We start from the raw sequence: 71,714 nt of genomic DNA, 5'->3' as shown, positions 1-71,714 counted from the left end.
TGACCACGAAATTAGTCTATCTCCAAGGAATTGACATGTGCCACTTGTACTTTTGCGATCAATTCTACAGCCTGCATAATCTGCATCTGAATAGCCAATAAGATTAAGATTTGAATCTTTGGGATACCAAAGACCCACATTAGTAGTTCCTTTAATATATTTTATTATTCGTTTGGCGGCAATGAAATGAGATTGCTTAGGTGCTGCTTGAAATCTAGCACATAAACAAACTGAATACATGATATCCGGTCGACTGGCAGTCAAATAAAGCAATGAGCCAATAAGGCCTCGATACATTGTTACCTCGACCGGGATTCCCCCTTCATCTTTATCAAGCTTGATTGATGTACTCATGGGGGTAGATACAGTTGAGCACTGTTTCATTCCAAACTTCTTTACCAATTCCTTGGCATACTTGGATTGATTGATAAATATTCCAGTTTCAAGTTGCTTCACTTGCAATCCAAGAAAGAAGTTTAGCTCGCCCATCATGCTCATTTCAAATTTCTCCTGCATCATCTTAGAGAACTTTGAGCACAACTTGGGGTTAGTTGACCCAAATATAATGTCATCAACATAAATTTGTACTAGTAACACATGATCACCTTTTACAAATTTAAACAAGGTCTTATCGACCGTTCCAATTTGGAAATCATGTTCCAGTAGAAATTTTAGTAATGTATCATACCATGCACGCGGTGCTTGTTTTAATCCATAGAGGGCTTTGTCAAGTTTATAGATATATTGAGGATGAGTAGGATTGACAAAACTGGTAGTTGTTCAACGTACACCTCTTCTTGAAGTAGACCATTGAGGAATGCAGACTTGACATCCATTTGATAAACTTTAAAGTCCTTGAAAGCTGCATAGGCAAGAAAGATGCGGATTGCTTCTAGTCTTGCAACTGGCGCGAAGGATTCCTCAAAGTCTATGCCTTCTTCTTGTCTAAATCCTTGTGCAACAAGTCGAGCTTTGTTGCGCACAACAGTGCCATGTTCATCGAGCTTGTTATGAAACACCCATCTAGTTCCAATCACATTTTGATTTTCCGATCGAGGAACTAGATGCCAAACATTGTTGCGGGTGAATTGATTCAACTCTTCTTGCATAGCTTCAATCCAGCTGGCATCTGATAAAGCTTCATCTATCTTCTTGGGCTCTACCTGAGATATGAAAGCTGCATGCAAGAATTCATTAATCATTTGACCACGTGTTTTTCGAGGAGCAGAAGGGTCACCTATGACCAACCCAGGTGGATGATCTTTGTTCCACCTAAAATAATTCCCTAAAGGGTTGTCATCAATTGGTTGACGAACGTCCTCATTTACTGGATCATTATTGGCAGGAGGATCGTTATCAACCGGTGGATCCTCTTCTGGCCTTGTTTGATCACACACGGTAGAGGGAACTGGATCATCCTTCTTTGGAGGATATGGATCACTGTCACTCTCTTCCTGTAGATTTGTGTTTTCCAGTCTATGACTCAGATCATTTATGCTCCCTTGAGTTTGTTCTGTACAAAGAGTAGACTCATCAAAAACAACATGAATGGTTTCCTCTACCGTTAGTGATCTTTGATTGAACACTCGATAAGTTCTGCTAACGGCTGAGTAACCAATAAAAGTTCCTTCGTCTGCTTTGGCATCGAAGGCTGTCAAATGATTTTTGCCATTGTTGTGGATAAAGCATTTGCACCCAAAAATTTTGAAGTATGAAATATCAGGTTTTGTGCCATTCCAGATCTCATATGGAGTTTTGTTAAATCGTTTATTAATCATAGATCTGTTTTGAGTATAGCAAGCTGTGTTAACTGCTTCTGCCCAAAGCCTTTGAGAAACATTTGAATCAGCAATCATAGTTCTGGCTGCTTCTTTTAAAGTACGGTTCCTTCTTTCAGCCACCCCATTTTGTTGTGGGGATCTAGCAGCTGACAACTCATGCTTGATTCCCTGATCATCTAGATAAGTCATAAGAGCAGTGTTTAAAAACTCAGTCCCTCTATCACTCCTGATTCTATCTATCACAGTGGATTGTTCATTTTGCAAACGTTTAAAAAGCTTAATCAGGTGAGGTGCAGTTTGATCTTTTGAAGAGAGAAAGATGACCCAAGTAAATCGAGAAAAGTCATCTATAACAACAAGAGCATATCTCATTCCCCCTATGCTTCTTACTGGTATAGGACCAAATAGGTCCATGTGAAGTAAATCTAAGCATTTGGAGGAAGACATACACCCTTTATTTTTAAAGGTTGCTCTCACCTGCTTTCCTAGTTGACAAGCAGGACAAACTTTGTCTTTTATAAAATCTCCTTCAGACAAACCAGAAACCAAATCATGCTTCCTCAAGTTAGAGATGGACTTAAAATTTAGATGATTTAACTGCTTATGCCACAACCAATGTTTATCATGATGAGCAGTAAGACAAGTAGGTGAAGAAGTATGTGAGCAAGACCAGTTTACCTTGTAGGTGTTTAGGTCTCTTACACCGGTCATAAGAGTCTCACCTTTGTCATTTTTGATAATGCAAGTGTGTTTGTGAAACTCGACCGAATGATCATTGTCACATAGTTGACTAATACTTATCAAATTATAGCACAGTTTGTCAACAAGCAACACATCTTTAATAATGATGTTACCATGGATAATCTTACCCTTACCCACGGTTTTACCTTTGGAGTTGTCTCCAAAGCTGATCTTTGGTCCTTTGCACAGCACGAATTCTGTCAGAAGTTCTGGATTCTCTGTCATGTGCCGTGAGCAACCACTATCTAAGTACCAGGTAGTGTCCTTGATAGAAGTGGTCTTCTCGCCCGTTTGGACTTTTAGTACCTGCAAAAAATGAGGAACTTTTGGTACCCATATCTAGTAGGGTCCAGGTCGGATTAGCCCTTTCGGGACCCACACCTGGAACACCCTCACAGGTTTGCCCGTGTGTGTGTCCAGAAATCTGTGCGGTCGATAAGCAGTAAATGTGTGTGCTTATGAGGTTGCTATGTGCTGCTTGCCTTTTTGATCTTTATCAGTTAGCCTGTACCTCTTTTGAACTGGCCTGCAATTAAAGTACTGGTAAGGCTTCTCCTTTGACCATCTTCTCTTAGAGTAGTTAGACTCATTCCATGGCCTTTTGAAATTAGATTGGTTTCCCTTTCTTCTTTCATTAGGTTTTGGTTTAATCCAAGTTCCTCTTTGATTAGAGATCTGGGGATCCACATATCCCAGCCCTCTATGCTTAGAGCTTCGTTCGTTAGATACTTTCTGATTTTTGTCAAAGCTGCACTCATCATGTTCATATATCGTGCTGGACCTGACAAATCTTATTTTGTTAAGATTGCCTTTGTCCAGGCTTGACTGAATACAAGATTCCATAGACTGTTCATTTGTTCCAAACGCTAGACCGGTTTTGTCATGTGCCGGTCTTTGGATTTCTTGAATCTTGTCAATGGTTACAGAAGATTTATTCCAAGCCTTAATTGTTTCAAGTAGTTTTTTGTTCTCAGTCAAGGTTGCTTGGAACACTCTTTTCAAGGTGTCATTCTCAGTAGCCAGCAGACTTAGCTTGACCTTAAGACCATCAAGCTCTTTTCGCTGCATGCAGCTTGATTCGCTTGACTTATCTTTTAGGTCAGCTCTTTCTGCCTTTACCTCCTCGAATTCTTTGGATAATGCTTTGTATTCATTAGTCATTTCGTGTAAAGCAGTAACTAGATCACTGTGAGTAAATTCAGGTGAACCAAAGTCAAATACCTCCTCAGCTTCTTCTTCGATGTCAGCCATGAGGCATTCCACTTTTCATCTTCGCTGTCATCTGAAGAGCTTCCGGTATCGGGGTTGTCAGAGTCAGATTCAGCCCACTTGCTTTTGCTTTCGTCTGCTACTAGAACCCTTTGGTCTCTACCTTTTCTAAACGTCCTCTTGTCCTCCTTGCCCCTTCTTCTTTCGAAGACTTGCTTCTGATCATTGCTCTTAGGCTTGGTGCAATCTGCAATGAAATGGCCTGGCTTGCCACAGTTAAAACAAGTAGGACCATCGTCTGTATGGTCCGATTTATGATAATTTTTAAATTTAGAATTGTTTTTACGCATAAATCTACCAAATTTCTTGACAAAGAGTGTCATGACTTCGTTGCTGATTTGCTCAGCTGATCTCTTTGGAGCTTCTTCGACCGGTGGACGCATCACCGTTGAGGTTAAGGCCTTGGTTGGTTGAGAGTTAGATGGTTCATCCTCTATCCTCATGTTGAGCTCGAACTCGTAGGCTTTGAGATCTGCAAAGAGATCATGCAGTTCAACCTTGCTTAAGTCTTTTGACTCCCTCATGGCCACTGTCTTGATTTCCCATTCTTTGGGCTAAGCTCTCATAACCTTCACAGCAATTTCACGGTTAGTATAAGTTTTTCCTAAAGCAATAAGGTCACAAATGATACTACTAAACCGTTCATCAAATTCAGCCATGGTTTCCCCTGGCTTCATTTTGGCATTGTCATATTTTTGAATGGCCATGGTGAGCTTGTTTTCCTTGGTCTGGTCATTTTCTTCACACAGCTGAGTGAGCTTCTCCCAAATCTCCTTTGATGTGGAGCATGACTTGATTTTGCTGAACATGTTCTTGTCCAGTGTTTTGTATAGGATGTCCCGGGCCACATTGTCAAGATTGGCCTTCTTTTTGTCCTCAGTAGTCCACTCAGCTCTTGGTTTCTCAATCATTTGTCCTGCACCATCGGTTAGAGCTGGGTTGACCTTCATGATTTTGATGGGACCGTCTGTTATGACATATAGCATGTCATCGTCCTGTGCTGCAAGATGTGCCTGCATGCGAATTTTCCAGTCATCATAATCTTCTTTAGAAAACATAGGAATTTTATTGAAAGAAGTCATGATTTTAAAACTTTAGATCAGCAGTTGAGAAAGGAACCCGCTCTGATACCACTTGTTGGGATCGGTTCAGAGGGTAGAGGGGGGGGTGAATACACTCTGAAACTTTTCTTCTTCCTTTTCAAAATGATCAAGTGAGGTTTAGTTCACTTAATCTGTTTTCTCAACTTCTAAAACGGTTTGAACAACTTAAATAGTGCGGAAATAGTTCAGAGGTTTTAGTGATGCAAAGTTTATAACACAATGTATGAGCAATATGTAAGATAAATAGCAGTAAAGACTGAGGCACGATTTATGGAAGTTCGAAGGCTTAATCCTTCTACATCTCCCCTTCTTCCACTTAGGAAGGAATTCACTAGAAGACTTTGGTTATTACAACGTCTTGCAATATACCCACTTCAGACTTAGGACTTATCCAATGCCTAATCCGAAACTCCTAGATTTACACAGATAAGATTCTCAGTTCTTATCAGACTGGTGGAAGCTTTCAGAGTAGCTTCAAGTCTCTTCAATAATGAGTACAGTCCGGTTGAGCTTCTCAAACTGCAGAGCGGTCGAGAGGCTTGGAAACCCTAGGATGATCCTTGAAGATCAAATATGTAAACTGTAGGCGAGGGTTTATTTGAGCAGCAAGTGAATGATCTTGTGAGTGTGCTCAAGTATTGCTTCAGTATATCAGATGAGGACTTCTGATAGTATTCAAGTGATTGAGTTGATTGAGATTTTTCGAGTTGCTTGTCTTCTCTTCTGTCTTGAGCAATCTTTCCTTTATATAGGTCAATCATCAACGTCTTTATTTTGAATGTTCTGATGCTGCATTGAATGCACATTTAATGCTTCATAAATGCATTGATGATTCTGCATGAAGATCGTACACTTCTTTAAATGCAGACAACTTCCAGGGTCCAAAACTGGTATAAACGGTCGAATGCTTTATCTGTAGTCATTCTGCGTTTTTGCCATTTTAGTGCAACCTGTTGTCTCGATGCAAGAGTCAACAGATCTTCTGATACGTCGGTTCTGCTTTTAATAAAAGATCTTGCAAAGAACGTCTTGTCTCAAGTATTTGTCTTAAGATATCTTGATAAACAGTTGACTTTCTACCGGTAGAGAGATTTATCCTCTGCTGGTTTGAATAACCAGTCGATAGGCTTGTGACTGCAACCGGTCGAGAGACACAGGCGGTTGACAAGCTTCCGGTAGATAACTTGAAGGGTTTAGACGGTTGCGGTAGGAGTTGTAGTAGATTCCTGAAGTACAAAAGATTGGTAGCACATTCCTATACAATGAGTTGTTGTTTGTTATCACCAAAATGTCGGATTCAACAAAAGCATTTAACAAATCATGATGGTCTAAAATGATAAATAATTATATAACAATATGTGCTATTGAAAAAGTGTTAAATAAATAAATTATGCGTCTATATTTATTTAAAAATGTTACGGCTATTCATTAATTGTGCATCCACGTTGTTGTTCGTGTGCGACATATGTGTATTCTACTAGTATATGTAAAATAAAAGGATATTCTTTCAGGTATAAAATTTTAAGTAAATAAGTTAGATATGAAAGTTGTATTTGGTGCAGAAATTACATTAGAAATGATCAAATAAAACATCATCAAAAGAAAAACTCATCTCAAAAATGATTATTTGATGTCTAAGCTAATGATGAGGATTGTTTTTGTCTATATATTAATTAAACTGTCACCTTGACAAAGTTATATAGTGAAATCCCAAAATCACATCAAGAAATTAATTAGTGATGGAAAATATTGACTAAAACAATTTCGAGCTTAACTAAATGATCAGGGATGGAGCATACATTAAATTCAGTTTGGAGTTTCTATCAACCTTCATCCAATTGCCATGGGAAAGTATGGATCGTAAAAGCATTCCCATGAATCCCATCCATGCCTAAATGATGAATTTAATTCATTTTCTTAAAACGTGATCAAATAATGTAAAGCAAATATGACATTAAGGGAAAAAGTAACTTTTGTCATAAATCATCCTACCATTTATGACAAAAAAAATTGGGCCTTGTGTCCTGCTTGTTCACTCCATACTGTTTTCCTCTTATTGACAATGTAACAATTGATGAGATCGTTCGTACATGGCTCTCTCAGTACCATTACTTGGTTAGTATACTTTGCATATATACTGTTTTATTAGTTTGGAAGCTTCTATGGTGTACATTGAAAAGTAATGATTACAAATTCTCACTTCATATTAAAAACATCTTTTGATGGAATTGTAATATTTGGGTGATATATATATATATATATAACGTTATTTGATATCAAAAACATAAGTTTGATGTGAAATATAATTTTGTATTAAAATTCAATGCTTATATTAGTATTAGAATGAGGAAATTTGTATTTTTGGTAATGTAAATTTATCTTTTTGCAATTTTGGTCATCGATGTTATCGAATTACAGTTTTACTCTGTTATTTTTGTTTTTCTTGCATTTTAAATCAATTTTTTACGTAGCGCTACTGTGGTGCTGACACGACGTTGACGTATGTAGAATACAATAACCATTTCAGATGCAAAAAACTAAAATTGCCAATTATTCAAACATATAAAACTAAAACCGAAATTTGATAACAAATATAACCTAAATCACGAAGAAGTAAATATATAGATAAAAAAAATTCAATTTTCCCTAGATAATATAACGATATTATGTGTTGTTAATTCGATGTAGCACAAATGCTGATATCAAATATCATCCATGATGCTACTGTAAGAAAATTCAGAGTGAGGTTCGACATATGAACCAAAGCATGACCAATTCATACATTTGTAGAGTACCTATCAATTATCATGTACGAACATGAAAGGACTGGAAATTATCAAAACCGAAAGCTTCTTTATTCGCGACGGCTCGGGCTATGCTACACCGAGTGTCCTTCACCCGGTGCAGTGAAGGGCCAAGATCACACCGGGTGAAGGACACCCGGTGTGGCATAGGCCCTCCCATTTGCGACATCCAGCATGATAAGAAGACATGCAATTAATGCTGCAGGATCACGTGTATCGTATCCATTTTGCGCAAAAACATGACCTCATTATCAGACTTTTTTTTCTGCTTTTGTATTGAAATTTTTTCCCTGAGATGTAATGATTGTCAAATTAAAAATGGAATTTGAAAAGGGACAATTTCTCATCCCCATTCTGTTGTGTCGGGCAGCCTTTCCCACTACAACCTGGGATAATTGAAACTCTTTTTTTGTTTCTATATATGATTTGAAAACTAGCATACACCGGATAAATCCTCGAAGACAATAGCATGCTTAAAACTCTGCTTACATATATATGCACGATGCTTGTTGGTGCAAACCATTTATATAAACATAGTGTAGACGAAAGAAAAGAGAGACGTTTACGCAGATGGCTGCTGTAAAAGTACTTCATGTGCTTTGGTGCACTTCTCTTCTATTCATTTTGGTTTCCTGTTTCTTGAAGGATGGTCATGCTTTGGAAGGTGCCAAACAAAGCCTTGGCCACTATCACACTATGGAAATCAGCTCTCTTTCGCCATCTTCCGTCTGCAAGCCCTCCAAAACCAAAGGTTAAATTCTCTCTTTTTTTTGTATTTTGTTGGCAAACTTGAAATCAAGTATTCTATGTTAAATTATATATGTATTTGTGTTTAATGACTTTAATGTTACTTCACAAATGTGTTTTTGTATAATCGTATGTGCTGGAGTCCTGTACAAATCTCTTCAAAAAAGATGTTCTTAATCGATAACACAAGTTCTATATATGAAATTCCGAAATCAGGGCGAAACAAGAAGCAATCATCGACATTGGAAGTTGTTCATAGGCATGGACCATGTTCTGATCAACTAGGTCTAGAAAATGGCAAAACCAGACCATCTCTCAGTGAAGTCCTCTCCCATGACCAGGCCCGGGTCGACTATATCAAGGCTCGGCTCGTTCAGGCTTCGAACATGAATAAACCAGAGGACACAGAAGTAAACATGCAGGCACAATCTGGCATTCCTCTGGAGTCTACCTACTACGTTGTATCACTTGGTCTTGGAACCCCAAAACAACCAGTGACTGTTGCATTCGACACTGCCGGCGAACTGATGTGGACTCAATGCCAACCTTGCCTGGAGTCATGCTACAAACAGAAGGATCCAATCTTCAACCCCTCTGCATCAAGATCATATTCCAATATATCTTGCAACTCACGTCAATGCTCTCAGCTTCATTCGGGCGGCACCGGGATTGTTTCCATTGGATGTATCTCCGGCACATGCGTTTACACGGTAAAATATGGTGCAGAGGGCACCTTCACTTCAGGGTTCTTAGGCAAGGAAACACTCACTCTGACACCAGGAGATGAGATCCCAGATTTCCTATTCGGATGTGGGCAGTATAATGCAGGAAAATTTGGGAAAATTGCAGGAGTACTAGGCCTTGGCAACAGCCATGTATCAATAGTCTCTCAAACATCAAAAAAATATGGCAAATACTTCTCCTATTGCCTCCCATCGAATCCATCCTCCATCGGGCACCTAACATTTGGCAAAAACAGAGTTTCAAGAAACGTCGAGTACTTCACCCCATTGGTTAAGTCACAAGGCAATACACCATTCTACTTCGTCGACGTTACCTCAATGATCGTAGGGGGGCTTATACTACCGATCAAACCGGAAACTTTCAAATCTCCCGGAACCATTATAGACTCCGGTACAGTCATAACACGTCTCCAGCCAGCCACCTACGCCGTACTCAGGGATGCATTCATACAAATGATGGAAAAAAGGGTCCCTCGGGCGCCGCCTTTGGGCATACTCGACACTTGCTACGACTTGCGAAAAGTGAGCCCCAAGTCCATTCCTGGAGTGGCTTTCATTTTCGGTGGCAATGTGACCATCGATTCGCCATATGGGGCTTATGTGTACGATGAAGATACATCGCGTTTATGCCTCGCATTCGCCGCGAACAAGGATGCTGGGGATATTAGCATAATTGGGAGCACACAGCAGCAGACTCTAGAGGTGGCGTTTGATGTTGCAGGAGGGAAGATAGGATTTGGATACAATGCGTGCGAATGACTTTATGATCTTTATTCAATAACTTCAAATAATTTGAGGCAAAGGAAATGTTCTGATTAATGTATGCGTGTTGATTAGTATTACAAGCTTGTGTTGGGTTATGATTACGTACATTAATCATACATCATTCAAAATATTAATTAAATAAATAAGTGTTTTTCATTTATTTATCCAAAACACCAAATTACTACAATTTTTTAAAAAAAAAAAACACTTTTAAAAACTCAAAACAATACTTTCTTAAAATAAAACGCATATGAAACCAAACACACTCTTTGTTTCATGCATGCGCAACTTCATTTCGTGTCTTCCATAAGGTTTTTTTTTTGGAAAAAGATTCAAGATGTTCTGGCTAAACTATAAGTCGTTCGATTTGCTAATGAGCGAAAAAAAAAAAATAAGATTGTACTTATGATTCGAGGAACTTGTGTCTTCCATTTTAACAGTTAAATTTACATTTCTCATCAAATTATTTTTAGTGGTTTATAAAATTATGGTGTTATTATTTTCAATAAAAATTAATTATTATACACAATGATCATATTTTCAAGAAAACATATGCAGAGGAACACTTCTTCTCACTTCTCAGAACATAGCTGGGATGTGACAACATATGGATTCTATTGAATGAGGATAAGCTTCAATTGGGTTTTCGGATGATATATGAATTCTAGACTAGAACCCTAAAATTTGGGGACTGCAATTGACATGTCTACTGGTTTGGGTATGGTGCCTGGATTGGGAAGTCCACGCTTTGCATTGGCACCGGTTGGTCGATCGCTTCCCGTTTTCCAAACTGCGACCTTGTTCGTCGGAAGCCACCACCCCTTATCCTCCAGTAAAAGGGCTGTGAAATCTGTTGCGAATGCAGATACAGTTATTGCCACCGACGAAACTTACGGGCGTAAGGAAGTTATCAGTGTCAATCCGAGGGTCTACGATTATTTATTGGCTAATGTTAGAGAGCCACAGGTTAAATTTCCAATCTAGTATTGTTATGCTTTCGTTTGTGTTTGAAAGAAAAGTCGTTCTTGCATTCATGGTTAAAGTTTCGTTCTTGGTTTTCGAGTTTTCAGTTTCATGGAAGAAGTTTCGTTTCAAATCAGGTTGATAATCATGAGTGAGAAATTAACTCTGCATTTCAGATATTGCGTGAGCTTAGGGAGGAAACTGCGACCATGCGTGGCAGTCAAATGCAGGTAGGAGTTGGTGACTTGCTATTCGGATGCGTGAATGTACATTTTCTTATGGTGGAGTAGTATCATGACCTAATTGGCTAATTATCTCTGCTCTTTTGTGAGTCCAATTTTTTGTTGATATGTATATTTCTTGGCTTATGATCTTGGTTCGGTGTGATGATCTTTCATTTGTTTGTAGGTGTCCCCTGATCAAGCCCAACTTCTTGCCATGCTTGTTAAGATTCTAGGAGCAGAAAGGTGCATTGAAGTTGGTGTCTATACTGTATGTATGTGTGGGATCATTTAATCTTTTTCATAATTCAGCTGCACACTCCGTTTGCTTTCACTTGTTATGTGTTACAGTTTGAAAGTTCATGTCATTACTGGAACTAGTGACTTGACTATTTGAACTGTATTGCTGAGAAATGGATGTTTATATGTGTTTCTATATCGTAAATAGTAATCTAGTCATTATTTATCCCCATGGTTAGATGAGACATTTCTGGAGATACATTTTAGTTGTGCGAGAGAAAGACGATTATGTTAATTCTGTGTGCACTACTCTCTGGATACATTAGCCTCGCCAGGTTACAATGGCATCCCTAAAACTCCAGATGGTGAACAACAGTGATTATAGCAGAAGTGGAAAAAGTTGCCGCCATCTCCGGTTCTTGCTATCATGAGTTTTTGTCTTCCCTGCTTTTATTTTTATTTCCATGATTCTCCAATGCCTGGAAACTCTTTTAGTGCCCTGAGGCTTGGTCTGACATCTGAAAAGACACTTGGCATATTACAACACCTCATTAGGTCATGATAAGGATAGCAAGTTTTCCTGAGCCCAACAAATTTTGAATCTTATGTCTTAGCTTATTTTTGTTTACATGTCGCTACGCGCGGTGCATAACCAGTCCTGGGAGATATTTTTCAATGAGTGCGAGGTTTTGTGCATATTTGGTGTTTTATTTGTTATAGTCACTTTAGGGTTCTAACATATGAATGATTCTCCAGGGATACTCATCTCTGGCAGTTGCTTTGGTACTACCTGAAGGAGGCCGGCTGGTTGCTTGTGAGAGAGATGATAAGTCACTAGAGGTTGCAAAAAGATACTATGACCTTGCTGGTGTCTCAAAGAAGGTATGCTTGACACTCGCACACATGCAATTGCAGTTATTGTTAATTATCTCTCTCATTTATTCATTGACAGGAATGTTCCACTGTTACCCTTCTTTTCATCTTAAATAAACTAGAATACCGGAGTCTTATATGTTCATGAAGTAGTACTCTTCACGTTCAATACATGAGTGATTTCAATCTATAAAATACTAAATGCCAGAATTTATGATAAATATTGTGACTGTAATACGCATGGAGTATTGTAGTGGAAGGAACCTACCCATCATTCCCATTTGATTGCCACTGATTACGTACAACTAGAAGGTTAAAAAATTACATAACAAGTGATTTTCCACACTTATTGATTTTTTAGGTTCTCCTAATCGTTAATTTGACATTTTGTTAATTCACTATTAGGTGGATGTAAAACATGGTCTTGCAGCTGATACCCTCAAGTCTATGATTCAGAATGGTGAAGGTGGCAGGTATTTTGTTTTGACGGGTCGAATTTAATTTAGTTCTCAGTGTTCTAGTTTTAATTTGGTATTTCTTCCGAGTCATACTCCTGCTACAACCGCATGACGAAATGAATTGTTTTGCAGAAGTTTCATGCATGCATCTCTTTTTCCTTTGAGACTCACTTGAAAGTGTTAATTCCCCCCCTCTAGGATATTGTTGAAAGCATCTTCTTGCATAGGTTTTCCCCTGCGCAGGAATGATCCTCTATTATAATCTTTTAGTATTCTTTCTATTTTGTGAAAATATGCCATGTTAATTATTTCTTTTATTACAACTTTTCCCAATTGTTAACAAATGTCTGATCATCTGCATGCATGTGTTTTTTGTCCTGTGATTATATCACCTAGGATCTTTATGTTCAAATAGTCCATATTGCCTAGCATAATTTACAACCTTTAAAAATCTAAAAAGTAATGAATGTGTTTCATCAAATACCAACCCAAGACTACACCTTAACAAAGTTATGTATGTTGCCTCTAAAGCTACAATACTTGGTGCATAAAGCTTCCATTGATTGAAATTGCTCTCACCATGTAATTATTTGTCTATGTAGCTATGATTTTGCTTTTGTAGATGCTGAGAAGAAATTGTATCAAGATTATTTCGAATTGCTGCTACAACTGGTAAGTGAAACAATTCAAAACAATGTCTATACCACCACAGAGACGCATAGTTCAAATCCTGTGACTTGTTTCATGGTCTATTTACTAGCATTTCTTCATCATCCCTTATTCACAGGTAAGAGTTGGAGGAATTATAGTGATGGACAATGTCCTCTGGCATGGAAAAGTTGCTGATCCTCTGGTAAAGTGTACTCAAATTTTACAAACGACTCCACAATATGCATATTTCCTATCTAAGCGCTATTATGGGTAGGTAAACGACTCAAAGACAGCTAGCATAAGGAAATTCAATAAGATTTTGATGATGGACGAGCGCGTGAGCATCAGCATGGTATGTTCGAAGGTGCATAGATTTCTATAGTCAAGTTCGGGACAACTTAATATCATCTCCTAAATCTGCAAATGCAGGTTCCCATAGGTGATGGCATGACAATATGTAGAAAAAGATAGTCCTTGAAGATCGGGATACCTTTCAACGATGCTGCATCGTGGATTGCAATCAATAAATGGTTTAGCATGCATTGTGTGATCTAGGATCAATTTTTGTGGCAATCAATAAATGGTTTAGCATGCATTGTGTGATCTAGGATCAATTTTTGTGGCCACCGGAAAGAATCAGAGTCACTATGGTTGCTTCTCTGGTCGCGGTTGTGTCCCAACAGTTTTCTTCCAATGTTGAAACTAGCTTCGGTTATAGGTAAACAAGCTTTCCTCCAATTATTTGAATGTGGTTGGCTTCGAGAGTTGTGACACTGGCAAAAGCTTGTAATATTTGTTATCTAACCCCTGTGCCTGTATATGCATGTGTATATATACTTTGGGGCTTAGATAGTTTGATGTGTTCCCTTAATGTCAGATGTACTTCGACTGAAAAAACCTTTGCTTAATATAAACATGAATATATTTGGTTTCTATATATTTGGTCTCTTTTATATATATTCATATTAAGCTAAAGCATTTTATCAGTTAGAATTAAAATCTAAACAAAATTTTGAGTAATTAAATCAATCACAATTTTCCCCCCAAAAAAATGACTTCAAAAATTCCCTCGAGTGTGTAAGGTTTATTGAAGCTATATTACAGTTTAAGAGTCATCCCGAGCAAGCTTTTATATTAGTCTCTTGATTTATTTAACTATTCAAAATTCCACAAAAACTCCTAATCTAATTTTATGAGAAAAATATCCGACCCGACTTATTCAAAAAAATTTACTTTTTATTGTTACATGTTTCACGAATAAAGATCTATGAAACCTTCTTTCGAGATACTTACTATTCAAGTTTTTATTTTATTATTTTTGCTTTTAAAAACACAAGTTCTTTTTATAATGATAATTGAAAAAATGTTAAATGTCTTGATTTTCTATGTAATTTTATAATAAAACTACTACGATGATGAATATGTTAGGTGTTAGTACAATTTTCTTTTTAAAAAAAAATGGAGTTTAGTAAAATTACTGTGATTAATTGGATTTATATTATAAAATAAAGTAATAAATCTTATAATTATGAACGAGTAAATTTGGTAAATAATCAAAATGAATAAAAATAAATTTGATATTAAATAAAAAAATGTATATTGTTTCTATTAAATTCAAATATAATATATAGCATAAAATAAGATATGTAGTATAAGATAATAATTATTCAAAAATATGTTAGATTTTTGTATATTATATGTAATTTATAATTAGTTTGTTGAAAAAGGGTTGACCCCGAAGGGGATCCCATCCCACATGAGTCAGAGGCTCATTGGCTCATGCGGGGGTTAAATCCAAGAATGTGCACGAGTAGGCAGAAACCTGAGAAAGGGAACAACATGGTCCAACACCCAGAGATTTATAATTAGTTTGTTGGTATTGAATGATGCGTGCTGCTATTTACTTCCTTTGCTTCTTATTTTTTGTCACCGCATACTGCTATTTACTTTAAATCATCTATCCATTTTACTTGAAAAATTGTTGCTTATAAAGAATATATGAAATAGCTAATGATCAAATTAATAAAAATAATAATCAAAATGAATGGAAAATCAAGAATACATATAATTTTTTGATCGTAAGAATACATATAATTAATTAAACGCCTCGAATAAAAACAAGTTATTTGAATGAAGAAAAAGACGTCAGTGAATAATAATAATAATAATAATAATAATAATAATAATAATAATAATAATAGGTAATGGTCAAAATGAATGGGGATATTCCCTCATTTCTTAAATCATTTTATGTGGCTTGAATGTTTTGGAATATAAACTTTTTTAATTTGAAAAACTTTGTGGCCAAAACCTAACCACGCATATGTATCCCTTCTAGAGATATGGGGAAATCCTAGCAACCAATTAGATTTCAGATTTCGATACTCCGGGACCCACAATCATCCAACCACTCCTACTTTATTTTTAGTTTCTATATTTTATTAATAAACTATTATTTAATTGGTTAAGACGTGGCTCGATCATAAATAAAAGACAACCAACTAGTTAATGCGTGTGTTGACCATCGCGAAAGTAGCATCTAGAAATCCCACACGTATTGAAATTATTTTTGGGAACAATAAAATTATATTATTGTATTAGGTCCATTTAGAAAGAAAATATGTGTTCAATTCGGATTCTATATATTTATTTCTTGCAAAAATAAAAATTACGGACAAATTAGTTAATTACTCGGAATTCTTAATCAATTTCTTTAATCATCATTCTTGATGTGTAACATATAAAACTTGTAAGAAAGATACATTATGTATCAAAAAAAAAAACACCAAGTCATTAGAGCCACGAATATATACACAAAACACGTTATTTATCGTCCTAATTCACAACAAAATTAAACACAAGCTTAGGCCATCAAAAAAAAAAGTCCCACAAGAACTAAAAGCTCGGGACAACACCATAGGATGCATCGACAGCGACAAAGGATTCAATCTCAAGCTCCGATCGCTTCGCGAACCGTCCTTTGATCCTGGGCCGGGTTTCGGCGTATGCCTTTCTTGATGCATATCGGATGGTTTTTTCGAACCTCCTGTTCTTTCTCTTTTCCCTATATCTTAGTACCCTCGCCTCCCGGTCGACCCCGGACAAAGGGGTGGGGGCGATTTCGCTGTTGTCGAAAGCATTCGATACTTCGGCTGTGACATGGTGATCCGGCACGACTCCGACATCAAGAGACGAAGATGAAACCTGCAATTATTGAAGTTAATTCAGTTCACTATTGAGAAAATTACAAATGCAAAATCATATTTTTATTCAACTAATAAAATTAATTCCTGGTAAGTAATTAAAAAGCAAATAATAGGAACTTACACTCTGGCTAATGGATTGGGAGGTGAAGTTGTACATGATGTGCTTCGGACCCGGATAATCCATTTCGTAAGCTGGAAACCCGTCCACCACCGGACCCTCCGGGTACTGACCCGATCCAAATTTATTCTCCGGCACAACTCCGTCGGGTGATAGCTGCTTCTGATCGTGTGTCTTCTGTTCGCCGGAGAACAGATCCAGATCCAAATACGGATCCATCTCCCTGAACAGGTACTCGGCGGATTTGTACTCGGGCGACCCGGAATCCTCCTCCAGATCCACCCCGCCGTGGTCGGCGTTCAGATTAGGGATCAGCCACGACTCCGCCTCGGCCTCCTCCTCCTCCGAAGGGGAGGACTTGTCCGCGGCGCCGTAGAAGGGTACGACGGGGACACGCTCGTGGCGGCGCGCCAGGGGGTTCGCCGAGTGTATGTCGCGGTCGCAGGCGGCGCAGAGAGCGGCGGCGTCGGCCTTGCAGGTGACGCTGGCGGGGGCTTGCTCGCAGACCTCGCAGAGCCAGACGCGGGCGTGGCGCGAGGCCAGCTTGTTGACTGCGTGGACCTTGGCGTCGCAGGCCGTGCAGAGGAAAGCCGAGTCGGAGCTGCAGAAGACTGAGGCGGCGGAGGTCTTGCATGAGGTGCAAATCTTGGCCGTTAAACTCCATTTGGGAGCCGCCATTTTCGTAGGTCTGGAGAGGAAATGGGAGAGTGAAGCCGCTATTTCTATCAATTGTTGAGTTATATTCGGACAAAGCAGTGAGCCAGTGGGTATGGGCATAATCCCCGTTGGCCAATTAAAAAACGCCACGTGCTCCTGTGATTCATGCATCTAGCAGCTCTGGGTGGGGTGGGGTGGGGTGGCATTTTATTCCAATTCATTTTTTGATTATTTACTGTATATATTTAATAATTAAATTAACTGCACCGGTTATATTATGGGGTAATTATTTTAAAATCTCTAAACCTAAACATAATTTTTTCCTAATTTCCTACATTCAAATTTTTTAGTTTGCACTTCCTAGTGGTTCCCAATTTTGATTAAACAAGTATTCAACTAATCTTTTGTACTTTGGCGTTGTTTTACCTATCGAACCAGTTCATGTCGTGAAGAACTATTGGTTGCGCAAGGTTTCCAGCCTATATACTTTAGATTAGGGTCCAACATGCTTTCGTAAAGTGAATCAAATTTAAATACCTCTTTGACCATAATGTCTTCGGGTCATACCTGCCGAGTTTTACGAAGTGCTCCTCACACTCCAACCACGCAGTTGCAACAGATGGTTTCTGCACAAGCTCCTTCAACGACACCCAGCACAGCCTTAATTCGTTTTCTACCTTAAGACGTATGGTATATAAATTTAATTATAAAATATGAACATGAAATAACAAGAGACTTTAGAAAAATTATTCAGACATAATATTATTACATAAATCAACTCCTTTGAAGAGGAGAAGACAACTTGTTTAGCTACTCATAGTAGCCTCGTTCTTGAAATACATAAACGAAAACTTATTACAATAGAAAGAGAAATATTACAACAATTTTATTCGTAAGAAAACTGAAGGGAATGATCGATGTTTTCAGCTTCTTCAAATGCCTGTATTTATAGCTGTAGTTCCACTCGTTTCACCGAGAAACTTCAGGGAATCTTACAGCTGTCTTGTATTTCTTTATGTCATTATTGATGGCATCTTTTACTAGTGGAGGAGGCAGCTGTCTTGAATTTTTTATGGCATCTTTTACTAGTGGAGGAATCACATGCCTGCCACTTTTTTTTGGCTTTATTCTCCTCACATGCCTGCTTTATTGTTGTCGGGGCATCTTTTGCTTTTGAAGTAGACCCCTGTGAAAACGCATCTTTGGTGATCCTTGTCCACCTTTGCTTGTCTCGAAAAAATCCTTTCGATCCGTTCGGGGTCTAAAGGTTTTTCCAAATTCTGGCTCCTTCTGATTTGGGAATTCTGGGCAGATATTCTCTGACCATCGTCCAATATGAGCCATGTTACAAAATTTTCGGCGAGTTTCTTTACTCCCCGGCAGCTTGTTGTTCCACAAAAGATTTCTCTTCTTTTCGAAGAGTTCTTCCGCAAATGCTGTAGTTTTTCCTGTCATTGTGTTCAACAGGAATGATCCGTTCACATAATTCTGATAAAATTTGAATGAAAACTTGACTTTGTCCATTTCAGTAAGACAGACCCAAATACCCCATGCCCTTCTGGTTGAGAGCTCATTTTCTCCAAAAGTGGAAACAAAGGGTATTTCTTCAGTTTTAGGATCCTTGATAAATTTATGACTGTTTATATCAGGTCTCCTCAGCTTGATAAAATGAAAGGGTTCGTGTGATCCTTTCACTGTTGGTTCTGGAGCTGCACTGAAAAAATATAACTCAAGCACATCTCCTCTGGACAAATGGTCATTATTTGCCCATGTTTCTTGGACTGCTTCCTGAATCCATTTTGGTAACTGTGATATCTCCAGAAAGCTTGGTGACGTTGTATAAACTAAGGCCAAAGCCCCAAATTCATACCAGAGTTTTACATCTTTAGGATTGACATTGTTTTTTAGCCAAACCCTTGGATATATTCCTGCAACATCAACCCTGCAAGTGTTCGGGTTGATTTCATTCCTTGTATTCAATTTCTCCCACTTCTGTTGATAAACCTGGAATGGAGAAATAATAGATGGATTAGTATCAATCTTAGATTTGCCCTTGTCAGTGTTGGGCCTAAGATTGATCTCTTCCTCTTTTACCCCAAAGGCGGAGGGTTGACTTGATGAGTTATCCTCATCAATTGTTGCTTCATCCAGATCATCAAAGGCTTATGATAGATTAGCTCTTGTTTCTTGAGTTTTAGATTCCTCAACATCTTGTTTCACAACCGGTGGTTATATTTCTTGTTCTTGTAAAACCAATGATTTTAGTATATCTTGTTTATGAAAAACCAATGGTTTCTCTATAGCCTTCACAATTGATCTTTGAATAGCAGCCCATAGTTGTGTTTGAGCTTGCATACATCCTGTAATTCGATTATAAACTTTGATCCGATCAGCTTGTTGTAACCTACCGGCCATTTCAGCATTAATGGCTAACTGGTTGAACTCGTTTTGAAGCAACCCAAGGTGTTCCCTGAGATGCATCTGCATTTTCAGGATGGAATCCACGTCACTGCCTTCCATCTCTTGTTAAAAAATCTGCAAGAATATTTTCATGAGATTTAATAATAACAATATCAAAAATATAATTTTGACATAATGCTTGTCATCTTAATAACCTAGCTTTCTCAGGTTTAGATTCAATCTTATTCTTTAGGAAAGCTTTTACCTGGGTGTTATCAACTTTCAGAGTGAATTTTTTAGCAAGTAAAAATAATGGCCATTTTTCAAAAGCCCTTTTAACCGCATAAAATTCCTTCTCGTTGATATGCCATCTAATGGCCTCAGATTCTGAAAAAATACTGCTACAGTATCTGCATGGTATTTTCCCATCTGGAGTGATTTTGGTAAGGACTGCCGCCCACCAATCGTCGCTGGCATCCGTAAATAATACCAGATCATCTTCATCTACGGGTATAGCCATTTTTGGGAGATTCTTACATATCTCTTTTAATTGGTTTACCCCTTTAGTATGGTCATCGGTCCATATAAACCTAGCATCCTTTTTTAACAAAGGACTGAACACCTTTCTGTACATTGCTAGATTGTTAATGAACATCCCTGCAAAATTAACTACTCCAAGAAAACTCTGGAGTTGTTTTACATCTTTGAGTTTATCTGGAAAATTCTTTACCTTTTCCACAATATGGGGTTGTAGAATTATTCCAGTTTCATCAATCTCAATACCGAGGAATTCAATTTTCCTTGTTGCTATGACTGCTTTCTTTTCAGATAACACCAGTCCCTCTTGTTTACAAATTTTAGAGAAAATCTCTAAGTGTTTAACGTGTTCGTCTATATTTTTTGATGCTATAAGAATATCATCAATATAAACAAACATAAAGTTGAAATAATCTTTAAAAATGTTATCCATCTTTCTTTGAAATATCTGGGGTGCATTAGCCAATCCCATAGGCATAACTTCCCAAATATAGTGTCCTTGTGGAGTAGAGAAGGCTGTGAATTTCTTACTGCCTTCTTCCATTTTTATCTGGTAGAATCCAGACTTACAATCAAATTTTGAGAGCACTCTAGCATTTCGTACACAGCTAATTAGATGTTCTCTACTAGGTACGAAGTACCCATCATACTCCAGGATTTTATTAATACCTTGGTAGTTAATAACTAACCTGGGTTTCCCTCTTTTTATTTCACCATGATTTCTGACCAGAAAACCTGGGCTACTATATGGTGAAACTCCTTCTTTGATTAGACCAAAGTCCAAATGTTCCTTGATAATCATTCTAATATCCCTTTGATCTGTTATGTTCATCAGGATAGACTTATATCTGACGAATTCATACTATTTGCCTTCCTTTAGAGTAAGACTGGCTTTAAGTTGATTTCTATCCCACCATGCCAAAGGATGCTCATTATAACTTTTTTTGAACCTCTTTTTGACATCTTCAAGGGATACCTTATTTTCTAACTCTATATCTCTATGATTTAGAGTTACCTTGAGAAGCTCCATATCCTCTGTTTGGAGTTCTTGTTCTGTTGTTATTTTCAACATGGTTTCTCCAAACCTTCTTGGATCTTTCATTTTTGGGTGAAAAAGTTGTCCCTTATCACCACGCTGGCTGCGAAATATTATCGGCAATTGTCGATAAAAAGCAACTTTGAGTCTTTGAACGATAATTTTATGATCACAAATTGTAGTGAACATAAGTCTTCTTGACTCATTGTCTTGTGTGTACTTCTTAAACATTTGTAAGAAGTTATTTCCTGACAGGATATCAGCTCCTGTATCATGGAAATAGATTGGTGGTGTCTTTACCTTGTACCAAGGTGTCTGACCTGCTCCTCCTATAAAGATCTCTGCTTGTTTTATTCCTTTGCAAAGAATTAAAATTCTTCGAGAGAAATCTCGTCCAGCAATTTTTGGCAAATCTTCTTCACATTTTTCAGGGAAGAATCCTCTTTTTGCTGTACAAATTCCTGCTCCCGAATCAATATAAGCTGCAAAGTATTCAGCCTTATATTGTTCATACAACATCCCTATCGGAATGTATATGGAGAAAGGACTTGTTGTCATTTTTTAAAGGTTTACTAAATGGCCCTGCCATTTTTAACAGACTGTGTTGTAACTCAGTAATCCGATTAAGACTATTCACCTTTAGTCTTCCTAAGGCTTCAAAAGGTAGAGTAGGGTTACTCCTTTCTACCTCTTCAATGTGATCTAGTAAATCATGTTCATGACTTACTAATTTCAACAGCTGCTTCTTCCTCTGTTTGTAAACAGAGTTCTCGAATCTGATTAAGGGATTGTCCCTTATCCAATTCTCTTGGTTTTCCATTTCGTAGAATTCTTATTGAATCCTCCAAGTCTTTTCTTTTGCCATGAACTCTATTCCTTTTTCAAGGCGTTTCCATGGTTTATGGTCCTCTAGAAACTCTAGGCCAAGAATGAGCTGACCCACTTCTTTTCCTGAAATTCCACATATTTGAACTTCCAATTCTCCAATATTTATCAATCCTTGGTAAGTTCCTTTTTCATGTTGTTCCAAATAGTAAATCGAGTTACAAGGGAACTGGTTCCAATAACTTGTAATATCGAATACTATTTTTACTTCTTTCCATCCTTCTGGAGATCTAAGTTTTCCTATTATAGAAAACTCTTTTTCTTCTGGTGGAATTTCTTGAATAGGAGATTTGTCCCATCTCCTACTTGTCATTCGGTTTCCTTGAAAAGATAACCTTCGAGGTTCTATTTTAAGGTCTCTGTATAGAACCGGTCTGTCTTGGATTTGAATGTCTGTTTCCTGAATTAAAGGAAACTCGATTCTTTCTAGGTATATTGCATGAGCAACTTTCCCAAAGATCTCTGGAATTTCAATGAACTCATTTCTAATAAATAATTCAGAATGATGAGTATTAGAAAGAGCATATGAAATTTGATATGTAATAGAATATGGTCTATTACCTTCCTTCATTAGTCTCTTTTCCTTGAAGTTTTGATGCAACGTCAAGGCTCAACTAAAGTCCCTGTCAGCTAAATTGTAGGCTATTCTTGGATAGATAACTCCTACAATTTTTCCTGCACAAAGATTTCCTGAGATAGTACCCGGTTAGCATCTTGAATATTCCTCATTCTTTTATCGCATACTACGATATCTATGGGTGAATCTATTCCTTCTTTAAAAGTTGCCTTGATCATTATTTGGATTGCTCCAATATGAATCCAAGACATCGTCCTTGCTACCTCACCTTTCAACTTTTGCAATTCCTCTCTTATTTCTTCAAAAGGAATTAACTGCATCTCTATTTGATTACTTGTTAACTCCATGGGGATTGCCATTTCCCTTCTGGATACTTTGTAAATCAAATTATGTCTTCTTTGTCTAAGCCCTAGGTTGCCTAAGACTCTTTCTACTTGTCCTGCCGAAAATCCCTGGTACTTTTGTAACGTTGGATTTTTTCTCATAATCCTTTGGACCATATTATGAGATATCGTGGTTTGGCTAAAGAATCCAGCCAAACTTTCATGAGTTTCATGCCGAAACACTTCTTCTTTATTCTGATTCTGATTCTGATCCATCCTCAGAATCTTCTTGACTAAACAATATCTCTTCTTCGTATATGCTTTCATCTGAGGGGATATCCTCAAATTGATATACTTGGACTAGATCTTGAAAGAAGACCGCATCATCCATATCTGGTGTTGCTTCAAAGAGTTTAACCCTTTTTTTTTTGTAGTTCTTCTGTAATGCTGCCATATGGAACCATTCTGCCAATTTTCATTTCAAAAAGGACGCGCGTCTTGCCAAAGTGTCAAGATGACCTGGAACATATTCTTTAATTAGCATTTTTCTCCTGGGACTTTGCATTTTTGCGAAAAATAGCTGAATAGCTACATTTTCCTCGACTCATGAATTTCATCTGTATTTAGTGAATAACATAATGTATTCATCAACTAAACAGATATCATGTAACTCGAGGCTATACAGAGCTTGAGTATATCTTCTCTTTTTCTCTGTATCTTGATTGTTGAAATAGTCTACCCCTATGAATTGTGCTTTAAATAGGGTGGTCATTCTTTCTCCAATTTCGCTGAGGGATTCTCCTGCTAAGATTGATTTCTTCGTATCTAGCATAGTCATCTCCCAAGCAATCTTGACAGATCCCATTAGACTCATTTCTAAAAGTTTAATAAATCCTTCTTTATTGAGATCTAATGTCCCTGCTGCAATTCTCATAGCTGACGTCCAATTATCTATAAGATCTTCTCTATTTTTGAAGTCCAAAACATCAAGGTTTAACATAACCCCGCAAGGATGTATTGGATCTAAAACAGTTTTTCCGTAAGGAGTTTGATGGAGTGGGATTTTACTCCTTCTTGATCTGGTTCCTGCTGGATGTGAATTTTCTCCAACCTGAAACTCACTATGTGGTTCTTCTGTTTTAACTGCATATCTTGGGGGATTCCCTATGGGGTGTTCACCCTCAAGGGAGTTCATTTTTAGATCTACTACTTTGAGATTCGCAAAAGAATCCGCGAGATCTTGTAGATCCTCGAGATTTAATCTCTCTAAAGTAGTCATCAGATAGTGTTTTTCTCTGATACTGCTTTTATAAGATTAATCATCCTTTCATCATCAGTTAAAGGTTTTTGAACCATTTTAGTTTTACCTTTCTGATGTAACAACGGTTCGGTAACAAACGAGAGTGGTAATCTTCCTCCTGTATTTCCTTTTCTAGAACCTGAAGTTTGTTCTAGATTTGTGATTTTAGTTTGAAGGTCCTTTAGGGTTACAAGAATTTCTTCTTGTTTCTTAAGGATTCCTTCAATCTGCCGATGTATTTCATACAGCTGATTGCTGTAATATTGTACCGTCTTTTGAATTTCTCTAAGATCTCCGGAGAGTTTAGAGGAGTCTGGGGTAATTTCTAAAAATTGAGAGTTAGAAATCATCTTTCTGTCGTAAGTAATCTATTGTGAACAGATTGTTTATAGGATTTTATATAAATAAAATACTCTTGATTCAAACCTTCGTTTGAAGTCATCTTTTGTAAAAAATATTCTCCTCAACAAAGAAAAAAATGAGTTAACGAATAATATTAAGTCTGAATATTTAACCTAAAGCTCTGATACCATTTTTTGCTCATAATTCTTTGTTCCAAAATAAGCATTAATACATGAGATATAAGCACAGAGATCTTTAGATATAAGTATAAAACCTTCAGATCTAAGCACAAAACAACCCATATTGAGTACAAGAATTAAATATTAAAATAATCAAGTTTTGTGGTCCTTAGGGAGTGCAAAGAAAGAATCTTTAAGGGAGGGAGTTGGGAGAAAGAAAGGTTTGGGTTTGGGGATTTATTCATAATTGACTTTTATATTATATTATATTACATTTATATAATGCTAATTATATACGTTATTACTTTGGGATAGTTTTGAGTTAATTGGTAAAAACTCCCCATTTCATATGTTTAGTTACGATTCAGTCCTTAAAAGATATTTTCTTTTACTGCATTCCCTGATTCGAGAAAAGTTTCTATTTAGTCACTGGGCCCACAAGTTATTTTCTAATAGAAAAATAGGTATAAAAAATTGAAAATTAGGTACAAATATATGAAATTTCAGTACTAAATATTTCAGATCTAGTATAAAAACAAGTTTTCTTGGTATAAATATTTTGTGTTATATTGTATCTCTCTAAAACTAAAAATATAAATCGTGATTTTTGTGCTTCATTTGAGATAATTGATGTCATAAATATATAAATCAATACGTAAATTAAATATTTTTGTACTCAAATTTCTAAAATTAGTACGCATAAATTTTTAATTTTTGTGATTCTCAAAATACTGATGTTTGTACTGATTCATAATGAACAAGTGCGTTAATATAAATATTTCGTACATAAATATGTATGTACGATAAGTTTTTATTATTAAGAAAGTTGTTTCAATGTTATATTCAAAATTTTAATTTTTATACCAGATCTGAAATGATTAATACTCAAATATCATATGTTTGTACCATATTTTTAACATTTTGTACCGATTTTCATCCATGAAAATAAATGTTGAACCAAGAAGTTAAAACAAAATTTTAAATAGGGACTTAATCTAAATTATATTTGAAATAGGGACTTTGCATTTTAAAATTCATGAATTTTAAATCATTACAATATAGTTACTTTTACAAAATGACTTTGATCTGCGTGCAATGTTAGAGTTTTTTAATTTAATCTAATCGGTGTATGGTCATAAAATTATTTATCATTATAAAGAGTCGTCATGAATTTTAAATCATTACAATATAGTTACTTTTACAAAATGACTTTGATCTGCGTGCAATGTTAGAGTTTTTTAATTTAATCTAATCGGTGTATGGTCATAAAATTATTTATCATTATAAAGAGTCGTCAGGTTTGTCGCTCGGGGTATAAAATAGGTGGTCTTTTGTTTGGATAGACAATTTTCCAATCTACCAAATTGGTGGACGTTAAATTGTCTATCCAAACAATCCACCAAATTTAACGTGAATTGGTTCAGCTTTTTTGGGTTAAGCGATTCAAGTCGGATCATTACGGTTACTTCGATCCTACCTCATGAGTATTACTCCATTTTATGTGGGGCCCGCGTAATTTGACTTATCATGTGTTTTCACCTATTACATGGGGTAAAACCCATGAGATAGGATGAAATCATCCGATCATTACATATAATTGGTGTATTGTGTTGGTCATTTTTCGACTAGCCAAAATAACAGGAGTCGGGAGGGTTGATCTACTAGCTCATGATGACATTTAATTTATCATTATACAAAGATAATTTGGGTAAGTAGTGTTTACATCAATACGAAATACAAAGAAATCAAATATGACATTACCCTTTGGCTGCGTTTGATAGGGGTATTAAAGTAAGATTACAAAAGAATCATTTGTTTGTCTGGATTTTAACAAAAAACATGATAACCTCGAGCCCGGTAAAAAGTCACTGTTCAACCTTGAATTAGGCGGAAAAGAATCCATCTTTCGAGGAGGTATTCATTGTCACCATCTCTACAGTGCACGGGACAGTCAATTTTCATTCCTAAATTACCCTTCGCTTTTATACAATCGTGTTTCTCTCTACATAAATGTCCGCCGCGTCGGGGGTTCCATTCACGTCGAGCGCTGAAGAAGATGAAATGAATCTTTTTCGTCAAATAATTGTCTAAAATCAACACTTCACAGGTTAGCTTTTGTAATATCCAGAGGTTTTTTTGATTTTGCTCATCACATCTTTATCATCATCATCGTGCACATTAATTACTTGGGCGAGCGATGGTTAAACAGCTTTGAAATTAAAGCTCTGTTCGTGTTTCTACCGCAACGTTGATTTTCCGACATCCTTTGGAATTCTTCACTGTTCTTGAATGACTGTTTTTCTTTCTATTTTTTTGGTAAGACCGATCCTTGAAACTTCATTGTCCACAGATCTGGAAAGATGGTTCGTAGCCGAAATAGAGTTGGAACCAACAAATCTGGAAAGATACTGCAAAACTCCTCACTTTTGCTTTTGGAGTACGAACCATTTGAGAAAGACGAGAGATGAAGTGGAGGAAGAAGAATATGCAGGTCTTTGGACAAGTGTTTCTTGTAGTTTATGAAGTTGCAAAGGGGTATTTAGGTCATTCAACAAATTATTCACATTATTATCCTCAATACAAAAAACCAAACAAACACGAATCTTTTTTATCCCAGGCAAAAAAAATCCTCACATGAAACATAATAATCCAATGTTTTATCCATACATTAATAATATCATCATATGTACCAAGCGCACCCTTTATATATAAAAATTATTGATCTTTTAAGATTCCGTGTTTTAAAAAAATCAGACGTAAAGCCTCCAAAAATAGGTTTGCTTTTGGAGTACTAACCATTTGAGAAAGACGAGAGATGAAGTGGAGGAAGAAGAATATGCAGGTCTTTGGACAAGTGTTTCTTGTAGTTTATGAAGTTGCAAAGGGGTATTTAGGTCATTCAACAAATTATTCACATTATTATCATCAATACAAAAAACCAAGCAAACACGAATCTTTTTTATCCCAGGCAAAAAAAGTCCTCACATGAAACATAATAATCCAATGTTTTATCCATACATTAATAATATCATCATATGTACCAAGCGCACCTTTTATATATAAAAATTATTGATCTTTTAAGATTCCGTGTTTTAAAAAAATCAGACGTAAAGCCTCCAAAAATAGGTTAGATTTGTCTAATTTTAGAAGGAAAAAAAACACTGGGTTGTAGAAGACCTTTAATTTAATATATGGAGTTATAAATACTTTCACGAGTTGGGGCTTGAGAAACGAGTTGGAGGTGTCCAAATCTTGAATTGGTCCATTGATTTGATAGAAAAGGAAATGGTGTTAATGTTAACCCTCAATCTGGAATCTTGGTGGTCCACATATTACACTAACATTTTGCCAAATTCTTATCCCATTGCTGTTGTAGGTGTGCTAGAAGCATCATATATAGGAATAGACCACAACTCGCGTGGGACTCATGATAACAAGTAGCACTTAAATGATTACTTGATTCAAAAAATTTTAATTACTTAAATTAAATAAAGTTTTATGGTTGTCATATTTTAAAAGACATTTTTAGAGAGTCACTGATCAAATTTTTATGGGATAAAAATATGAATAATGCTAGAGGTACAACCAATATATCGTACAACGATATCTATAACAATTATGTCGTGATATTTTGCTATTATCTCGTGAGATTTTGATATAATATCGTGAGATTTTGCATTTAATGTATCGTGAGATTTGATAAATTAAAATTTTGTATTGAATTTTTTGTGGTGTAAAAATTGTTGTACAAATTTGGTTGTACATGTAGCATTGCTCTAAAAATATTGTCGATACAACGTGATTGCCATATATTATGTTTAAGGAAATGTTTCTTAAACGGTGTCCTTTGTTGGGATAATTTTTTCATATTTATACAGACACTATCTCAATTATATATTTAAAGATGGAGATTTATTAATACTTATGGGGTCCACTGAAAATAGTAGACGCATAAATCTAAACTATTAAATGTGCATACGGTGTTTGTACAGGTAGGATCTCACTTATCTTCATGTTGCTGAATTGAATTGCTGATTCTTCCGGGATATTCAATACGAAAACATAATTACAGACAGTAAAATATATAAATTCTCAAGAAAAAGAAAATAAAGAACAAATCTTCCCTGTGGTAGAGAATAAATCAAGCTAATTAATTTGAGACGAAATTAACTCAACTCAAAATAGAGAATAATTTCCCCAATACTTATTTTCCATGTAAACTGTGGTATTATCTACGAAATTTTGTATTGTAAATCTTCTGTATTTTGCATGTAATTTATATTAAATGATGCGCATTATTCTGTGTGTCGGCCCAAAAAAAAAAGCAATTATTTGGGCCCGACTGAAGATAGTATCTAGCTTAATTAACCAAGCCCATGTTGTATAATTAGAGCAATAAAGGGAAATGGGCTGTGGGGAGAATGGAACCAATCAATAAAGTAGTACTCGATGTTTGAGAATAGGGAGATTAGGGGATAATCGAGTTATGTGTAATGTAGAGTGATAAGAATAAATTAATATATAGATAATTCCATATAATTATTAATCATATGTTTAATATTTTGAATAATCATTCTTCTATATGACAGACGATAAATTACTTCCTACAGTAAGGGTGTCACATTTTTTATGTACATGAATAATTAGTAGTATTTGATTTTCTTCTTGTCAAAAAAAGTAGTATTTGATTTTCTTGATATAATATGTTGGAAATAGTCAAAATGGATTAGCCACTTTGATAATGGTTTTTTTTTTAAAAAAAAAATCACTTTGATAATGTTTATAAACACTTACTTGTAATGGTATTAAATAGTGCCTCGCACGTAAGTCGGAATCATGGTTGCTACTTAAAATCGTGACATTTACCACTTTTAAAATATATATAGTCTATATGAGTTTTGTTCACACCACCCGCAGGGTAGTATCTTGCGGGCGACGTGTAAAACCATAATTGGTCAAAATCAGTGGGTCTCATGTGAGGCTCATTGATTTTGACCAATCATGATCCGCCACGCTACCCCCAAGGCACTATCATGAGGGTAGCATCGAACTAACCGTCTATATGAAGGTTGCTTTTTTGAGCCTTTTGAAATACTTTATATTTGATTTTATTGTTTTTGTATTGGGTGCTTTTTTTCTTTGAAACGGACGTTTTGTCATTTGACTTTTGGAATTTATATTTTGTACGTGTTGTAGATTTGTTTTCTTATATAGATAATTAAGAAAACTATTTTGGGGTTTTTTTAAAAGTTTCATTGTAGGATTTTTGGAGAAATTAATAACCTATATTGTTGGTATTGTTTAGAAGAAAATATAATTTGTGTAGATGTTAAACCATGTCAAAACTTATTTGATGCAATTATTTATAATTCCATATATGTATTGATACCCCGGGAAGTCAGGGACATCAGGGCTAGGGATAGGCAGAGGCAACAAGAATGCTAGTCAGGGATAGGGTGAGACAAGAATAATAGAGTTGGATAAGTTCGGACTAATAGCTCAGATACAAGGGATTAACTCATCCCGGATCAAGGCGGGAGGCCGAGAAGACCAAGTCCTCATGACTTAGACAAAACCCATTTTTCAAGGACATGATCCCCATGTTTGCCATAATCCTGATCCTTTCGGCTTCATCGTGCGTGACAGGTAAACGTGGGCAACCCCTGCACCCACGACTCAGATCGTGGCCACTATCCTCGAAATATGGAGGCATGCCCTCATTCCAACACCTATAAATACTCTGCATCAGGTATCAGAAAAGATATGTTTATCTAAATATCCAGAACACTATATTCACTTTTTCTAAAAGCCCACTCTATTTCTAAGTCTGACTTAAGCATCGGAGTGACCCTGTCGGAAAACCTTTTGGCGCCCCACTAACGTGATTTTATTTCCTTTCTTGGTGTGCAGACTATTTAGATCAGGGAAGGACAGTTTACATATCATCCCTGCCAGCCCGGTCATCTTCATCAGGCCCACTTCATTACCCCTGATAGCCCGAGCACTCGTTTTTATCAAACATCATCATGTATAATTTACACAATTATAAATGTATATACTTCCATAAACAACTGTATAATGTATTTGTGTAATTAAATTAAATAAATATAACTATATTGATATATAATTAAGAATAAAATATAATTATATATTTGAATCGTGCCAATAATATTTCATAATTATTCGTGTCTGCTACTCTAAATCCTAATCACGTGCCATGAACGTGCACAAAGCGGGCATTGCGGCCCTTGGGGATCTCTATTTAACTGTCGTTAACGATTTCAACAAAAAAAAAAATGTCGTTAACTGATTAACACAAAAGAAGAATGTATTATTTCTTGTTTAGATAAATATTTTTGTATTATCGTTTAATAGTAAGTTAGTGTTTGATAGAGTTTTTAGGAAGCATTACTCAAATTTTTTTAAATAAAATTTTACAAAATTTCAAAATTTCAAAATTTAAAACAAAAGATGAAAAATATTTTTGTAAAGATCTCTTAAATACTGCCTATATATTTTGCCCATACGCATGAAACCGTGGATACACATACATTTTGTAGTATTTATATATATACAATTAATCCTCCATATAAAATATGGGGTAATTATTTTAAAATCCCTAAATCTAAACATAAATTTCTCCTAACTCCCTACATTCAAATTTTTTAGTTTGCACTCCCTAGTGGTCCCCAATTTTGATTAAACAAGTATTTAACTAATCTTTTGTACTTTGACAATGTTTTACCTATCGAACCAGTTCATGTCGTGAAGAACTATTGGTTGCTCAAGGTTTCCAACCTATATACTTTAGATTAGGGTCCAACATGCTTCCGTAAAGTAAATCAAATTTAAATACCTCTTTGACCATAATGTCGTCGGGTCATACCTGCCGAGTTTTACAAAGTGCTCCTCACACTCCAACCACGCAGTCGCAACAGATGGTTTCTGCACAAGCTCCTTCAACGACACCCAACACAGCCTTAATTCGTTTTCTACCTTAAGGCGTATGGTATATAAATTTAATTATAAAATATGAACATGAAAGAACAAGAGACTTTAGAAAAATTATTCAGACATAATATTATTACATAAATCAACTCCTTTGAAGAGGAGAAAACAACTTGTTTAGCTACTCATAGTAGCCTCGTTCTTGAAATACATAAACGAAAATTTATTACAATAGAAAGAGAAATATTACAACAATTTTATTCGTAAGAAAACTGAAGGAAATGATCGATGTCTTCAGCTTCCTCAAATGCCTGTATTTATAGCTGTAGTTCCACTCGTTTCACCGAGAAACTTCAGGGAATCTTACAGCTGTCTTGTATTTCTTTATGCCATTATTGATGGCATCTTTTACTAGTGGAGGAGGCAGCTGTCTTAAATTTTTTATGTCATTATTGATGACATCTTTTACTAGTGGAGGAATCACATGCCTGCCACTTTCTTTTGGCTTTATTCTCCTCACATGCCTGTTTTATTGTTGTCGGGGCATCTTTTGCTTTTGAAGTAGACCCCTGTGAAAACGCATCTTTGGTGGTCCTTATCCACCTTTGCTTGTTTCGGAAAAATCCTTTCGATCCGTTCGGGGTCTAAAGGTTTTTCCAAATTCTGGCTCCTTCTGATTTGGGAATTCTGGGCAGATATTCTCTGACCATCGTCCAATATGAGCCATGTTACAAAATTTTTGGCGAGTTTCTTTACTCCCCGGCAGCTTGTTGTTCCACAAAAGATTTCTCTTCTTTTCGAAGAGTTCTTCCGCAAATGCTGTAGTTTTTCCTGTCATTGTGTTCAACAGGAACGATCCGTTCACAGAATTCTGATAAAATTTGAATGGAAACTTGACTTTGTCCATCTCAGTAAGACAGACCCAAATACCCCATGCCCTTCTGGTTGAGATCTCATTTTCCCCGAAAGTGGACACCAAGGGTATTTCTTCAGTTTTAGGATCCTTGATAAATTTATGACTGTTTATATCAGGTCTCCTCAGCTTGATAAAATGAAAGGGTTCGTGTGATCCTTTCACTGTTGGTTCTGGAGCTGCACTGAAAAAATATAACTCAAGCACATCTCCTCTGGACAAATGGTCATTATTTGCCCATGTTTCTTGGACTGCTTCCTGAATCCATTTTGGTAACTGTGATATCTCCAGAAAGCTTGGTGACGTTGTATAAACTAAGGCCAAAGCCCCAAATTCATACCAGAGTTTTACATCTTTAGGATTGACATTGTTTTTTAGCCAAACCCTTGGATATATTCCTGCAACATCAACCCTGCAAGTGTTCGGGTTGATTTCATTCCTTTTATTCAATTTCTCCCACTTCTGTTGATAAACCTGGAATGGAGAAATAATAGATGGATTAGTATCAATCTTAGATTTGCCCTTGTCAGTGTTGGGCCTAAGATTGATCTCTTCCTCTTTTACCCCAAAGGCGGAGGGTTGACTTGATGAGTTATCCTCATCAATTGTTGCTTCATCCAGATCATCAAAGGCTTATGATAGATTAGCTCTTGTTTCTTGAGTTTTAGATTCCTCAACATCTTGTTTCACAACCGGTGGTTATATTTCTTGTTCTTGTAAAACCAATGATTTTAGTATATCTTGTTTATGAAAAACCAATGGTTTCTCTATAGCCTTCACAATTGATCTTTGAATAGCAGCCCATAGTTGTGTTTGAGCTTGCATACATCCTGTAATTCGATTATAAACTTTGATCCGATCAGCTTGTTGTAACCTACCGGCCATTTCAGCATTAATGGCTAACTGGTTGAACTCGTTTTGAAGCAACCCAAGGTGTTCCCTGAGATGCATCTGCATTTTCAGGATGGAATCCACGTCACTGCCTTCCATCTCTTGTTAAAAAATCTGCAAGAATATTTTCATGAGATTTAATAATAACAATATCAAAAATATAATTTTGACATAATGCTTGTCATCTTAATAACCTAGCTTTCTCAGGTTTAGATTCAATCTTATTCTTTAGGAAAGCTTTTACCTGGGTGTTATCAACTTTCAGAGTGAATTTTTTAGCAAGTAAAAATAATGGTCATTTTTCAAAAGCCCTTTTAACCGCATAAAATTCCTTCTCGTTGATATGCCATCTAATGGCCTCAGATTCTGAAAAAATACTGCTACAGTATCTGCATGGTATTTTCCCATCTGGAGTGATTTTGGTAAGGACTGCCGCCCACCAATCGTCGCTGGCATCCGTAAATAATACCAGATCATCTTCATCTACGGGTATAGCCATTTTTGGGAGATTCTTACATATCTCTTTTAATTGGTTTACCCCTTTAGTATGGTCATCGGTCCATATAAACCTAGCATCCTTTTTTAACAAAGGACTGAACACCTTTCTGTACATTGCTAGATTGTTAATGAACATCCCTGCAAAATTAACTACTCCAAGAAAACTCTGGAGTTGTTTTACATCTTTGAGTTTATCTGGAAAATTCTTTACCTTTTCCACAATATGGGGTTGTAGAATTATTCCAGTTTCATCAATCTCAATACCGAGGAATTCAATTTTCCTTGTTGCTATGACTTATTTCTTTTCAGATAACACCAGTCCCTCTTGTTTACAAATTTTAGAGAAAATCTCTAAGTGTTTAACGTGTTCGTCTATATTTTTTGATGCTATAAGAATATCATCAATATAAACAAACATAAAGTTGAAATAATCTTTAAAAAGGTTATCCATCTTTCTTTGAAATATGTGGGGTGCATTAGCCAATCCCATAGGCATAACTTCCCAAATATAGTGTCCTTATGGAGTAGAGAAGGCTGTGAATTTCTTACTGCCTTCTTCCATTCTTATCTGGTAGAATCCAGACTTGCAATCAAATTTTGAGAGCACTCTAGCATTTCGTACACAGCTAATTAGATGTTTTCTACTAGGTATGAAATACCCGTCAAACTCTAGGATTTTATTAATACCATGGTAGTTAATAACTAACCTGGGTTTCCCTCTTTTTATTTCACCATGATTTCTGACCAGAAAACCTGGGCTAATATATGGTGAAACTCCTTCTTTGATTAGACGAAGGTCCAAATGTTCCTTGATAATCATTCTCATATCCCTTTGATCTGTTATGTCATCGGGATAGGCTTATATCTGAAGAATTCATACTCTTTGCTTTCCTTTAGAGTAAGACTGACTTTGAGTTGATTTCTATCCCACCATGCCAAAGGATGCTCATTATAACTTTCTTTGAGCCTCTTTTTGACATCTTCAAGGGATATCTTATTTTCTAACTCTATATCTCTATGATTTAGAGTTACCTTGAGAAGCTCCATATCCTCTGTTTGGAGTTCTTATTCTGTTGTTATTTTCAACATGTTTTCTCCAAACCTTCTTGGATCTTTCATTTTTGGGTGAAAAAGTTGTCCCTTATCACCACGCTGGCTGCGAAATATTATCGGCAATTGTCGATAAAAAACAACTTTGAGTCTTTGAACGATAATTTTATGATCACAAATTGTAGTGAACATAAGTCTTCTTGACTTATTGTCTTGTGTGTACTTCTTAAACATTTGTAAGAAGTTATTTCCTAACATGATATCAGCTCCTGTATCATGGAAATAGATTGGTGGTGTCTTTACCTTGTACCAAGGTGTCTGACCTGCTCCTCCTATAAGGATCTCTGCTTGTTTTATTTCTTTGCAAAGAATTAAAATTCTTCGAGAGAAATCTCGTCCAGCAATTTTTGGCAAATCTTCTTCACATTTTTCAGGGATGACTTCTCTTTTTGCTGTACAAATTTCTGCTCCCGAATCAATATAAGCTGCAAAGTATTCAGCCTTATATTGTTCATACAACATCCCTATCGGAATGTATATGGAGAAATGACTTGTTGTCATTTTTTAAAGGGATTACTAAATGGCCCTGCCATTTTTAACAGACTGTGTTGTAACTCAGTAATCCGATTAAGACTATTCACCTTTAGTCTTCCTAAGGCTTCAGAAGGTAGAGTATGGTTACTCCTTTCTACCTCTTCAATGCGATCTAGTAAATCATATTCATGACTTACTAATTTCAACAGCTGCTTCTTCCTTTGTTTGTAAACAGAGTTCTCGAATCTGATTAAGGGATTGTCCCTTATCCAATTCTCTTGGTTTTCCATCTCGTAGAATTCTTATTGAATCCTCCAAGTCTTTTCTTCTGCCATGAACTCTATTCCTTTTTCAAGGCGTTTCCATGGTTTATGTTCTTCCAGAAACTCTAGGCCAAGAATGAGCTGATCCACTTCTTTTCCTGGAATTCCACATATTTGAACTTCCAATTCTCCAATATTTATCAATCCTTGGTAAGTTCCTTTTTCATGTTGTTCCAAATAGTAAATCGAGTTACAAGGGAACTGGTTCCGATGACTTGTAATATCGAATACTATTATCACTTCTTTCCATCCTTCTGGAGATCTAAGTTTTCCTATTATAGAAAACTCTTTTTATTCTGGTGGAATTTCTTGAATAGGAGATTTGTCTCATCTCCTACTTGTCATTCGGTTTCCTTGAAAAGATAACCTTCGAGGTTCTATTTTAAGGTCTCTGTATAAAACCGGTCTGTCTTGAATTTGAATGTCTGTTTCCTGAATTAAAGGAAACTCGATTCTTTCTGGGTATATTGCATGAGCAAATTTCCCAAAGATCTCTGGAATTTCAATGAACTCATTTTTAATAAATAATTCAGAATGATGAGTATTAGAAAGAGCATATGAAATTTGATATGTAATAGAATATGGTCTATTACCTTCCTTCATTAATCTCTTTTTCTTGAAGTTTTGATGCAACGTCAAGGCTCGACTAAAGTCCCTGTCAGCTAAATTGTAGGCTATTCTTGGATAGATAACTCCTACAATTTTTTCTGCACTAAGATTTCCTGAGATAGTACCCAGGACAGCATCTTGAATATTCCCCAATCTTTTATCGCATACTACGATATCTATGGGTGAATCTATTCCTTCTTTAAAAGTTGCCTTGATCATTATTTGAATTGCTCCAATATGAATCCAAGACATCGTCTTTGCTACCTCACCTTTCAACTTTTGCAATTCCTCTCTTATTTCTTCAAAAGGAATTAACTGCATCTCTATTTGATTACTTGTTAACTCCATGGGGATTGCCATTTCCCTTCTGGATACTTTGTAAATCAAATTATGTCTTCTTTGTCTAAGCCCTAGGTTGCCTAAGACTCTTTCTACTTGTCCTGCCGAAAATCCCTGGTACTTTTGTAACGTTGGATTTTCTCTCATAATCCTTTGGATCATATTATGAGATATCGTGGTTTGGCTAAAGAATCCAGCCAAACTTTCATGTGTTTCATGCCGAAACACTTCTTCTTTATTCTGATTCTGATTCTGATCCATCCTCAGAATCTTCTTGACTAAACAATATCTCTTCTTCGTATATGCTTTCATCTGAGGGGATATCCTCAAATTGATATACTTGGACTAGATCTTGAAAGAAGACCGCATCATCCATATCTGGTGTTGCTTCAAAGAGTTTAACTCCTTTTTTCTCGTTTTCTGGACAATTTGTAGATATATGTCCTCTTGCTCCACATGTCCAGCAGTTGCAATCCTTAAAACTTTCACTTGCTCTTGTATGAGTTCTTCTGAAAGTTCTTCTTGATGGTGTTCTTCCCCTGCTTTGTGATGAGCTTGTTACTGGGGATGTTCTTGTAGGTCCACTTCTTCTTCTTGACCTATAAGATCTGGCCTTTTGTTTGGACCAAAATGTTCTTGCTTTTCAAGAACTTCTCATTCTTTTATTGTAGGGATTAATTCTGAATTTCTTTCTTTTAAATCCCTGTGATCTGTTTCCAATGATCGTTGGAAGATCATTATCTTTACAACATAAAGGTGTACGTTTATTTATACCCCTTATTTTCTTGTAGTTCTTCTGTAATGCTGCCATATGGCACCATTCTGCCAATTTTTCTTTCAAAAAGGACGCGCGTCTTGCCAAAGTGTCAAGATGACCTGGAACGTATTCTTTAATCAGCATTTCTCTCCAGGGACTTGGCATTTTTGCGAAAAAATAGCTGAATAACTACATTTTCCTCGACTCTTAAATTCTATCTGTATTTAGTGAATAACATAATGTATTCATCAACTAAACAGATATTATGTAACTCGAGGCTATACAGAGCTTGAGTATATCTTCTCTTTTTCTCTGTATCTTGATTGTTGAAATAGTCTACCCCTATGAATTGTGCTTTAAATAGGGTGGCCATTCTTTCTCCAATTTCGCTGAGGGATTCTCTTGCTAAGATTGATTTCTTCGTATCTGGCATAGTCATTTCCCAAGCAATCTTGACAGATCCCATTAGACTCATTTCTAGAAGTTTAATGAATCCTTCTTTATTGAGATCTAATGTCCCGGCTGCAATTCTCATAGCTGACGTCCAATCATCTATAAGATCTTCTCTGTTTTTGAAGTTCAAAACATCAAGGTTTAACATAACCCCGTAAGGATATATTGGATCTAAAACAGTTTTTCCGTAAGGAGTTTGATGGAGTGGAATTTTACTCCTTCTTGATCTGGTTCCTGCTGGATGTGAATTTTCTTCAACCTGAAACTCACCATGTGGTTCTTCTGTTTTAACCGCATATCTTGGGGGATTTCCTATGGGTTGTTCACCCTCAGGGGAGTTCATTTTTAGATCTACTACTTTGAGATTCGCAAAAGAATCTGCGAGATCTTGTAGATCCTCGAGATTTAATCTCTCTAAAGTAGTCATCAGATAGTGTTTTTCTCTGATACTGATTTTATAAGATTAATCATCCTTTCATCATCAGTTAAAGGTTTTTGAACCATTTTGGTTTTACCTTTCTGATGTAACAACGGTTCGGTACCAAATGAGAGTGATAACCTTCCTCCTGTATTTTCTTTTCTAGAACCTGAAGTTTGTTCTAGATTTGTGATTTTAGTTTGAAGATCCTTTAGGGTTACAAGAATTTCTTCTTGTTTCTTAAGGATTCCTTCAATCTACCGAGGTATTTCATACAGCTGATTGCTGTAATATTGTACCGTCTTTTGAATTTCTCTAAGATCTCCGGAGAGTTTAGAGGAATCTGGGGTAATTTCTAAAAATTGAGAGTTAGAAATCATCTTTCTGTCGTAAGTAATCTATTGTGAACAGATTAACTTGTTTATAGGATTTCATATAAATAAAATCATCTTGATTCAAACCTTCGTTTGAAGTCATCTTTTGTAAAAAATCTTCTCCTCAACAAAGAAAAGTATGAGTTAACGAATAATATTAAGTCTGAATATTTAACCTAAGGCTCTGATACCATTTTTTGCACATAATTCTTTGTTCCAAAATAAGCATTAAAACATGAGATATAAGCACAGAGATCTTTAGATATAAGTATAAAACCTTCAGATCTAAGCACAAAACAACCCATATTGAGTACAAGAATTAAATATTAAAATAATCAAGTTGCGAAGAAAGAATCTTTAAGGGAGGGAATTGGGAGAAAGAAAGGTTTTGATTTGGGGATTTATTCATAATTGACTCATAAAATATACATTGAAAGATCATTTTTAAAACATGCATTAAAATGATTTCTACCCATGTCGTAGTAGAAAAATATTAAATAAAATTACGAAACAATTATAACACTTTAAACTGTGGTTAGTGCCATTATTTTATTCAAAAGTGATTTGTATATGCTAAAAAATTAAATCAATTGGCCTGCAACATATCTATGTGAATCAGCTAAAATACAAAGTGACAAATGGAATAATTGAGAATCGGCCAGCCAAGGATCGTTTACTATTTCAGTTCCAATTGTTTTGTTTTTTTGTTTTTTTTTTAAAGCCAATTTCAGTTCCAATTGTTAGAACAATCGTTTGGCTTTTGAGATAAATAACATTAGGGGTGAGAATCCTTCTACCTAATTCTTATTCTGAAAAGAATCGAAACATTTTTTACTCTCGATCCCGTATCCGACACATTTCGAGACCCGAGCATTCGGAATCTCGTCGATAGAAAGGAGATATCTCGATAATTTTTCGTGTTCAAGATTTTGTTTAAAAAACCAAACGAAAAATGTGTTCTTATTTTTTTGAAAAAATATTATTTAGAGATTTATTTTTTAAAGAAACATGAAATTGTCAAGCGATAAATATCATATTGTGCATCGAATAACTATTATAAAATATTCGTATACAAATTATTAGATAAATTTTGTTAAATATATGGTCAAATTATATATCTTTTTCTACATATTTGTTGTAATTAAATAATTATAAATATGAATTAATTAAATTTTTAAATTTTTGAAAAAAATACACGAGAATAAAGTCATTTTGTGATTCAATGATTTGATCAATCCAACAATAAATAATTATGTGAATTAAGTCCACAAATAGTTATTATATAAGCTGAAGCCCAATAACATTTAATTCAATATATTAATAAAATAAATTGTAAATTATTTTGGGATGGGTCGGAAAAATATTTTTATTTTCGATCCCTCACCCGATATTAATCGAGACGGAAAAAATTCCAAAAATTCGAGTTGAAAAAAATTTGGGTTAGGATTTTTTTGGACGGGAATAAGATGGAATTTAGGAAATGTTGGGATTTTGAGAAATTTTAACGATCAGAAACGAGTAAGACTTTAACATATGTTATCAATTAATGAAAATTTTATTCTTACCAAACGGTCATGATTCTGTTTAATATTTGCTAATACAAAATTATTTATTTATAAGCAATAAGAAAAATTATTTGATTTTTTCCTTTACTCCGAAAATAATTTAAAATTGATTCTCATAAAATTTCGCAATCTCATTCAGATTTAACAAATATTGTCAAATTATAAGTTCAATGAAAATTAAAACAGCTTGGAGCCTAACAAGCTGGCAGATTTCCTAAATCATGCCAATTATTTTGGAACAAAAGTTCCGAAAATTACAATAAAATATGATTGCAACTTCCAAATTAAAATGGGCAGCTTAATAAGCTAACAAATATAGCTACAAAGAAACCCAATAATTTTTTTTTAAAAAAAAACAACAACTTTGAATCACAAAACTAAAATAAAAAAGTATTTATAATTAAGTTCAACAAATAGTCCAAAGAATGCTAAAATTGGTTTTATACAAAATTTTTGATTTTGATTTTTTTTTCTTTGGCACAGATAGAAAAATAGGGAAAGTTCACGCCACCCCAAGGGACTGCCAGAAGGAAAAAAAAAATCAAAATCAAAAAATTTGTATAAAACCAATTTTAGCATTCTTTGGACTATTTGTTGAACTTAATTATAAATGCTTTTTTATTTTAGTTTTGTGATTCAAAGTTGTTTTTTTTTAAAAAAAAATTATTGGGTTTCTTTGTAGCTATATTTGCCCTTGGGGTGGCGTGACAATCCGTGATTGGTTAAAATTAGTGGACCCCACGTACCGTGATTGGTTAAAACCCCAAGGACAGTACCCTTGGATAGCATAGACTTTTTCGAGAAATAAAATGCAAATGATGGTATCTCAAAGAAAAAAAAATTGAATGCAAAATGATGGGATGTATATAAGATTAATCTGGATTAAATTCACAAAAACAAACTATTAGAATCAGTTTAAAAAAAAAATTAGAATCAAGAATTTAATGCATCCACCGTAAATCGAAATAATACAGCTGGGGAGTGAGCAGTAAGAGTTGCATTGCTATTGCTATTGCTTCAGCTTCTGCTTCGATTAATGCACAAATTAATGAACAACTGAAATTAGCTGTTCTTTTCACAGCTGCGTGCTTTATGAGTAACAAGTCAACCACATACAGAATCAGCCTCCAACTCATCCACAAAAAGACATTTTGAAGGATTTGGGCACCCATTTTCCCACTTGCTCCCTTCAAAATTGCTCAAACTTGACAAAGTCTTGAACTTGGGATTTAAATATTTTTTCTCATCCCACAATCATTTCTTTTTGAAATGGCTTCAAAGTGCACAAATGGTGTTATAGGAGCAGCTGGGATTTAGTGGATGTTTCTTGACAAGAATTCAGGCATGGAATTCAAGAAAGATAAGCAAGTGAGGTGAGATTTGTGTATTTGTTCCTGGTTTGTTGCATGAGAAGTTGATTGAGGGGTTCACGTAAAAATTTTTTATATAGGTTTATGAACGGAGAAAAACAAAACAATGATGCCCAACACCATGAGAAGCAACTGCCCTTGTATAAAAATTTTGGGCATTTAGGGAAATCTGAAGGTGGATATGGAGACAAGATTCCTAAATTGGGTAGGTCAAAGGTTTTTCCAGAAGGCCAAGAACCTGAGAAAAAGACAATCTTGGATCCTGGGAGTGAACTTGTCTTGAAATGGAACAGGATTTTCTTGTTTTCTTGTTTGGTTGCACTCTTTGTGGATCCTTTGTTTTTCTACCTCCCATCTGTGTTGAATCAGGATACTTCCTCATGTATGCAAACAGACCTCAATTTGGGGATAATTGTCACTTGCTTTCGGACAGTGGCCGATGTTTTTTATTTCTTACACATTGTAATAAAGTTTAGGACTGCATATGTATCTCCTAGCTCGAGGGTGTTTGGAAAAGGTGAACTTGTTATGGATCTGAATAAGATAGGAAAGAGATATCTGAAGTCAGAATTTTTTATAGATGCCATTGCAGCTCTGCCTCTTCCTCAGGTGATTTTTTTATGCATGGTGTTGATTAGCTGTTCTAAAGCCTTTGCATGTTGAGTCAATTTGATGATCTGGTTTAATTATGATTATTTTGTGTACAAGTTATCTACATATAAAATTTGGAGTAAAATGATATTTAGTGTCTATTGTATGTGCCGATCGAATAAATTAGTCATATTAGGCAGGTGAAGCTCTGTAAAATATAGGGGTGAAGTTTTCATATGTGAAGGCGGATTTAGTCTCTTGTGATTGGGGGAAAAACACCTGAATTGTGAACAAATTTCAGTCTCAGTGTCTTCCATAAAAAAAGTATGATGTTTACTTTTAGGTGAGTCAAAATACTGTGTCAAACTCTTGTTCTATGACGATTATAAACACGAAATCTCAAAGGGATCTTGGTCTTTATGAAGCACTTGTATTCTATGGCCTCACTGAATTAACTTTATCATATTTGTGTACAAGTTTCGATGTTTTACTCTACTTTTACAGATTGTCATATGGTCCATACTACCTGCAATTAGAAGCTCCCATGCTGATCATACCAATAACGCTCTAGTACTGATCGTTCTGCTCCAGTATATTCCAAGATTATACCTGATTTTCCCATTAAGTTCTCAGATTATTAAAGCAACCGGAGTCGTTACAAAGACCGCCTGGGCTGGTGCTGCATATAACTTGCTGCTCTACATGTTAGCAAGCCATGTACATCCCCAATTTTCACCCGGGCAAATTTGCAGCGATGAAATGTTTAGATATACAACTCACCAAAAACAATGGTTTCTTTTTAAAGTAACAACTTAGCTTATTTTTGCAGGTCTTGGGGGCCTCTTGGTATGTATTATCAATTGAGAGACATGCAACATGTCTGAAATCAGCTTGCAGGAATGAAGCCAATAGTACCGGATGCTCCCTTCGTTTTCTCGACTGTGGTACTTTGAACCAGGCTGACCGGTCACAGTGGGTACAAAGTACACTTGTTTTCACTAACTGCAGTCCTGATAATACTACATTTTTCAATTATGGAATATTTGGAAATGCTATTGGAAACAACGTGGTCTCATCTAAATTCTTGGAGAAGTACTTCTATTGCCTATGGTGGGGTTTGCAAAACCTAAGGTATGATGGATTATGCTTCCAAGTTTTGAGTTGTTGGTAGCTCGAGAATCTCGTCATTTTTTTAAAAATCTGGTAGAAATGTGGCTGGTTTACTGCATTTTTTTCTTTGTAATTATTAATTTTGAGTTCATTTTTGTTCTACGTCGCAGTTCTTACGGTCAGACATTGGCAACAAGCACATTTGTTGGCGAAACATTGTTTGCTATACTAATTGCCATCGTGGGGCTTGTTCTTTTTGCCCATTTAATTGGAAATATGCAGGTTTCCAAGAATCAATCTTCATATTCAAATTCTTGGCTTTGTATGATTTCACATTGCTTCCCTGTCCCTTATCTTTTTCTTTTTTCCCCCCTATTAGACCTATATGCAATCTATCACTGTGAGGCTTGAGGAGTGGAGACTCAAGCGTCGTGACACTGAGGAATGGATGAGGCATCGCCAATTACCAGAAAACTTGCAGCAACGTGTGAGACGTTTCACACAATACAAATGGCTTACAACAAGAGGGGTTAATGAAGAGTCTATCCTACAAGCTTTGCCAGCAGATCTTCGACGTGATATTCAACGTCACCTTTGTTTAGATCTTGTTCGACGTGTAAGATTTTTGTGTACTCATCTCTCTTTCAATTACACAGACTGTTCATTACACAGATTGAGTGGTTGTTAAAGATTCTAATTTTTCACCTTTTCCTATTGTACGTGTTAGGTAGCAACGAGTGTTTCCATTGTCCCGCATAGCATAATAGTTGACGCATAAGATTTGGGTAGCCATGATTGTTTTCATTGTGCTCCGTAGCATAATGGTCGAATCATAACATTTTTGGACTGTTGACGATTTAAAATATTTATGTTGCATAGATAGAATGAGCTATATAGCGTTCCTTATAATGAGAAATGCCTGGTCTCATGGTAAGTTCTGGTACGATAAATTCACTATATGCTATTCCTCGTTTCAGGTTCCTTTCTTCTCACAAATGGATGATCAACTTCTTGATGCAATATGTGAGCGCCTAGTGTCATCCTTAAGCACTCAAGGCACATACATTGTTCGTGAGGGTGATCCCGTCACAGAGATGCTCTTCATTATTCGAGGTACTCTCGAGAGCTCAACAACAAATGGAGGGCGAACAGGATTCTTCAACTCCACAACTTTGAGGCAAGGTGAGTTTTGCGGCGAGGAACTGCTCGCATGGGCATTGCTTCCAAGGTCATCCCTCAACTTGCCTTCTTCCACAAGAACCGTGAGATCGCTCACTGAAGTTGAAGCATTTGCACTGAGAGCAGAAGACCTCAGGTTTGTTGCGAATCAGTTCAGACGACTCCACAGCAAGAAGCTGCAGCATACTTTTCGGTATTACTCTCATCACTGGAGAGCCTGGGCCGCCTGTTTCATTCAGGCAGCCTGGAGACGATGCAGAAAGAGAATGATGGCGAAAGATTTGAGCATGAGGGAGTCGTTTTCTTTGTCCCCTGACATAGAATTCCCTGTTGAGACAGTTGAAAGCGAAGATCATGGGGATCAATCTGCATCATCAAACATTTTTCAAACAAAACAGCAATTGGGAGTCACCATATTAGCTTCAAGATTCGCTGCAAATACGAGGAAAGGAGCTCAGAAGATCAAAGATGTTGAATTGCCAAAGCTGCCGAAGCCAGAAGAGCCCGATTTTTCAGCTGAGCCTGATGATGATTAGTTAAACTCTCTCTACATTGTCAAGATTAAAGGCTAGTGTAATAACCAATAATTATTGATGAACATACAGCGGTACCAGTCCATAGGTCAGAAGAACTTGTACAGGAATCGACTGAAGTCGTCACGTCACACGACTGTCGAGTTTGCATGCTTTTAGGAAACTCTCTCCCCTTCGCAGCAGCAAACTACATTTCAGTTTTTTTTTTTCCCTTTCTGCTAAAGAAGATTCATAATTGAGCGAAATTTCTACTCTTTTAGTCACATGAAAGACAATATTTTTCCTGTACAGCTGGCCAGAAACATGGATTGAAGTTTGGTTTCTGGCATAGTTACATTACAGAAATGCTTCTAAAAGCGTGCAAAACATAATTTGGATTTTGGGGTATAATATACTGGATAAATATGGTATATTTATTTTTGAAAAATGACCACAAATGTGATAAAGTAATGGTACAACTCACAAGTTATGTGGTGGTCGGTTTGATGAAGTTTGGTTTCTGGCACCGTTAAATCTGAAATGGTTTAACCAATAATTTATATTCCATTTAGCGTCAGGATTTCAATTTTGGAACGAAGTATCAGATAATCAATCCTACGTCCCAACCAAATAGATTTGGGACACTCAAAAGATTTGGCAAAGATTGAAACTTTCTTTTATACTACTTGACAAGACTCGAGAGCATCGTCTAATATGTTGCTAACTTGCTATGGGTTTTCACCTTTCAGGGCAATAAAAATCGAGGTTTACCAAAGAAACTAAGTTAAATACAATAGCGTCCATCAATCCATCAAAATAGAACCAGTGGTCTAGTGGTAGAATAGTATCCTGCCACGGTACAGACCCGGGTTCGATTCCCGGCTGGTGCATTAAATAAGATTTGGCTGTGAGGATTATTCGGCGCCGACAGTGGTGATTTGGGTCTCCACTACCGTCCGATTTAAGGACGACTCTACAGGCGCATCTGAGCTCTTAAATCTTTTTTTCTTTTTTTTTTATTTAATTGGTTTCTAAAATTCTTGAATTAAATAAATATATACTAAATATTATTTTTAAATCTTTTTAGAATCTTAATATATACGCGTCATGTGTGTGTGTTTTGAAATATAAGCATGCATTTTTTTGATATACTTGCATGTAGATAGGCCTTGTTCTGCCAAATATTTTATTCAAATATTTTAGTAAATTAATTTAAAATTAGATTTAAGGCTTATTTATTGTTAAAATAATTACTTGGAAGTTACAAAAGACTATAAAGTTGTGCTTGAATGAAAGGATTTCAAATCCATAGATTTCAAATATATTAAAATATATTTTTGTTGTTTAGAGAAGTAACAACATAAACTTCAAATCTACTCTTTTCATGCATGTTTATATGATATTTCATATTAACTAGGATAGATTTCAAGTCCACCCAATAATTGATGCATTTGAAATGCATTCTACTCTATATAATTAATGTATAAATAAGTAATGTGTTAGGATTTGATCTATTACTTCACTGTTAACAACTAAATAGAATCGAAATTCATGAATTTGAAATCTTTCCATCCAAGCACAACCTAAGATTCTTAAGAATAGTTTTTGCAAAAATAAAGATCAATTTACTTGTAATATTGCAAACTTAATATCAATACATGAAATATAATTTTTGCTCATTAAAGTTTCTAGAGATTCATTTGATAAAGAAGCTTAATAAAATAAAATGTGAGCATGCAAGACTAATATTTTCTGATGTTTAAGTTCAGATTACCTCAGAAGTCATAAGGCTATTAGCTAAATGTGCAACAAATTATTTGGTTCTTAGACCATCTTTAACTTATTACGTTATTTTGGTGTAACACTGATAAGCACGAATCTTATAGCTTATTTGACATTTTATTTTGCCGTATTCGTGCTTATTTGACATTTTTATTCCGAGTTTTGCGCTTAAATCATCATATTTTCTATGTTTGTAAATATGACTAATATTTTAGAAGAATTGAATATTGAAGAAAAAGTCAAACATTTCAATGTCACGTTGGAACTTGGCCGAAAAACACGAAAAAATCATAAGTGGTCAGGAGGATTGAAGAGAATTTAATGCACGAACCCTCTTCATACTTTGGAAGATGGTTCGTGCACCTTCGAAGCAATAGAGATTTGAAGAAAGATAATGCACAGACCCAGGGTACCATCTGGAAGAGGGTCCGTGTATCATCGAATTTGGAGTAGTTCATCCCAGAAAAATGCACGGACCCCGCGCATCGTCTGGAGGGGGGTCTGTGCATCTTCGTAAACTGTTTGAGCTGGAATTTAAATACACGGACCTAGGCACGGACCATGTCCGGGGTCCGTGTATGCCGCAAATGTGGAAAAAAATAATTCGTGCAGAATTTGAAAATTTTGGAACTCATTTATTTTGGGCAATACTGAACAAATATTTTGGAGGAAATTAAGGTTTTTGGAGAAAAATATAAAAGGGAATCAAACCCTAATTGAGAGAGACTTTTGATTTTTGAACTTTTGCCAGATTAGAGATTTGACGGCTGAGAGCAGAAACGAAGAACACAAGCAAGATTCGGCATCATCACTGACATTTTATTTATTCTTATTTTTTTGATTTATTTATGTTGAATTCAAACATGAGAATTTTGTATTTTTTTGATATTATGGAGTAGTCGTCTTTTGACCGGGGCCACGATAGGGCCAAACTATTGATTTTTGTTCATGAAATGGATTGGTTGATTTTTTATTTATGAAATATCTATTGATTGATATTTGTGCATAAATTTTGTTTTTAATCTGGCCAATTAATTGCATGTTTGTTGTTCGATTTGGAATTGAAAAAGAAGAGATTGAAATTAGCTTCAAAAATATTGATCAAGACATGGTAAAACCAACTAGAAATAGTATTCGGTTTCAGTTTGCAATTTTAGGCGAAAGCTGAAATTTCATAACTCGTGAATGCGTTTTTGTTTAATTCAATTCAATTAGAAATAATTGGACTATTAAATGAAAATAGAATTATTAATTCTAGAAATAGATTAATAATTATTTTAGGAAATTTCGTCGTGAATATGAATGATTCTTACTTGATTAATCCAATACGTGGCAATCATCGATATCTGGTACCGTTGTGTGTTCCTGATCATTTTTCTGAAATTTGAATCCATCTTAAATTTATTCTGCTATTTTAATTTAATAAAAATTTCCGCTTTAGAATAATTTAGTTTATTTTAATTAGTAGTTAATTCATAAAATCCTTCATTTTATTTAGCCTAAATTAATTTAAATAATTTATATCTTAGTATTTAAACAGTAGTCTCTGTGGGATCGACTTGGACTCAGTCCAACTATATTATAACTTGACCTAGTTCAGTTGCTAGAATTTTTTCAACTAAAATCGTCGGTCAAACACTGACTTCAAAATAGTTTAATTCCTACATCAAATCCAAAACTCATCTCCAACCCATTAAATTTAAAACTTCACACTAAAGGAATATTCTCTATTATTTTATTCTCAACAACTAATTTATTCAACTAAATATTTTTAAACAACATAATTAAAATATCAATAATATCTAAAATAATTTCTATATAGATATTCACTAGAAAGATTAATGAATTAAAATTTTAAATTAAAAATATTTTAAGAATTATAATTAAAAATTATAAATAATTAATTTTATTATTTTAAATAATTAAACTTATTAATTAATTGAATGTAATTAATTAACTATTCAAAAAATTAAAATCACACATAAAAATAATCTGAACATAAGTTACTAAAATACAATAAATAACTAAAATGATGTTTCAAGTTTTAATTAATTGAATTACTATATAAATCCCACAAATAGTCGATTACTAAATAAATCCCACAAATGATTGATTATAATTACATAATTTATATAATTCAAACGATTACTTTAAGTAGTTAAAATATTGAATTTTATTCATTTAAAAAAATCAAACTTATTACTTGATTTAATTTAATTATAAAAGTTACTATTAAAATATATTACACATAAAAATAATATTAAATAAAAACAATTATATATAAACATTCATAGTTATCAAATTAAAATTGGTTGTCTTTATTCAATTAATAATATAATTCAAAACATAAATTTAGTCACTTATGTAATAAATAAAAATTTTAAAATAAATAGTTACAAATTTACATAATAATATAATTAAATTGTTAGCAATAAGACTTCAATATATTATAATAAAATCAGAAATAAAAAAAATAAAAGAAAAAATAATAACTTATCTAAGATAGCGTTGCTATAATATTGCACCAATTTTGGTGCAGCACTGTAGCATTACACCATCCTAACGTCAAGAATAGCGTTGAATTGGAGCTCCAGTTCAAGCACTAATTTTACGCTAAATTGTTGCCTAATTGGAGATGGCCTTAATCCAATGAGAGAGATTAAAATTTGAGAGAGTTTTTCGAATTTTTATTTTTTTTTTAATATCAATACATCATGAAATATAATTTTTGCACATTAATGTTTCTAGCTAGATAGTTACATTTTTTTTTAAAAAAAAAGGTAGGTTATTTTAAGGTTATTAGTTTAATTTATATGGGAAGTTTTGTATATTTTAGATGTGATTTATTTTTATAACATGCCCATCTTAAAGTTTTCCCATTTTCCGATACTTAAAATAGATTAGAGGAGTGAACCTCTTCCATTTCTTTTAATAAATAAATAAGTCAACTATTGTGGTATTCTGAAATCTGAAGTAGATAACCGTTGCATAAGACCGTGTGAATATTAATTAGTTTCATTTACACGTTTCAATTTCAATAAAACAGTTGACTTTTGTGAGATTGTTTCATAAATTTATATTGTAAAACGAATTGATTTGATCCATATTTTTGGTAAAAAGTATATTTAATTTTTGGAATGAAAATAATATTTTTTTATGTTCAAATTTAATCGAAGAACTAACTCACAATATTGACTAACGATACAGTTTTACACTTTTTTTTGTGTGTGTTAAATCAATTCCAAAAGTTATAATTGAAAAATAAGCCTTTATTTCGAGTAGCTCATGAATATTAGTGGCATTTACACGTTTCAATTACAATTATTGCTTTTAAAAATTTGATATATTTCAACAAAGCAAGCAACGCGTTCGGTTAAATGGGAAACCACCAACATTTTTTTACATCTCTAATCTTATACCAAAGACTTGCAATGTCCAGTTTCAAGGGAGGAATATTAAGGTCCACTAGATTATAATCATATTGAATTTTCATTCTTTTTCTTAATCATGTATTCAATCAAAATATCGATCGAATACGAACATTAAAACTCTAAATCACCTTCCCAGTAAATTGAGAATGAATATATATAATAATCGTAAATAGAAACTTCTGAAATATGCTTATATAAAAATATGCTTATTCACCAAATTTTTATAAGAACAATGCGAAAAAAAAGAAAGATAAAATGAAAATTAGCAAACTAAACATAATATAAGAAATAAAAAATTATTATATATAATTATCTCAACATCATTATTCTACAAAATAGTGTTATACTAATAATTTTCTAAGTTTCATCCAACTAACATCATTCAACAAAAATAAATTATAATTAAAATTTCTTAAATATAATAAATATATATATATATATATATATAATCGGGTATTCAGGTCGGACATGTGTAAGATGTTACTACATCTTTCTTCATTCCCAAATCCGAAATCCCCATACCTAATTACCTATTTATTTAATCGGGTCCAAAAAATACCTCCACAATCTCCTCCATTCAAATCAAATATCGAATTCTCTATCGAGTTCTGAGTAAATTACCATCCTAACACCAAATTCATGGTCCTTCCCCATTACATCTTGACCGTTGATAAGGCTATTGGTAATCGTGTGGTTGAGAAGGCATAGACTGAATTTAGTCAACCATTTCCTTTGTGATATACTGTATACATCTCGTTTTAGTCAGACTTCAGATTCCACTTCTATTTCTAGAAATGGCACATCACCCCTCGATTAATGTATTTTTTCACATCTTATAATTTCTTTTTAAAGAGAATAATAAAAGGCCCTTTTTATTTTATTTTTTAAAATTTGAAAATAATTTATTATTTTCTTCATCGAGCATAGTTATAAAATTATTTTGAATCAAACACACCCTTTAAAGAATAACCGAAGTATAGTTAGCTTTCGAATTAAATTCGTCTTCCTGCCAAATTGATCATTTTTTTTAAAAAAATTCAAAATCATTCCATCCAAATACGTCTCAATACATTTTAAATTTATAATTTCAAACTATGTAATGGAACCAAGAGTAAATTTCATGAAGCATTATTTTGGAGAGTATGTCTTTTGTAAGACGGTCTCACGAATTATTATCCGTGAAACGGGTCAATCCTAATCATATTTACAATAAAAAATAATATTTTTTTACATAAAAATAATATTTTTTAATGGATAACCCAAATAGGATATCCGTCTCACAAAATTGATCCGTGACATGAGTTTTTGTGTATTTTGGATCCATCTAAGAAGCATTAAATTCACTATGGACCATTCATTAATTGGCAAAGCTTCACAATTAAATTATGACATGAAATCATTCTGGTCTCGAGATTACATAATCTGGTTATCCCACACCAAATTCACTTTGCCTTGTTCTTTGCTATTGAATTTTGGCCCTCAAGTGTGCAAGACGATTAAATTTTAATATAAAATATAATTTTGTATATTTTAAATTTATTTATATGAACTATTATAATGATAGAATAATTTTTTTTTAATTTAAAGTTAATACGTTGCTTTTAATTTTGTTAAATATATACTTTAAAAAATATTAGAATAGGGGTATGCTGCGAAAGAAAGTTTAGCATGAAGTGCTTCCAATTTCGCAAATTCACAAATCACACCCATGCAATCCCCATATTTCATATTGAACCCCCCTTCCCATATAATCTATGACTACATGCAAAAATTCTTCCCCACCAAGTGGGTCCCACAATACCCAAGTTTTCAACAGAAATATTTTTGTCCAACATGGAAATCCTCAAAGACTAAGTCTCAGCCGTTGGATCGAAATCCAATCATTGACTGTTACCCGGTCAACCGGTCCACCTTCTTCCGCCATTATATTCCAATTCCCCCCTTCCCCCATTTACCTGCCGTGTCCCCCACTCACACATTCCCTTCTCTCTCGATTTTGATTCGTGAATCTGTGATTTCTCATGATTTTTTAACATTCTTGAAATTTGAGTTGGGCTGTTTTTTAATTAAAAAAAATTTCGATTTTTGTCGAGTTATGGGAGATGAATTGTTCGGATACTCCAGGAACCAGAACGGGGAAATGGCGATTCAGGAAGCTGCGGCGGCGGGGTTGAAGTCCATGGACGATTTGATTCGAGCGGTTTCGAAGCAGAATCATCAGATGGATTGCAGGGAGATTACTGATCATGCGGTGTCTAAGTTTCGGACTGTGATTTCTACGTTCAACAGGACCGGGCACGCCCGGTTCCGCCGCGCCCCGGTTCAGCCGGAGTTGGCTCAGGCTCCCTCTCCGCCGCAGAAGACCTTGAACCTGTTCTCTGGGCCTCTCGAACCTTCTGCGAAGATTGGTGGTTTTGTGAAGGATTCGGGTGAGGTGATGGATAAGGAGTGGTTCAGTCTATCGACTTCGGGGAACTCTTCGTCGACTTTGCTTTCGTCGATCACCGGAGAGGGCAGCGTTTCCAACGGAAAGGGCGGCGGCGGCGGATCGGCGGCGAGGTTGCTGGGTTCATCTACACTCGCTGCCCTCGTCGGCGAGCCCCCTGTATCCGGCAAGAAATGTCGAGACCATAAGTTGCATAAGCATAACCACTCCGGTCCATCGCTCTGCCACTGCAAAAAGAAGTACGTACATTCCTCTCCATTTTCACTCCGAAGTTGCTAGTATTTCACTTTCACTCCAAATTTAACTGAATACGGATACTTTTTTTTTTTTTAGGAAATCCGGGGTGAAGAAAACCATTAAAGTCCCTGCAATCAGCTCGAAAATCGCAGATATTCCGGCGGACGAATATTCTTGGAGAAAGTACGGCCAGAAGCCCATCAAGAATTCGCCATACCCACGGTAATAATCACCGATTCACCACCAAAATCCACACTAAATTCGAAGAAAAAACTTTGATCCAATCATGTAATAAACTCGTTTCTTTAAAAATTATTATTCCAGGGGCTACTATAAATGCAGCACGGTGAAGAATTGCCCGGCGAAGAAACACGTGGAGAGGGCGAACGACGATCCGACGATGCTCCTCGTGACTTACTCCGGGGAGCACCTGCACGCGGCGCAGGTGATCACTGCTCCCTCTCAGGCTCAGTTAACTGTGGTTGAGTCGTCGGCGACGTGAGATTGGAAGGAGGAGGGAAAATTTTGTAATTTCGAGGTAGTTGGAGGGGGTGTCGTGAAATTGAAAAGGGTTTGGGGGGTTTACGTGTAAATTTGTTAGGTGTAGAGAACTGATTTCCTAGAAAAAGTGTTGAATTTGGAAGGATAGTTTAGACTTTAGACATTTGGGTTGAAACGACTTCTGATTTCTTTTGCTTTGGATTCTTTTGTTGTTGTTATTTTATTATATGGTTAATTGTGAAGAAATCTACGTAGATAGGGTCTGTTTGATTTTTATTGGATGATTCTTGGAATTGTGGGGAATAATTATTAATAGAATAAAGAGAAAGTCAAAAAGTGTGGGCATGTTTGAGACAGGTTACTTTGGATTTTATAAAATTATCAGTCAAACATGACTCCAAGTCGTTCTTTCTTTCTTTTTTTTTAGGATTTTTTTTAAAAAAAACTTAATCTTAATTAAAGCAAATGTGAAATTTTTAGTATAAATTATCAAGTTTAGCATAATTGAAATTATGGATTTTAAGTTTGGGCCGTCTTTTGAGAGAATGTAAAGAAAATAAAAGTACAAACAAATTAGTTCACTCCAATAATATCAAGAGAGAGTAGCTTTTAGTGTGACGGTTTTACAAATCAATATTCGTAAGATATGTCAATTCAGTTCATATTTTGAATTAAATTAATGCTTTTTATTGGTCAAATGAAATCTGAGATATGTCTCATTAAATTAATTCTTGATACCGTCTCACGTAAGTTTGTGTCAATTCGTATTGTTACACACTAGAGTTCAATTCTTTTTCTTTATTTATTTCTTTATTTTTTTAAAAAAAATTATAAACCTTATAGAAACAATTCAAAACCCTCTGTAAACTACAGGTTTTAATTTTGAGTTTTGTTTGAATCAGACTTTGTAGCTGTGGTTTAATTCAATTATATGATCCTGATGGGGATAATTTGAAATCAAACCTACAAATGATGATTCATAATTTTTAAAATTTATTATAACAATACTCAAGTAAAAATATATATATTATATTTCTAATAATAATTTAAAGAAAAGTCAATAATATTTGTTATATTTGGAACATTGGTTTTCAAATAATTTGGAAAATATTACTTTCAATTATTACCCATTTTCAATATATACATTATTTTCAACGCTTTTGACTTTCTAATTTGGCCACAGGTCATATATTTTGGGTTTATATATAAATTTAAATTCAAAGCTATGACCTAGTTAACAATAAATACATGAACCGTTGAATTCAATGCTGTTGACCTACATGAACTAATAATAATTTTACGACAAGAAGATGTTACTTTGAAATATACAGTGATTCCAATTGATTAATAAAAAAATCGATTATATATCAAGTATTTGAAAAAAATCTAATTAAAAAATATGTTATTTTAAAATAATAAATTACTGTTCACAGGCATTTGAGTGCTTAATTGCTACTATATATATATATATATATATATATATAGAGTTTTACTATGCTTACTCATGGTGCTCACTCAATGTGTTCACTATGATATGACACTCACCTATTGGAAGTAATGAATTGTGCATCCAATGGTTGAGTGTCACTGTGTCACCTCATGGTGGTCATATTAGATGAGCACGATATGTGGACAACATAATAAAACTCTATATATATATATATAAAACTCTATATATATATATATATATATATATATATATATATATTAGAAAAATATACTTGTGTTGCACGTAACAACAATTTTATTTGATTGATCAAGAATTGTGCTTTCAATTAATATGAATCGAAACTATGAGTTTGACTATGATATTAATTGTATGACTGAACACGTCTCGCTTTACCAAAATTTATAGTTGATGATAACAATACGACTCAAAATTTTAAATAATACAAAATCTCAAGCGTCATGTTTTGATTAATGCTCTCAGAGACTATTATTGCACCCAACATAAATAATTTTTGTTAAATGATAATTTTACTTATATTGATTTTTAAGAGAAAACAATAATTTTTTTATGAGAAATGATTTTTTGATTCATTAACTTCTCCAAATTTAAGTTTTAGTCCATTGAGTTGTCAAATTTGGTCATGGTGCACTAAAATTTAATTTTCAATTACTGTTAGTCCAATTGCTGACGTGATATTTGACAATTCAACAATGTTAAATAAGTTAGTGAACAAAAAAAAACTATTTTTCCTTTATTTAAAAGCTTTATTTAGAAATGAATTTTGATCTTCTATTGATAAAGTAAATATAAATCACGTATTATTTTTTCTCTGAAAAACCATGTTAATCATTAGACAATTATTGTAGCTTGACTTGCTACAGTAATTTTTTTTAGATAAATGATTTTTTGATTCATTAACTTGTCCAAATTTGAGTTTTAGTCCATTGAGTTGTCAAATTTGGTTTTGGTGCACTAACATTTGATTTTCGACTATTGTTAGTCCAATTGCTGACGTGATTTTTGACAATCAACAAGTTCGATCTCAATTTTTGACTTGAACATGTTTTTATTCTTAATTTTCTTCAATAATAATTCAATTGAGTTGTTTTAAATTTGATATATATATAAAGCACATGTTGTTTTACATGCCATAAAAAGCATTTATATGGAGTTTGATAATTAATATATTATTTTTAAGAATAATATGTTAAATATATTATTTGCAATAAAAATTTGAGTAGACAAAAAATGTGAAGAACAATATATTTTTTAGAGGATAACAATCATATTTTAAACAATTTAAAAACTTTTATAATCATTCATATTAAAAATCATATTTTAAAAAAATTGATTTGAATTTAGTTTGATTTTCTACATTTTGTCACGCAACTTTTTACGATTTCATAAGAATTAACATTAATTGATTCTATTAGTCAAGTATTATATTGTAATACAAATATCAACATGAAACTTAGTTATAATCATACTCTCTATGTCTCACTTATGTAAACTATATTTATTTTTTATTTATCTCAATTATATAGTTTAGTTCTCATATTAAATATCATATGTCCTAATCTTTTAACAATTTATTCCTATTAAATTCATATTATTAACTACTTGTATAATTATTTTATTTTATTAAAATTTCATTAAATAAGGGTAAAATGAGAAATTTCTTTATAAAAGTTATTTTTCAAACACTTAATATATATATATATATATATATATATATATATCTGTGTGTGTGAAAATACAGATAAGCCTAAATAAGTGGAAAGAAATGAGTATATTTTTTACCTTGGACAAGAAAATATTGATATTGTTGATTACATTTGTAGTTCCTAAAATTTTCATAAATGTTACAAAAAATATTAATTATTAAATAAAAAATTGTAATAACTAAAGTGTCACTTTTATAGACATACATATATATATATATATATAGATATAGACAAATAAATAAATTAAGACATATTTCAATTAATATAATAATTATTTAGTTTAAGAAATGAATTAAATTTAACAATTAATCTACTTTGAATAATAAATCAATAGACACAAAATTAAGATAAATTTCAATTAATAACTTTTTAAATTTAATACATGAATTAAATATTAAAAATTAATATATCTTGAATTAATAAATAGACAAAAATTAATTACTCTTGACTAATCTAGAAAATGAATTGGAAAACCTAAAAAACATTGTAAATGACAAAAATATTTAATTAATAGTATGTAAGATAAAGAAGGGCAAATTAAAAAATTCATAGTTGGAACTAATATATTTATAAGAGTAATAGAATAATTTTTTTAATTTAAGACAAGAATTAAATATTAAAAATTAATATACCTTGAATAAATAAATGGACAAAAATTAATTACTTTTTACTAATGTAGAAAATGAATTGAAAAACCTAAAAAAAAAAAAATGACAAAAATATTTAATTAATAGTATGTGAGATAAAGAAGGGAAAATTAGAAAATTCACAATTGAAACTCATATATTTATAAAAGTAATACATAATAGATAATAGATAATATACCTTGAATAATAAATGGACAAAAATTAATTACTTTTGACTAATGTAGAAAATGAATTGGAAAACCTAAAAAACATTGAAAATGACAAAAATATTTAATTAATAGTATGTAAGATAAACAAGGGCAAATTAAAAAATTTTATAAGAGTAATAGATAATAGATATGTTGGGTTGTGAAACACAAACAATCTTGATTTTGATGATAACAAAACTTGTTATTGTGTTTCTAACATATTTCATCAAGTGTTGTAGTTAGTAGATCAAAGATTGAAGGTTTGAGCTGAAAATCAAATAACTCAATCTGGCGCAGTTCAGTAAATCAATCATATCTCACAGCTCGGTGATCCAAATGACTTGAGTCTAAAACGGTTGGAAAGCTTACTCAAATATCTACAAGTCATATCTCAGGACAAATTAGTTAATTCGGACGTTATCAAGGCGAAAAGTTGATCCCAACATCGAGCTTGATGCAAATCAGATCAAAGTTACAGCAACCAGATCAAACATACCATTCCTGGTATTTTGGCCATAACTTACAGCTTGATTATCCAAACGGGATGATTCAGTATGCGTTACGAAGCTAAGACAATGATCTACAAATCATCATCAAGGAGATCAATCTGAATCGGAGTTTAAGAAGCATATAAAGCACGATGAAATTTCAAGATCTGCACAGAAGTTCTACATAACAGAATTTCTGACACATCGTAGTATTTCGAGTATATCTCCCATATAAAAACTCGAAATTGAGCGATTTTTGATTTCATGGAAAGCCAAGAGAAAGGGATACAACTTTCATGTTCATTACCTTGCCCAAAAATCAGTGAATCAAGAGATATAAGCAAATGAATAGATCAAATCAAACATGACCAAACCAGATCAAGTGAACAAGATGAGATCGAAGTTGCTCTAGACCAGATCAATTGAACCAGAACAGATCAAAGCTCAACCAGATCAAAGTCGGACCAAATCAGATCATAGCTTGACCAGACCAGATGATATTGACCTGATCGAATCGGTCATACCATTCCGATGAACAGTAAATCAGCTCAACTTCAGAAAATGGACAACAACTCAAATATGACCGTTGCAACTTCAGAAAGTGTCCAGAAACATCTCAAACAGTCATATTCTTGTATTTAACGTTCATATGCTTATTGGAGGCTATAAATACAACACTTTAATCAAACATAAGCTTTTGATGGGGATTAAAAGCATGGGCAGATTATAGAAGAAAAAGAAGCTAGAATGAGAGCAAGCCCAAGGTGTGAGGAAGAAGAAGAAGAGAAGAGCTTTCAAAGTTAAATCCTCTACACCAAACCAACTTTATAGAACACTCTTATATGTTCAATTTCTTTGTATATGAGTTGAAGAGAGCTCACTCACACACATACGAGAGACATGCTTTGCAAGATTAGTTGAGTGAGAGTTTTAACACAAAGACGTTAAAGATTGTGTTTGTAGTCTTGACATAAAGACGTAAAACATTTTACAGATTGTGAGGTTGAGGCCTACGATCGAGAGTTCTAGGAGTTCTTGTTTAGGCAATGGGTAAGCCCTAAATCGGATTGGGTTTGTACAAATGGGTTGTATAAATCAAAGTCTTCTAGTATATCCTTCCGAGGTGGAAGAAGGGGAGATGTAGAAGGATTTGGCCTTCGAACTTCCAAAAACAAATCTGTATCTATTTATTGCATTTACTTTATTATTGTCACTGTTTTTAAGATGCATTGTTGAAGCATTTTATGTGTTCTTCATAGACCAAAATATTACACACAAAGTGTTTGATAAAATGCTTTAACCAAACTGTTTTTATTATTTCAACTTGCATTCTTTCAAATGATTTACAAAATGTTTATTCGGTTTCTACGAAGGATTATTTCGAGTGTATTCCGCTTGGTTTGAAAACCAAACTCGATATATTTCATCGGTGCTCGGTTTATTTTTGAACATTTCAAGAACGAGCTATTGTAGCTCTAAAATATTTTTAAGTGTGTATTCACCCCCTCTACACACCTATTTCGATCCTAACAAGATAATAGATAATAGATAATATACCTTAAATAAATAAATGGACAAAAATTAATTACTTTTGACTAATGTAGAAAATGAATTGGAAAACCTAAAAAAACATTGAAAATGACAAAAATATTTAATTAATAGTATGTAAGATAAAAAAGGGCAAATTAGAAAATTCACAATTGGAACTCATATATTTATAAGAGTAGTAGAGTAATAGATAATAGATATATAGATATAGACAAATAAATAAATTAAGACATATTTCAATTAATATAATAATTTTTTTAGTTTAAGAAATGAATTAAATTTAACAATTAATTTGCTTTGAATAACAATCAATAGACACAAAATTAAGATAAATTTCAATTAATAACTTTTTAAATTTAAGATATGAATTAAATATTAATAATTAATATACCTTGAATTAATAAATAGACAAAAATTAATTACTCTTGGCTAATCTAGAAAATGAATTGGAAAACCTAAAAAAACATTTTAAATGACAAAAATATTTAATTAATAGTATGTAAGATAAAGAAGAGCAAATTAAGACATGAATTAAATATTAACAATTAATATACCTTGAATAAATAAATGGACAAAAATTAATTACATTTGACTAATGTAGAAAATGAATTGGAAAACCTAAAAAAACATTGGAAATGACAAAATATTTAATTAATAGTATGTAAGATAAATAATGGCAAATTAGAAAATTCACAATTGGAACTCATATATTTATAAGAGTAATAGATATATATTTAGGGGTGAGAAAAATACCAAAATACCGGAAAATCGTACCGAAAAAATTACCAAAATTACCGAAAAAATCGGTACTGTACCGAAATTTTCGGTATAGGTATCGGTATGGTAAAAGTTTTTTTTTCGGTATACCTGTATATAACGAAATACCGAAAAATAATTTTTTTTTAAAAAATATATATATGAAAATTTTTGGTATACCGACTTTTTTGCTGGTATACCGAATTTTTTTCGGTATACCGATTTTTTTTTGAAATCGGTATCGGTACACGATATAGATTTTCGCCATACCGAAAGTTCGGTATACCGAAAATTCGGTATATTTGGTATACGGTACGGTATCGATATGAAAAAATTTCATATCGATTTTTTTGGTACGGTATATGATAAACGATTTTGGGTACGGTACCCACCCCTATATATATTTGAAATAAGCCACTGCTATATATTTAAGGATATATGACATTCCATTTTGTATCGCTTTATTATTTAATTTGTGTTCCGGGAACAAAGACCACATGTATTAATCGAATTGTAAACATATACTTTTAAAACCAATTTAAGCATATTTAATATTATATTCTAATTTATAATAATTTTATATTATCCAACATCTTTGAGGAATTAAAAAATTTACTAACATATGATAAACTATGCGTATAAATATATAGATTATTGGACATTCAGCCAATAGAACAAAAATATATATGATAAAATAATCAAGGATAGTTACATACAACCAAGTTACTCTTTCCCCTTTTGTCTTTGACGTTTTAGCAGTTTAAAAAAATAATCAAAATGGAAATTATGATTATTTTATAATTTATACTATTTATAATTTATACTATTTATACGGTAAAATAATGTAATAATCTCTTACTTCAATATCTTGCTCATGTTAATAGATTAACAAACACGTGAGAGTATTTATAAATAAAATTTTTTGGAGAGTCTATGGACTCGAGACTATTAGACCTAATTACATTTGGTATAGGTCACTATAAAGATAAAAAAATTCTAATAAATTATTAATCAAACATCTAAATATAATTAGTTTGGCCATAATCCTTAGTATCTGAAGTGATCCGAGTTTTATTTTATGCAATTAACTGTTAAAACATGTTAAGAGATCATTACTTAAGAAAATCATGTTGAAAAATCTATATAAAACCGTTCATAAATGGCCTGGAGATCCAAAGGGGTTTACACGGACCGAACCGGATAAGATGTACCGAACCAAGATCGGACCATTTGATCGGTTCGGATCTTCCGATTCTGGAGAGATACGCATAGTTATTTTTACAGTTAATTACATATTATAATTAACATGAATTGTGAAAATTTACAATATCAATGTCATTTTCATTTTGTCGGCCATTTAATTTTGTTTCAAATGCCAACGAGTCTTTGGCCCAATAGTTAAAGAGGAGGCCCTTGGAATTGATTTCGGGCTCCATTTTCGTAAGCAAGTCTTGAATTAATGCTCAACTCTCGTTGGTTGTACGAGCAGTTGCATTACATTGTTGTAATTGTATATTTGTTAATTGATGTAATCTTGTACTTGTACTCTAAAAAAAATTTTGCTTAAAAAAAAATTGTTACTATATGTGTTTTTCACTTGTAACACACATACGTTACACATAGGTGCATAATTTGTAGTATATGTATATAGAAATTGAAATAACTAGATTAAGGTTGAAATTGGAACAGTTCGCCAATGCCGATGGCCTCGTCGCCGTCGAGTAACTCTCTGGTCCGGCCTTGTCGTCGCCGTCGAGTAACTCTCTGGTTTCGTCTCCACTGTTGGGATGTAGTTTCTACTCGTTTTGATGGAACGAATATCCGAACTTTGAGCACATCATTTCCCAGGCTCTGTTGTTCAGCTTCAATTAGCCTCACGGAGTCCTCTGCTTCCACATTGCAAGTTTGCATTGTTAATCTCTCAAGTGTTGGTATGTCTCCCACGCTGGATGGAACCTCCTTCAGTTCTTTACACCATCGAATAAACAGCGTCTCGAGGCATGGGAAATGGTCGCTTTCGACCCGCCATTCACTCAGATCTAAGGTCTCCATCTCCAAGTATTTTAGTACAAGAAACTCCCCTTCGTTTGGTTCCCACTCCTTACCCACGAATGAGTGTTTCATCAGTTTGAGAACTTCAAGATTCGGCAACGAACTGACCATCCACATCTTCTCCCATGGGATTCCAGAGCGCGTCAAAGTGAGCTTCCTAAGCATCCGTGGAAAGGCAAGATTTGTAGCCAAAGGTTTACTATCTACAAGTGCGGAGCCGGCATGGAAGCGAAAATTTAACTCCTCTAGTTCTTGCAGGTAGACAAGATTGTCAAGCCCAAACGTAACCCACTTTTTAGGTACAATGCTATTGTATTGAATCCTCAGTTTCTTTAGGTTTGGAAAACCTTCAACTGTCTCCTTGGTGAATTTGAAATTCATCACATTCGAAAGGGTTTGCAAGTTTTCTAGAGCGGAGTATGTTCCACTTAGCCCATCGCGATAGGGAAAGCTCAAGGACGTATTCCTCATCAGGACTAGATGCCGCAATCTCGGCATTTTCCAAATTTCCAGTGGCAGAATTACTTCACACATATAGTCGGAAGGAAGACCGCCCCGTTCGATGATCAAGGTCTCGAGATTCTGGAGCTTGGAGATGGATGGAGAAATCAGGCATTTATCGCTTTTGTTATAGGTGAAAGCAAGGTACTTCAAGTTAACTAGTTTGAAGATTTGGTCGGGGAAAAACTTGGAATCTACAAGTAGTTCGTCCAACACCCTTAGTGATGTAAGCGTTGAAGCAAATGAGGAGAGTGTACTGGTTTTTGAGCCAAAATATAGAAGAGTATGAACTGTTGAGTTGCAAATTTTGGTTTTTTTGAAGCCCGCTTGATCAGTATGAATAATCAGGCGTTGTTGGCTTTCAACCAGTTTCGAAAGAGTAATTTTGCTTTTATCCATGTAGGTGAAATGCTTAACAAACCTTTCTTCTCTACCTTTTGTTATGCTTAGATCTCTTAAGACATCATGGATCTTGCAATGTCTCATCCTGCCATTAGATCTCTTGCGCGCCACCAAAACGAGGCTTCTCTCGACCAGATCTTTTATGTACTCCTCCGCCAACTCTTCCAAGCTTTTAGATTCTGATGATGATGGTTCCAGAAAATCATCGGCAACCCATAATTTAATCAGTTTTTTGACAGGGATCTCGTAATCCTCTGCAAAGACTCCCATATATAGAAAGCACGACTTCAAGTGACGAGGCAAGTTACTGTAACTCAAAGAGAAGATTCCCGAGTATCGATCATCATTTATGGTGGATGCTACGTTCACGTTTTCTGCAATATTCTCCCAGTACTCGATCGTTTTGTTGGCTTTCAGCATTCCAGCCATCACCACAATAGCAAGGGGGAGTCCTTTGCAGTTTCTTGCAATGTATTTGCCAATTTCTTCCATATGCCTTGGAGGACAGTACTCGTTTGCAAAGGCCTTGCTACGAAACAGAGCCCAACTTTGATCCTCATCCAAGAGTTGCATCCGATGAAGGCGGCTATCAGAATCGATGTTCAAGGCCACTTCAGACAACCTCGTCGTAATAATCACACGACTGCCGTTAAAGTCGTCGGGGAATGCCCTTCGGACTTTAACCCAAACTTCTGAATGCCAAATATCATCCATCACGATAAGATATCTCCTACACTTAAAACTTTTGTACACACGTTCGATTAACAACTCTGCTTCCTCCCCTTTGACAGAAAGGATACTTCCAAGAATATCTGGCACGCTATATTCTTGGGATATCGTCACCCAATGACGAGTATCGAAGAAGTCGACGGTCGACTTGTCTTCGTAAACATTTCTAGCCAGAGTTGTCTTGCCGATACCTCCCATCCCAGTGATGGGGATGATTTGGAGATTCTGCTCATCTCCCATGACTCGATCCTTTATTTGAATCAAGTCTTGATCAACCGATGAAGTTTTGGCAGGCAGATTATTTTCTTCTTTCTCCTGAATTTCCTTAATGATCGAATCAACTTCGTTGATGCAACTTTGGAATGCACCAAACTCCTCTTCGTCTCGAGCTGCGTTTTTCTTTGAGACGTGGGATTGTATTATATCTTTCGCTTGATCCGCAGCATCCCGAATTCGAGCATCCCATTCGCCACTGTTTTCCGGGAAATTTTGAAGAAAATCTTGCAAGAAAACGAGGTTGTCATGGAGGGATGCCATCTTTTTTCTGGGACAAAGAAGGAAATAGGATTGAAGATTGGGTAAGATCTGGTTAACGAGCTTGGAAAGAGAAGCTACAGCTGCAGATGCCATAACTAAAGGACTTGAAGAAAGCTTGGTAAAACTTCAGCAATGGAAGAAGATGATTGAATAAGGTAGACCGATGTGAAACTCATATTGTCATTTAAAACTTAAAAAAAAATTGACTAGTTTCTAGAAGTAATTTATTTATATTCATTTTTTTAAAAGAAAATAGAAGGTCGTTCCAATCAACCGCACAAAATAAAAGTGGGTAAGAAATGTAATGCTGATAAATTGACAAACACATAAAATAATTTTTTTTTCTTGGTACCCATTTTTTCTATGTACTCATTATAAAAAATTCTTTAAAATTAAATACGATTATATTGGTTTTTTGATTTTTTTGAAATTAATTTTATTATTAGTCGTTATACGATGAAATTTATTTGTAGTTAATACAATGAATATTGTTTAATTATTAAAAACTACGTATATGTAGAATTAAACATTTGCTTCTTTACTGTTCTTTTCTTTTTTTTCTATTTTCAAAAGGAATTTCATTAGAAGTTTGATAATATAAATGACTAAAATTAAAAACAATAAGAAGAATACAATACCAAAAATTCAATTTTATGTTTCAAATAATATCAAATATTTAAAGAGATAATATGACACAATAAAAATTAAATAGCTTAATTCTTGGGAAATAATACCAATCTCATATGCTATAAATATTAGAAAATTTGACATGGACATTTCACTTTTGCTGTTGACCACTAATTTACAATATAAGACATTCCATTTTGTATCGCTTTATGATAATTTTTGTTTGACAAAAAATTTCTATAAAACGGTTATAAGAGTCATTTTTTTTGAGACAGATCTTTTATATGAGTTATCCATTAAAAAATATTATATTTTATGTCAAAATATTATTTATTATTATAAATATGGATAGGATTGACCCGTCTCATTGATAAGACAGTCTCATAATAGTGTTATAACTCCTTTTGTTTTTGGAACAAAGACCGCGTGTATTTTGTTTTTAAAGTATATATACAATCTTGATCTAAATTAAAATTATATAAAGTAATTGCTCATGTTACACATAAAACTTGAGCGAAAATTCGATACGTATTTGAAAGAAATATTTTATTCTTAAAATTCCTCAAGCCTAAATTTTTTTTATTAAATATTTTTTGCCTTTTTTGGACATGAAGTAATTTAGAGATAACATGTTTAAATTATTTATTTTTTTTATTTAATTAGATTTGAGATATTATTATGCTTGATTATGATCTCATATCTAACTGTTCGTCTTTCTTATTTTTTGTAGATCAAATCTAGAGAATCATACGCAAACAAAGAAATATCATGTAGAAGGATTCTTGTCTATATATTAAGATAGGCGTGAAAAACCGAGAGAGAGATCGACCGTGTGATTTTTTCTAAGAGCTTCTAACGTACAAACATGAGAGAAGTCTGAAGATTTCTTGAAGCTCGATCAGTTCGTGTCATGCCTTGAACCCTTGAAGGATACTTGAAGATCATTGATCGAAGAGTGTGTTGCTCACGAGTTTTGGCATCAAGGGTTCATCTCCTTATTTCGATTTTTTTATTCTATTTCGTGTATTATTTTTAGAAGATGCTTTATTATTTATTTTCTCACTTGTTTTAAGAAAATTGAGTTTGACAATAATTCACTAATTTTAGGGTTTGTAAAACTTTTTAAATATTTTCTAGTAAAAATTTTTCCCTGATACTCTTGCAGAAATAACTGAGTCTATTTATTTGGTTGCTTGTTTATTTTATTCACGTTTTAATTATTTTCCACTGCATATTACTCAAAGTGTTATTAAAGATGTTGTAAACACCGTAAACACCTTGTGGTAACAACTAAATCTGTTTATGTGCAACCCCTATTCCCTTACGATCCTTACTCGAACAAAAAAAATGAGAAAGAAAACTAAGAAGACCACATCATGTATTATTCGAATTGTAAAACATATATTTTTTAAAACCAGTTTTTAAAGCATATTTAATATTATATTCTAATTTATAATAATTTTATATTATCCACTGTCTTTGGGGAATTAAAAAATTTATTCTCATATGATTAACTATTGTGCGTATAAATATATTGAACATTCAACCAATAAAACAAAACCGTAATTAATAAAATAATCAAGGATAGTCACATGCAACCAAGTTCTCTTTCTTAATTATGGCAGCCTTATCAAAAATAATATAAAATCATGTGAATGCTACAATTTGATTTTAATTATTGACGTTTTTTCCCTTCCTTCTTTGACTGTTTATCAACTAAAAAAATAATCAAAATGGAATTATGATTATTTTATTTTATAATTTACGCTATTCATACGGTAAAATAATGTAATAATCTCTTAGTTAACTATCTCTTACTTAACTATCTAGTCATTTTAAAAAACTAGTAGAGAATATGTGCATATAAGATATTCCATTTTGTATCGCTTTATGATAATTTTTGTTTGACAAAGAATTCCTATAAAACGGTCCTAAGAGTCATTTTTTTGAGACAGATCTCTTATATGAGTTATCCATTAAAAAGTATTACATTTTATGTCAAAAATATTATTTATTATTATAAATATGGATAGAATTGACCCGTCTCATGGATGAGACAGTCTCACAATAGTGTTATAACTATTTTTGTTTTTGGAACAAAGACCACATGTATTTTGTTTTTAAAGTATATATACAATCTTGATCTAAATTAAAATTATATAAAGTAATTGCTCGTGTTACACATAAAACTTGAGCGTGAATTCGATAGTACTTGAAAGGAATATTTTATTCTTAAAATTTCTCAAGCCTAAATTTTTTTTATTAAATATCTTTTGTCTTTTTTGGATATGAAGTAACTTAGAGATAACATGTTTAAATTATTTATTTTTTTATTTAAGTAAATTTGAGATATTATTATGCTTGATTATGATCTCATATCTAACTGTTCGTCTTTCTTATTTTTTGTAGATCAAATCTAGGGAATCCTACGCAAACAAAGAAATATCATGTAGAAGGATTCTTGTCTATATATTAAGATAGGTGTGCAAAACTGAGAGAGAGATCGACCGTGTGATTTTTTCTAAGAGCTTATAACGTACAAACATGAGAGAAGTCTGAAGATTCCTTGAAGCTCGATCAGTTCGTGTCATGCCTTGAAGCCTTGAAGGATACTTGAAGATCATTGATCGAAAAGTGTGTTGCTCACGAGTTTTGGCATCAAGGGTTCATCTCCTTATTTCGATTTCTTTATTCTATTTCGTGTATTATTTTTAGGAGATGCTTTATTATTTATTTTCTCACTTGTTTTAAGAAAATTGAGTTTGACAATAATTCACTAATTTTAGGGTTTGTAAAACTCTTTGAATATTTTTTAGTAAAAATTTTGCCCTGATACTCTTGCATAAATAACTGAGTCTATTTATTTGGTTGCTTGTTTATTTTATTCACGTTTTAATTATTTTTCGCTGCATATTACTCAAAGTGTTATTAAAAGTGTTGTAAACATCGTAAACACCTTGTGATAACAATTAAATCTTTTTATGTGCAACCCCTATTTCCTTACGGTACTTACTCGAACGAAAAAATGAGAAAGAAAACTTAGAAGACCACATCATGTATTATTCGAATTGTAAAACATATATTTTTTAAAACCAGTTTTTAAAGCATATTTAATATTATATTCTAATTTATAATAATTTTATATTATCCACTGTCTTTGGGGAATTAAAAAATTTATTCTCATATGATTAACTATTGTGCGTATAAATATATTGAACATTCAACCAATAAAACAAAACCGTAATTAATAAAATAATCAAGGATAGTCACATGCAACCAAGTTGCTCTTTCTTAATTATGGCGGCCTTATCAAAAATAATATAAAATCATGTGAATGCTACAATTTGATTTTAATTATTGACGTTTTTTCCCTTCCTTCTTTGACTGTTTATCAATTAAAAAAATAATCAAAATGGAATTATGATTATTTTATTTTATAATTTACGCTATTCATACGGTAAAATAATGTAATAATCTCTTAGTTAACTATCTCTTACTTAACTATCTAGTCATTTTAAAAAACTAGTAGAGAGTATGTGCATTGTATGTGGATATCAAACTTGAATGCATATGAATGATCATAAAATTTTGCAAATAAAATTTGATATACAATTTTTTTCACCTCTTATTCAATATCAAATAATATTCCACTGTTACTCAATCATTTTAAACAATTGTGATTTTTTCCACCATTTTCTTGTTTAATTTTCAATCCATTCAATGTTTTTTTTAAATCTTTTTTTCCTGCTTTATTTTCAATAAAATTTACCAATCTTATTGTAACGACCCACTATATCAAGACGGGTCTTTTCAACGTGCTTTTGTCCTCACTCACACGCACTCAGAGAAACTTCCCAGGAGGTCACCCATCCTATAATTTTCCCAAGTCAAGCACGCTTAACTTTGGAGTTCTTATGTGATGAGCTTCCGAAAAGAAGATGCTCCTTCTTGATATGAGCAGTACATATGAAATTTTTTTAATCCCTCCTCAACTATGTAGTCCCATAACTACACAGTCTCAGAATCCTCTCTCATTCTGGCACGGGATCTGTTCATTCATGTCTCCCTCCGCCTAGAAGCCTACCAGGAGCCGCTCATTGTCCGTGCAACCTCTTGGCACCGGCGATCACTCCCCGCCTCCTCAGCCCCGGGCGTCACATGCCCACCAGCTTCCGCTTGGTTCGTCCCCGAACCATACCGTACTAAGAGAGGTCGGCTCTGATACCATTTGTAACGACCCACTATATCAAGACGGGTCTTTTCAGCGTGCTTTTGTCCTCACTCACACGCACCCTGAGAAACTTCCCAGGGGGTCACTCATCCTATAATTTTCCCAAGTCAAGCACGCTTAAGTTTGGAGTTCTTATGTGATGAGCTTCCGAAAAAAAGATGCACCTTCTTGATATGAGCGGTACATATGAAATCTTTTTATTCCCTCCTCAACTATGTAGTCCCATACCTACACAGTCTCAGAATCCCCTCTCATTTCAGCACGGGATCGGTTCATTCATGTCTCCCTCCGCCTAGAAGCCTACCAGGAGCCGCTCATTGTCCGTGCAACCTCTTGGCACCGGCGATCACTCCCCGCCTCCTCAGCCCCGGGCGTCACACTTATAATCAGTTTTGATTTTCATGTTTCTTTATCATTATCGAATTTAATGTTGGTTAGTCTCTTTGATACCAACATGTTTTTTTTTTTAAAAAAATTGTGATATCATTGTTTTATTTATTTGTTGTGTGCACGCTTTGGGTCTTCTTTCATTTTTTCCCTTGGTTTTTATGAAAAATCACTCGATTTTATCACATTTTAACCGCAACTAAGAATACATCATTGTTATCATTAAATTATTTATTTAATTTGAAAAAAAAGCTTGTATGGTTTGTTGCTTGGTTCTCTAAATTTTTTTTATTTAGACATACATTTTCTTTGTAAATGAACTAAAATCAAAACTTAAATAATCTAATTAATATATATATATATATATATATATATATATATATATATATCTTCATTAAATTATATATTAGATATCTTAGATTAAAGTGATCCCTATCCAAAATTAATAATTAATGGATAATTAATCGAGTAATCATGTTTAAATTAAGTGAAACACGATTAAGGAGCTTTTAGACGAGTCTAAGGAGTTGATAAATGGATCGAGAATGATTAAAAATGGTCCGATAGGAGTTTCAGGCTTTGACAAGATCGGAAGCTCCGAACAAGGTTCGAAAGCTCTGTTGGGAACAGAAGCTCCGAACTCAGATCGAAGGCTCTGATCAGGTCCCGGGCCAGCTGTCGGAAATAATGCGTAAGCCACGACGTCATCAAGATTGAAAGCTCCGAAGGGAGATCGGAGGCTCCGATCGAGGGGTCATCAACCAGCCAATGTTTGACACGTGGTTGGCTGGGAGAGTTCGGGCGCAGCGATCGGATGCTCCGATTGCGATCGGAGGCTCTGAACATGGGATCGGCCGCTCTGATATCCTCCAATAAATAGGGGAGGCCGAGATCATTTCTCAGTGCACCAACTTCCCTTCTTTCTTCTTCTTCTAGTAGTCTTCTAGTATTTTAGGGGTTTCTAGGCGTCCTATTGGCGAACCGAAAATGGCTAAGCGCAAAGGGGCTAGTAGAGAAGTTGTGCCTAAGTTTTGGAAGAAATCGCCATCAGCGGGCAGACGGCGGACGCATATATAGCTTTTGCTTTCTAAAAATATTTAGTAGTGTACAATAGCTTAGTTAAGAATTTTAGAGCTTAAATATTAATGCATGAGTTCTTTGCATTGTAGAGCTGATAATATGATTGAAACCTAGATTAGGACTGCTAGGACTGCTTTTAGTAAGGTACGTAAGTATTGACTGAGATGATCAGCATGATATATGATATGTGTTGCATGAGTATGTGTTATGTGTTTTACCATGTTTTACTACTTTAGTACATGCATGTTTTTATACATACGGGGCTGCATCCCGTGAGATGTGAGTCATGACAGTTTTCATCAGTGATGAGTTACTTCTTATGGATTCGTTTTTGGGGAGGCTCAGCTCTTGGTTTTGCTATCACTAGGAGCGACCGCGACGGTGGAGTTGACGTTACCGCCTAGGCGCCTGCTTCGTAGGCGGCGCCTCAGCCGCCTAGGCCGCCTGGGCACCGCCTAGGCACCTATTGCCTAGTCGGTTTACCCATTAATAATAATAATAAAATTTTTAAATTTTTTTAAATAATAAAAAACTTAAAAATTAGATATTTTAATTTTTTGAAAGAATTTTACACAAAAACTGAAAAATATAAAATATAAAAAATTATTTTTCATAGT

General features: G+C 34.2%; 6 protein-coding genes and 2 non-coding genes across 8 annotated transcripts; 6 read left to right on the top strand and 2 right to left on the bottom strand.

Annotated features, from left to right (window-relative positions):
* The first annotated feature begins 8,166 nt into the window (after positions 1-8,166).
* Positions 8,167-10,007, top strand: LOC140867697 (aspartyl protease family protein At5g10770-like). The gene is made up of 2 exons (XM_073272742.1): positions 8,167-8,449; positions 8,662-10,007. The coding sequence occupies exons 1-2, from the start codon at positions 8,269-8,271 to the stop codon at positions 9,945-9,947; spliced, it is 1,467 nt and encodes a 488-aa protein (XP_073128843.1). The 5' UTR covers positions 8,167-8,268; the 3' UTR covers positions 9,948-10,007.
* A 437-nt stretch (positions 10,008-10,444) lies between these two features.
* On the top strand, positions 10,445-14,274 carry LOC140867700 (uncharacterized). The gene is made up of 9 exons (XM_073272745.1): positions 10,445-10,919; positions 11,093-11,146; positions 11,325-11,408; positions 12,134-12,259; positions 12,656-12,723; positions 13,311-13,380; positions 13,496-13,561; positions 13,634-13,711; positions 13,789-14,274. The coding sequence occupies exons 1-9, from the start codon at positions 10,656-10,658 to the stop codon at positions 13,828-13,830; spliced, it is 852 nt and encodes a 283-aa protein (XP_073128846.1). The 5' UTR covers positions 10,445-10,655; the 3' UTR covers positions 13,831-14,274.
* Positions 14,275-16,167: 1,893 nt separating this feature from the next.
* On the bottom strand, positions 16,168-17,401 carry LOC140867698 (zinc finger protein CONSTANS-LIKE 3-like). The gene is made up of 2 exons (XM_073272743.1): positions 16,687-17,401; positions 16,168-16,563 (listed from the first exon to the last, which is right to left on the bottom strand). The coding sequence occupies exons 1-2, from the start codon at positions 17,359-17,361 to the stop codon at positions 16,255-16,257; spliced, it is 984 nt and encodes a 327-aa protein (XP_073128844.1). The 5' UTR covers positions 17,362-17,401; the 3' UTR covers positions 16,168-16,254.
* A 24,337-nt stretch (positions 17,402-41,738) lies between these two features.
* On the top strand, positions 41,739-45,651 carry LOC140867696 (probable cyclic nucleotide-gated ion channel 14). Its single transcript, XM_073272739.1, has 7 exons — positions 41,739-41,964; positions 42,042-42,570; positions 43,057-43,269; positions 43,382-43,683; positions 43,833-43,944; positions 44,042-44,278; positions 44,640-45,651. The coding sequence occupies exons 1-7, from the start codon at positions 41,912-41,914 to the stop codon at positions 45,375-45,377; spliced, it is 2,184 nt and encodes a 727-aa protein (XP_073128840.1). The 5' UTR covers positions 41,739-41,911; the 3' UTR covers positions 45,378-45,651.
* A 521-nt stretch (positions 45,652-46,172) lies between these two features.
* Positions 46,173-46,243, top strand: TRNAG-GCC (transfer RNA glycine (anticodon GCC)). The gene has a single exon. It is a non-coding gene; the product is annotated as a tRNA-Gly (tRNA).
* A 12-nt stretch (positions 46,244-46,255) lies between these two features.
* Positions 46,256-46,346, top strand: LOC140870250 (small nucleolar RNA snoR114). The gene has a single exon (XR_012147220.1). It is a non-coding gene; the product is annotated as a small nucleolar RNA snoR114 (small nucleolar RNA).
* Positions 46,347-52,529: 6,183 nt separating this feature from the next.
* Positions 52,530-54,026, top strand: LOC140867699 (WRKY transcription factor WRKY51-like). Its single transcript, XM_073272744.1, has 3 exons — positions 52,530-53,251; positions 53,346-53,471; positions 53,574-54,026. Exons 1-3 carry the CDS (start codon positions 52,662-52,664, stop codon positions 53,749-53,751), a joined length of 894 nt encoding a protein of 297 aa, XP_073128845.1. The 5' UTR covers positions 52,530-52,661; the 3' UTR covers positions 53,752-54,026.
* An 8,082-nt stretch (positions 54,027-62,108) lies between these two features.
* On the bottom strand, positions 62,109-64,918 carry LOC140867695 (putative late blight resistance protein homolog R1B-16). Its single transcript, XM_073272738.1, has one exon. It carries the CDS (start codon positions 64,863-64,865, stop codon positions 62,220-62,222), a length of 2,646 nt encoding a protein of 881 aa, XP_073128839.1. The 5' UTR covers positions 64,866-64,918; the 3' UTR covers positions 62,109-62,219.
* Between the last annotated feature and the right edge of the window lie 6,796 nt (positions 64,919-71,714).

The sequence above is a fragment of the Henckelia pumila genome, chromosome 4 (assembly GCF_033568475.1).
Source record: "Henckelia pumila isolate YLH828 chromosome 4, ASM3356847v2, whole genome shotgun sequence".
Taxonomy (NCBI): Eukaryota; Viridiplantae; Streptophyta; class Magnoliopsida; order Lamiales; family Gesneriaceae; genus Henckelia; species Henckelia pumila.
This window is presented reverse-complemented; position numbering and strand designations above follow the sequence as displayed.

What these genes read in the sequence shown, in the direction of transcription:
- LOC140867697 (XM_073272742.1), top strand. Translation starts at nt 8,269, where the DNA reads ATGGCTGCTGTAAAAGTACTTCATGTGCTTTGGTGCACTTCTCTTCTA. An exon ending in CAAGCCCTCCAAAACCAAAG is followed by an intron (nt 8,450 to 8,661) that starts GTTAAATTCTCT and finishes TTCCGAAATCAG; the next exon opens with GGCGAAACAAGAAGCAATCA.
- LOC140867700 (XM_073272745.1), top strand. Translation starts at nt 10,656, where the DNA reads ATGTCTACTGGTTTGGGTATGGTGCCTGGATTGGGAAGTCCACGCTTT. An exon ending in CAGAATGGTGAAGGTGGCAG is followed by an intron (nt 12,724 to 13,310) that starts GTATTTTGTTTT and finishes TTGTCTATGTAG; the next exon opens with CTATGATTTTGCTTTTGTAG. An exon ending in AGCGCGTGAGCATCAGCATG is followed by an intron (nt 13,712 to 13,788) that starts GTATGTTCGAAG and finishes CTGCAAATGCAG; the next exon opens with GTTCCCATAGGTGATGGCAT.
- LOC140867698 (XM_073272743.1), bottom strand. Translation starts at nt 17,361, where the DNA reads ATGGCGGCTCCCAAATGGAGTTTAACGGCCAAGATTTGCACCTCATGC. An exon ending in CCCAATCCATTAGCCAGAGT is followed by an intron (nt 16,564 to 16,686) that starts GTAAGTTCCTAT and finishes CAATAATTGCAG; the next exon opens with GTTTCATCTTCGTCTCTTGA.
- LOC140867696 (XM_073272739.1), top strand. Translation starts at nt 41,912, where the DNA reads ATGTTTCTTGACAAGAATTCAGGCATGGAATTCAAGAAAGATAAGCAA. An exon ending in TGGGGTTTGCAAAACCTAAG is followed by an intron (nt 43,684 to 43,832) that starts GTATGATGGATT and finishes TCTACGTCGCAG; the next exon opens with TTCTTACGGTCAGACATTGG. An exon ending in GTTTAGATCTTGTTCGACGT is followed by an intron (nt 44,279 to 44,639) that starts GTAAGATTTTTG and finishes TCCTCGTTTCAG; the next exon opens with GTTCCTTTCTTCTCACAAAT.
- LOC140867699 (XM_073272744.1), top strand. Translation starts at nt 52,662, where the DNA reads ATGGGAGATGAATTGTTCGGATACTCCAGGAACCAGAACGGGGAAATG. An exon ending in CTCTGCCACTGCAAAAAGAA is followed by an intron (nt 53,252 to 53,345) that starts GTACGTACATTC and finishes TTTTTTTTTTAG; the next exon opens with GAAATCCGGGGTGAAGAAAA. An exon ending in AAGAATTCGCCATACCCACG is followed by an intron (nt 53,472 to 53,573) that starts GTAATAATCACC and finishes TTATTATTCCAG; the next exon opens with GGGCTACTATAAATGCAGCA.
- LOC140867695 (XM_073272738.1), bottom strand. Translation starts at nt 64,865, where the DNA reads ATGGCATCTGCAGCTGTAGCTTCTCTTTCCAAGCTCGTTAACCAGATC.